This window comes from Procambarus clarkii, chromosome 66 (assembly GCF_040958095.1).
Source record: "Procambarus clarkii isolate CNS0578487 chromosome 66, FALCON_Pclarkii_2.0, whole genome shotgun sequence".
Lineage (NCBI taxonomy): Eukaryota > Metazoa > Arthropoda > Malacostraca > Decapoda > Cambaridae > Procambarus > Procambarus clarkii.
The window spans coordinates 29,979,083-30,051,171 of record NC_091215.1 but is presented as its reverse complement, the minus strand read 5'-3'; the positions used below and the strand labels follow the sequence as shown (position 1 = coordinate 30,051,171).

The 72,089-nt window shown below is 46.3% G+C and overlaps 2 protein-coding genes across 2 annotated transcripts; both read left to right on the top strand.

The window, feature by feature from the left end:
• Positions 1–12,484: 12,484 nt before the first annotated feature.
• On the top strand, positions 12,485–61,119 carry LOC138355309 (pneumococcal serine-rich repeat protein-like). The gene is made up of 10 exons (XM_069310185.1): positions 12,485–12,906; positions 13,838–15,368; positions 16,246–16,327; positions 16,471–16,997; positions 17,044–17,346; positions 17,464–17,803; positions 18,581–19,492; positions 19,878–20,122; positions 20,751–21,499; positions 60,120–61,119. Exons 1-10 carry the CDS (start codon positions 12,485–12,487, stop codon positions 61,117–61,119), a joined length of 6,111 nt encoding a protein of 2,036 aa, XP_069166286.1.
• A 1,212-nt stretch (positions 61,120–62,331) lies between these two features.
• Positions 62,332–70,509, top strand: LOC123769173 (N-acetylgalactosamine-6-sulfatase). The gene is made up of 13 exons (XM_045760170.2): positions 62,332–62,473; positions 63,020–63,143; positions 63,792–63,866; positions 64,548–64,650; positions 65,446–65,589; positions 65,693–65,880; positions 65,997–66,137; positions 66,722–66,837; positions 67,241–67,368; positions 67,740–67,842; positions 67,962–68,120; positions 68,752–68,832; positions 69,874–70,509. The coding sequence occupies exons 1-13, from the start codon at positions 62,363–62,365 to the stop codon at positions 69,958–69,960; spliced, it is 1,560 nt and encodes a 519-aa protein (XP_045616126.1). The 5' UTR covers positions 62,332–62,362; the 3' UTR covers positions 69,961–70,509.
• Positions 70,510–72,089: the final 1,580 nt, after the last annotated feature.

Below are 72,089 nucleotides of genomic sequence, written 5' to 3'. Positions count from 1 at the left end.
AGCAACGGAAGCAGTAGCAGCAGCAACGGCAGCAGTAGCAGCAGCAACGGAAACAGTAGCAGCAGCAACGGAAGCAGTAGCAGCAGCAACGGAAACAGTAGCAGCAGCAACGGAAGCAGTAGCAGCAGCAACGGAAACAGTAGCAGCAGCAACGGAAGCAGTAGCAGCAGCAACGGCAGCAGTAGCAGCAGCAACGGAAACAGTAGCAGCAGCAACGGAAGCAGTAGCAGCAGCAACGGAAACAGTAGCAGCAGCAACGGAAGCAGTAGCAGCAGCAACGGAAACAGTAGCAGCAGCAACGGAAACAGTAGCAGCAGCAACGGAAGCAGTAGCAGCAGCAACGGAAACAGTAGCAGCAGCAACGGAAACAGTAGCAGCAGCAACGGAAACAGTACCAGCAGCAACGGAAGCAGTAGCAGCAGCAACGGGAGCAGTAGCAGCAGCAACGGGAGCAGCACCAACAACAGCAAGAACAGCAGGAGAGGGAGAACAAATAACAAAATAAAAACAGTTTCCCTGAACCCGGAGGCCAACAACAGTCAATAACAGGTCATTGACTGCTTCAACAGTCTATAACGGGTTATAGACTGCTTCAACAGTCAATAACGGGTCATTGACTGCTTCAACAGTCAATAACGGGTCATTGACTGCTTCAACAGTCAATAACGGGTTATAGACTGCTTCAACAGTCAATAACGGGTCATTGACTGCTTCAACAGTCAATAACGGGTCATTGACTGCTTCAACAGTCAATAACGGGTCATTGACTGCTTCAACAGTCAATAACGGGTTATAGACTGCTTCAACAGTCAATAACGGGTCATTGACTGCTTCAACAGTCAATAACGGGTCATTGACTGCTTCAACAGTCAATAACGGGTCATTGACTGCTTCAACAGTCAATAACGGGTTATAGACTGCTTCAACAGTCAATAACGGGTTATAGACTGCTTCAACAGTCAATAACGGGTCATTGACTGCTTCAACAGTCAATAACGGGTTATAGACTGCTTCAACAGTCAATAACGGGTTATAGACTGCTTCAACAGTCAATAACGGGTCATTGACTGCTTCAACAGTCAATAACGGGTCATTGACTGCTTCAACAGTCAATAACGGGTTATAGACTGCTTCAACAGTCAATAACGGGTTATAGACTGCTTCAACAGTCAATAACGGGTTATAGACTGCTTCAACAGTCAATAACGGGTCATTGACTGCTTCAACAGTCAATAATGGGTCATTGACTGCTTCAACAGTCAATAACGGGTTATAGACTGCTTCAACAGTCAATAACGGGTTATAGACTGCTTCAACAGTCAATAACGGGTTACAGACTGCTTCAACAGTCAATAACGGGTCATTGACTGCTTCAACAGTCAATAACGGGTTATAGACTGCTTCAACAGTCAATAACGGGTCATTGACTGCTTCAACAGTCAATAACGGGTCATTGACTGCTTCAACAGTCAATAACGGGTCATTGACTGCTTCAACAGTCAATAACGGGTTATAGACTGCTTCAACAGTCAATAACGGGTCATTGACTGCTTCAACAGTCAATAACGGGTTATAGACTGCTTCAACAGTCAATAACGGGTCATTGACTGCTTCAACAGTCAATAACGGGTTATAGACTGCTTCAACAGTCAATAACGGGTCATTGACTGCTTCAACAGTCAATAACGGGTTATAGACTGCTTCAACAGTCAATAACGGGTCATTGACTGCTTCAACAGTCAATAACGGGTTATAGACTGCTTCAACAGTCAATAACGGGTCATTGACTGCTTCAACAGTCAATAATGGGTCATTGACTGCTTCAACAGTCAATAACGGGTTATAGACTGCTTCAACAGTCAATAACGGGTTATAGACTGCTTCAACAGTCAATAACGGGTTACAGACTGCTTCAACAGTCAATAACGGGTCATTGACTGCTTCAACAGTCAATAACGGGTTACAGACTGCTTCAACAGTCAATAACGGGTCATTGACTGCTTCAACAGTCAATAACGGGTCATTGACTGCTTCAACAGTCAATAACGGGTCATTGACTGCTTCAACAGTCAATAACGGGTTATAGACTGCTTCAACAGTCAATAACGGGTCATTGACTGCTTCAACAGTCAATAACGGGTTATAGACTGCTTCAACAGTCAATAACGGGTCATTGACTGCTTCAACAGTCAATAACGGGTTATAGACTGCTTCAACAGTCAATAACGGGTCATTGACTGCTTCAACAGTCAATAACGGGTTATAGACTGCTTCAACAGTCAATAACGGGTCATTGACTGCTTCAACAGTCAATAACGGGTTATAGACTGCTTCAACAGTCAATAACGGGTCATTGACTGCTTCAACAGTCAATAACGGGTCATTGACTGCTTCAACAGTCAATAACGGGTTATAGACTGCTTCAACAGTCAATAACGGGTCATTGACTGCTTCAACAGTCAATAACGGGTCATTGACTGCTTTAACAGTCAATAACGGGTTATAGACTGCTTAAACAGTCAATAACGGGTTATAGACTGCTTCAACAGTCAATAACGGGTTACAGACTGCTTCAACAGTCAATAACGGGTCATTGACTGCTTCAACAGTCAATAACGGGTTATAGACTGCTTCAACAGTCAATAACGGGTCATTGACTGCTTCAACAGTCAATAACGGGTTATAGACTGCTTTAACAGTCAATAACGGGTCATTGACTGCTTCAACAGTCAATAACGGGTTATAGACTGCTTCAACAGTCAATAACGGGTTATAGACTGCTTCAACAGTCAATAACGGGTTATTGACTGCTTCAACAGTCAATAACACCATCAAGGGGAACACCACATTACCAGACATATAGGACTCCAGAGCCAGGAACTTACCTATATCAAGAGCTTACCTATATCAAGAGTTTTCCTATATCAAGAGCTTACCTATATCAAGAGCTTACCTATATCAAGAGCTTACCTATATCAAGAGTTTTCCTATTTCAAGAGTTTTCCTATATCAAGAGCTTACCTATATCAAGAGCTTACCTATATCAAGAGCTTACCTATATCAAGAGCTTTCCTATATCAAGAGCTTACCTATATCAAGAGCTTACCTATTTCAAGAGTTTTCCTATATCAAGAGCTTACCTATATCAAGAGCTTACCTATATCAAGAGTTTTCCTATATCAAGAGCTTACCTATATCAAGAGCTTACCTATATCAAGAGCTTACCTATATCAAGAGTTTACCTATATCAAGAGTTTACCTATATCAAGAGCTTACCTATATCAAGAGCTTACCTATATCAAGAGCTTACCTAAATCAAGAGTTTACCTATATCAAGAGTTTACCTATATCAAGACCTTACCTATATCAAGAGTTTACCTATATCAAGAGCTTACCTATATCAAGAGCTTACCTATATCAAGAGCTTACCTATATCAAGAGTTTACCTATATCAAGAGCTTACCTATATCAAGAGTTTACCTATATCAAGAGTTTACCTATATCAAGAGTTTACCTATATCAAGAGCTTACCTATATCAAGAGTTTACCTATATCAAGAGTCTATCAATACATCTTTCTTTAATCATAACAGCTTTTGTTAACAGTTACCAAACAGCTTCTTAACAACACAATCCGAGATTACTGTTGTTAAGAATCACCTCGTAATGCTTCGCAGATCATCAACTGTTCAGTAAGTGTAAACAAATCCGCCAACAATGGGGGGAAAGATGCACTGGTTTCGCAAGTGGTCATCCAAATCCTTCATGAATACTGACCAAGAAGAGGACAAAGCTGATTAATCTAACCCAGCCTAACCCAACCTATCCTATACTAACCTAACCAAAATAATAGATAGGCGTATTTGTTTTTGTATATGCCTATAAGCGTTCATATAAGTTATGGCCAAGGAACAGCAACAGCAGCAGCAGCAACGGCAGCAGCAACAGTAGCAAGAGGAGAAGCAACAGCAGCAGCAACAGCAGCAAGAGGAGAAGCAACAGCAGCAGCAACCGCAGAAGCAACAGCAGCAGCAGCAGCAGCAAGAGGAGAAGCAACAGCAGCAGCAACAGCAGAAGCAACAGCAGCAGCAACAGCAGCAGCAACAGCAGCAGGAACAACAGCAGCAGGAACAGTTGTAACAGCAATAACAACGGAGGCAGCAACAGCAGCAGAGAAAACTGTTGCCGTAGAATCAGCTAAAGGAAATGAAACAGCACCAGCAAAAGGAGTAGGAACAGCAGTTACAATATAAGTAGCAGCTGTAAAAACTGTAGCAGAGAGTATAAGGAGTCCTTACTAAAGGATTAGGACATAATAAGCAGTACTTACTAAAGAAGCAGCAGCAGCAGCAGCAGCAGCAGCAGCAGGAGCAGCAGCAGCAAGAGCAGTAGCAGCAACAGCAAGAGCAGCAGCAGCAGAAAGAGCAAAAACAGCAGCAGCATCAAGAGCAGCAGCAGCAGCAAGAGCAGCAGCAGCAGCAAGACCAGCAGCAGCAGCAAGAGCAGCAGCAGCAGCAAGAGCAGCAGCAGTAAGACCAGCAGCAGCAGTAAGAGCAGCAGCAGCAGCAAGACCAGCAGCAGCAGCAAGAGCAGCAGCAGCAGTAAGAGCAGCAGCAGCAAGATCAGCAGCAGCAGCAAGAGCAACAGCAGCAAGAGCAGCAGCAGCAGCAAGAACAGCAGCATCAAGAGTAGCAGCAGCAGGAGTAGCAGCAGCAGGAGTAGCAGTAGCAGCAGCAGCAGCAGCAGCAACAGGAGTAGCAGCAGCAGCAGCAGCAGCAGGAGTAGCAGCAGCAGCAGCAGCAGCAGGAGTAGCAGCAGCATGAGTAGCAGCAGCAGGAGTAGCAGCAGTAAGAGCAGCAGCAGCAGCAGCAGCAGCAAGAGCAGCAGCAGCAGCAAGAACAGTAGCAGCAGCAGCAGCAGCAAGAGCAGCAAGAGCAGCAGCATCAAGAGTAGCAGCAGCAAGAACAGTAGCAGCAACAAGAGTAGCAGCAGCAGTAGCAGCAGCAGCAGCAGTAGCAGCAGCAGCAGCAGCAGTAGCAGCAGCAGCAGCAGCAGCAGGAGTAGCAGCAGCAGGAGTAGCAGCAGCAGCAGGAGGAGTAGCAGCAGCAGCAGCAGGAGTAGCAGCAGCAGGAGTAGCAGCAGCAGCAGCAGGAGTAGCAGCAGCAGCAGCAGCAGAAGTAGCAGCAGCAGGAGTAGCAGCAGCAGCAGGAGTAGCAGCAGCAGCAGCAGGAGTAGCAGCAGCAGGAATAGCAGCAGCAGCAGCAGCAGCAGCAGCAAGAGCAGCAGCAGCAGCAGCAAGAGCAGCAGCAGCAGCAGTAGCAGCAGCAGTAGCAGCAGCTGCAGCAGCAAGAGCAGTAGCAGCAGCAGTAGCAGCAAGAGCAGTAGCAGCAGCAGTAGCAGCAAGAGCAGCAGCAGTAGCAGCAAGAGCAGCAGCAGTAGCAGCAGCAGCAGTAGCAGCAGCAGTAGCAGCAAGAGCAGCAGCAGCAGCAGCAGCAGCAGCAGCAAGAGCAGCAGCAGCAGCAGTAGCAGCAGTAGCAGCAGCAGCAGTAGCAGCAGCAGTAGCAGCAAGAGCAGCAGCAGTAGCAGCAGCAACAAGAGCAGCAGCAGTAGCAGCAAGAGCAGTAGCAGCAGCAGTAGCAGCAAGAGCAGTAGCAGCAGCAGCAGCAGCAGCAAGAGCAGCAGCAGCAGCAGCAAGAGCAGCAGCAGCAGCAGCAAGAGCAGCAGCAGTAGCAGCAGCAGTAGCAGCAAGAGCAGCAGCAGCAGCAGTAAGAGCAGCAGCAGCAAGAGCAGCAGCAGCAAGAACAGCAGCATCAAGAGTAGCAGCAGCAGGAGTAGCAGCAGCAGGAGTAGCAGCAGCAGCAGCAGCAAGAGCAGCAGCAGCAGCAGCAGCAAGAGCAGCAGCAGCAGCAGCAAGAGCAGCAGCAGCAACAGTAGCAGCAAGAGCAGTAGCAGCAGCAGCAAGAGCAGCAGTAGCAGCAGCAAGAGCAGTAGCAGCAGCAGTAGCAGCAAGAGCAGTAGCAGCAGCAGCAAGAGCAGCAGCAGTAGCAGCAAGAGCAGTAGCAGCAGCAGCAAGAGCAGCAGCAGTAGCAGCAAGAGCAGCAGCAAGAGCAGCAGTAGCAGCAGCAAGAGCAGTAGCAGCAGCAGTAGCAGCAAGAGCAGTAGCAGCAGCAGCAAGAGCAGCAGCAGTAGCAGCAAGAGCAGTAGCAGCAGCAGCAAGAGCAGCAGCAGTAGCAGCAAGAGCAGCAGCAGTAGCAGCAGCAGCAAGAGCAGCAGCAGCAGCAAGAGCAGCAACAGCAGCAAGAGCATATAGGTTATTAAGGCGTATGAACATCTGGGGCAAGATTCACGAAAGCACTTACGCAAACACTTACGAACCTGTACATCTTTCCTCAATCTTTGGCGGCTTTGTTTACAATTATTAAACAGTTAATGAGCTCCGAAGCGTCATGAGGCTGTTTATAACAATAACAACAGTTGATTGGCAAGTTTTCATGCTTGTAAACTGTTTAATAAATGTAACCAAAGTCGCTAAAGATTGAGGAAAGATGTACACGTTCGTAAGTGCTTGCGTAACTGCTTATATATATAACCCCTTGGAAGAATAACTTGGAACAACATCACCCATGGGACACAGATGGAAACTCAGTACCCAAATGAGCCACAGAGACATTAGAAGTAACTTTTTCAGTGTCAGAGTAGTTAGTAAATGGAATGCACTAGGCAGTGATGTGGTGGAGGCTGACTCCATACACAGTTTCAAAGGTAGATATGATAGAGCCCAGTAGGCTCAGGAATCTGTACACACCAGTTGATTGACAGTTGAGAGGCGGGACCAAAGAGCCAGAGCTCAACCCCCTGCAAGCACAACTAAGGGGAGTACCTGATTATCAAGTACCTGAGTGACACATAGGGCCTTATCATAAGCTTGATTGATGACCTTACAGGTGATTGATTGATGACGTGTAGTGGTGGTGGAGACAAGGAGAGTGTAGCAGACATGAGTGACCATTACATAATGGGTGTAGAGGGGGAAGGTGTATACATATACACTACTAGGTTCATAGTGTAATCCCCTTCCTCCCAAGGGATTTATCTTATCACAGAACGTATAGCCACTGATAAGAAAAGACAGTGGAAACCCTAGTTCCTCAATCAGAGGCTCATCTGAAACCACCCAGTCAGGGATTTAACAATCCCCCCCTAATCCCCCCCCCCTCCCTTCAAATCCCCCATCTCCATTCAGTCAAGGGTTCAACACCCTTGTCAAGGGATTGTATTGGTTTTGATTTATAAGGGGATTGTAAGGGTCCTATTCAGTCCTTTGACTTATACAAAGGATTGTAAAGGTCTATACAAGATTTGATTTACTTCTCGGCTCGGGAATGAACACTCACTAGCCAACCAGGGGGTTCAACAACCAATTGTCAACCAGGGGGTTCAACAACCAATTGTCAACCAGGGGGTTCAACAACCAATTGTCAACCAGGGGGTTCAACAACCAATTGTCAACCAGGGGGTTCAACAACCAATTGTCAACCAGGGGGTTCAACAACCAATTGTCAACCAGGGGGTTCAACAACCAATTGTCAACCAGGGGTTCAACAACCAATTGTCAACCAGGGGTTCAACAACCAATTGTCAACCAGGGGTTCAACAACCAATTGTCAACCAGGGGGTTCAACAACCAATTGTCAACCAGGGGGTTCAACAACCAATTGTCAACCAGGGGGTTCAACAACCAATTGTCAACCAGGGGTTCAACAACCAATTGTCAACCAGGGGGTTCAACAACCAATTGTCAACCAGGGGGTTCAACAACCAATTGTCAACCAGGGGTTCAACAACCAATTGTCAACCAGGGGGTTCAACAACCAATTGTCAACCAGGGGTTCAACAACCAATTGTCAACCAGGGGTTCAACAACCAATTGTCAACCAGGGGGTTCAACAACCAATTGTCAACCAGGGGTTCAACAACCAATTGTCAACCAGGGGGTTCAACAAGCAATTGTCAACCAGGGGTTCAACAACCAATTGTCAACCAGGGGTTCAACAACCAATTGTCAACCAGGGGGGTTCAACAACCAATTGTCAACCAGGGGTTCAACAACTGTCAGGTTCGTATCCTGCCCGGGGAGGATTGACTGGGCGCCAAGCCATAACTGCAGCCTCTGTTCACCCAGCAGTGAATGGGGGTACCTGGTTGTTAAACCATTTAGCGGGTCGTCTGTACATGGGAGCTGTACATGGGAGCTGTACATGGGAGCTGTACATGGGAGCTGTACATGGGAGCTGTACATGGGAGCTGTACATGGGAGCTGTACATGGGAGCTGTACATGGGAGCAGGTTCAGACGGAGAATAGACAAGAGAGTGAGAAGCGTTTGGTCATGGAAGTAGTAATCCTCTTGGATTACTACTAAGGTCATCGATCAAGAGCCAAGGTCATCAACCAAGAGCCAAGGTCATCAATCAAGAGCCAAGGTCATCAATCAAGAGCCAAGGTCATCAATCAAGAGCCAAGGTCATCAATCAAGAGCCAAGGTCACCAATCAAGAGCCAAGGTCATCGATCAAGCACCAGGTACCTACTCAATCTAACGATACCAATCTGTCTTAATACTAGTCAAATGCCCTATATCCCTCAAGTTATTAATACTACAATTATCATTTTATATTCATATTAACTGATTTATCATCATTCTTATTATTACTGTTTCAATATCATTCAAATGCTCATGGAAAGTGTTTGAATGGCTGAGGAAAACATGTGTGCAGAGGCGCGCGTGACTCCACGTGGTGGGCCAGAGATCAGCTGTTGTTTACAAACAAACTCCACGTGGATGCCAAATTTCGTGAACGTGGAGGTGAAAACGGATTTAATTCATTCAGTAACTGATTGTACATTGGTTATAATGGGTGAAGAGTTGTAACTTTAAAAGAGTATTTGGCAGCTTTCCAGCCTATTATATGGACAAGTTTCAGTTTTTTTTTACTGGTAACGTGTAATATATATATTACTGAAACTTTTCACTTTATTTTAGTGATACCTTTCAGTTTATTTTTATTGTTTTTTCACCTTATTTTAACAGGCATTTTTATTGGCTGCTTTCAGCTTATTTTATTAAAATGTCTCGGCTAATTTTAATGATAGTTTTGAGGTTATTTGAAACACAGCTGTAAGGCTCTCAGTTGCCAACTCTTGAAGAGTCATAATTAAATTACACTTCTTAGTCACGTTAAACGAAAAACAATTTAAGGAATTTGTAATTTACTTAAATTAAATTTGCTATTAAATGTGTAATTTCAGGAATATATATATATATATATATATATATATATATATATATATATATATATATATATATATATATATATATATATATATATGTCGTACCTAATAGCCAGAACGCACTTCTCAGCCAACTATTCAAGGCCCGATTTGCCTAATAAGCCAAGTTTTCATGAATTAATGTTTTTTCGTCTACCTAACCTACCTAACCTAACCTAACCTAGCTTTTTTTGGCTACCTAACCTAACCTTACCTATATATATAGGTTAGGTTAGGTTAGGTAGGGTTGGTTAGGTTCGGTCATATATCTACGTTAATTTTAACTCCAATAAAAAAAAATTGACCTCATACATAGAGAAAAGGTAGCTTTATCATTTCATAAGAAAAAAATTATAGTAAATATATTAATTCAGGAAAACTTGGCTTATTAGGCAAATCGGGCCTTGAATAGTAGGCTGAGAAGTGAGTTCTGGCTACTAGGTACGACATATATATATATATATATATATATATATGTCGTACCTAATAGCCAGAACGCACTTCTCAGCCTACTATGCAAGGCCCGATTTGCCTAATAAGCCAAGTTTTCTTGAATTATTTGTTTTTCGACTACCTAACCTACCTAACCTAACCTAACCTAACTTTTTCGGCTACCTAACCTAACCTAACCTATAAAGATAGGTTAGGTTAGGTTAGGTAGGGTTGGTTAGGTTCGGTCATATATCTACGTTAATTTTAACTCCAATAAAACAAAATTGACCTCATACATAATGAAATGGGTAGCTTTATCATTTCATAAGGAAAAAATTAGAGAAAATATATTAATTCAGGAAAACTTGGCTTACTAGGCAAATCGGGCCTTGCATAGTAGGCTCAGAAGTGCTTTCTGGCTACTAGGTACGACATATATATATATATATATGACAATGTCAGACCACGGAGGAAAATTGAAACAGGAAATTTCCTTAAGTACTTTCGTATATTAAATACATCTTCAGAAGGTGAAGGACCTTCTGAAGATGTATTTAATATACGAAAGTACTTAAGGAAATTTCCTGTTTCAATTTTCCTCCGTGGTCTGACATTGTCACATTCTTAATCACGTGTTTATTTTCGTGATATACACACACACACATATATATATATATATATATATATATATATATATATATATATATATATATATATATATATATATATATATATATATATATATATATGTGTGAATTTTCGTATCATTTTCCTTGTGGATAATTACGCATAACTGAATCCACACACACACACACACACACACACACACACACACACACACACACACACACACACATAAATATTAAAGAATAACTAGATAATGTCTCAATTACTTGATCATTAAACAGTTGTACGCAAAACGACTCAATGGGTGGAAGTAAAAGCGAACTAAACGCAGGCTGACTGTCCCCAAGGTATCGTGACAGGAACGGAGAACATGACAGCTGTCACAGGCATGCCAGGGTGACGCGTGACAGGGTACAGATGAATATGACAGTGCCAAGAGGTATATGACACGTCAGCAAGGGAGTAGAGAGAGAGAGTGTGACAAACGCGTCCTGGTCTAATGACCTCACAACTCTATAAACCTCTCAGATATAACGACCCCAAACTGCCAATAGCTTCGTCCTCTCTCACATTTCCGGCTCAACTCGGGTGCTATCTGAAGGTATTCCATGCCACACAAGCGTAAAAGGGAATCGATTCTGGTCGCCAAATAATGGCATCCTGTGCGGTACGACACGTTTGGCTTGCCATCTGGCATCGCCACAAGGATTGCTCTATACACATTGCGATCTCTTAGTCCACGAAATACGAGAAAATGAATTCTATTCTCCATATTAAAAATAAAAACTTACTTCAGACAGCAGTACAAAAACTAACATTCTAGCCTTAAAAAAATTTTCGTTAGTATTTAATGAGAATTAATTTTAGAAGCGGGAAGGTTTCCTGGGCAAGGCCGCCAAGCACTCGTCACGGGACGCTTTTTGTAGTGTTAGAGTATATTGTATAGTATATTAGAGTATATTGTAGAGTATATTTTGTGGTGTATAAAGTATATTGTGGCTGGTTCTGGCCTGGTGGTGGCACTTACCTATCCGTGACAGGAGATAGGTCTAGCTTCTTATCCCCCGGTCGAGCCGGTGGAGGCCGAGCGGACAGCACGCTGGACTTGTGATCCTGTGGTCCTGGGTTCGATCCCAGGCGCCGGCGAGAAACAATGGGCAGAGTTTCTTTCACCCTATGCCCCTGTTACCTAGCAGTAAAATAGGTACCTGGATGTTAGTCAGCTGTCACGGGCTGCTTCCTGGGGGTGGAGGCCTGGTCGAGGACCGGGCCACGAGCCACTAAAAAGCCCCGAAATCATCTCAAGATAACCGCCTACTAGTCTTCTTGTACCTATTGCGTTACTGTTTAACTATTCCGACGTTTGCAATCGCTTTATTACCTCTCGTGTTGCTGAGGATATCCTCATAATACACCCAGAGTGTGTTGGTGCTCTCTACTGATCACTTGGCCCTCTATGACTAACCATCCTGTGTGATGAGGAAGCTTCAGCAGCACATATAGGGCACGCCAATAATCTAAGCGTAAGCAGGCGATGAGTCACAATAACGTGGCTGAAGTATGTTGACCAGACCACACACTAGAAATTGAAGGAACGACGACGTTTCGGTCCGTCCTGGACCATTCTCAAGTCGATTGTGATGAGGAGGTAGGGACAGGCAATAAATAGGCAGGCAATTTATTGCCTGTCCCTACCTCCTCATCACAATCGACTTGAGAATGGTCCAGGACGGACCGAAACGTCGTCGTTCCTTCAATTTCTAGTGTGTGGTCTGGTCATCTAAGCGTAATTAAACACACACTTTCCAGCAACACAGGAAACACCAATTTCCAATTTTCCTGTCAAGCAGCGGCAGTGGTAACCAACAAGGTGTTCCAAGCGTACAACACTGTCCATTTCCTTGTCACTGCCCAACCGCTTCTACACACACATACAGTCCCACACAGCAATGACAGACAGACGTCACCTTGGTCGATCATCAGAGATGATCTTAACCCCACGGTCATTTTCAACGGCTTAGATGTCACACACAATAATTTTCCATCACAGCATACATGCTGACTATGCTGTGCCGCACACATGCAGACAGCCTACAGCATGACAGTTGATGCATTACCAGCCGACACAACCTGCAATTTAAGGAGCAGCAGTAACAAAAGCAGCAGCAGCATCAGAGCAGCAGTAACACAATCAGCGGTAACAGAAGCAGCAGCATCAGAAGCAGCAGCAGAAAGGAAGCAACAGCAGCAGAACCAGCATTATCAGAAGCAGCAAAAACAGGAGCAGCATCAGAAGCAGCAGCACCAGAATCAGCAGCACCAAGAGCAGCAGAAACAGAAACAGAAGTATCAGAAGCAGCAGCATCAGAAGCAGCAGCATCAGAAGCAGCAGCAACAAAAACAGCAGCATCAGAAGCAGCAGCAACAAAAACAGCAGAAACAGTGGCAGCAGCATCAGAAGCAGCAGCAACAGAATCAGCAGCATCAGAAGCAGCAGCAACCGAAGCAGCAGCAACAGAAGCAGCAGCATCAAAAGCAGCAGCATCAGAAGCAGCAGCAACAAAAACAGCAGAAACAGTAGCAGCAGCATCAGAAGCAGCAGCAACAGAATCAGCAACATCAGAAGCAGCAGCATCAGAAGCAGCAGCAACAGAAGCAGCAGCAACAGAAGCAGCAGTATCAGAAGCTGCAGTATCAGAAGCAGCAGCAACAGAAGCAGCAGTATCAGAAGCAGCAGTATCAGAAGCAGCAGCAACAGAAGCAGCAGCAACAGAAGCAGCAGCAACAGAAGCAGCAGCATCAGAAGCAGCAGCATCAGAAGCAGCAGCAACAGAAGCAGCAGCTACAGAAGCAGCAGCTACAGAAGCAGCAGCTACAGAAGCACCAGCTACAGAAGCAGCAGCAGTAGAAGCAGCAGCAACAGAAACAGCAGCAGCAACAGAAACAGCAGTAACAAACACAGCAGAAACAGTACCAGCAGCATCAGAAGCAGCAGCATCAGAAGCAGAAGCGTCAGAAGCAGCAGCATCAAAAGCAGCAGCATCAGAAGCAGCAGCAAAAGAAGCAGCAGTATCAGAAGCAGCAGCAACAAACGCAGCAGCATCAGAAGCAGCAGCAACAGAAGCAGCAGCAACAGAAGCAGCAGCAACAAACGCAGCAGCATCAGAAGCAGCAGTATCAGAAGCAGCAGCAACAGAAGCAGCAGCAACAGAAGCAGCAGTAACAGAAGCAGCAGGAACAGAAGCAGCAGCATCAGAAGCAGCAGCAACAGAAGCAGCAGCATCAGAAGCAGCAGCAACAGAAGCAGCAGTATCAGAAGCAGCAGCAACAGAAGCAGCAGCTACAGAAGCAGCAGCATCAGAAGCAGCAGCAACAGAAGCAGCAGTATCAGAAGCAGCAGCAACAGAAGCAGCAGTATCAGAAGCAGCAGCAACAGAAGCAGCAGCAACAGAAGCAGCAGCAACAGAAGCAGCAGCTACAGAAGCAGCAGCATCAGAAGCAGCAGCAACAGAAGCAGCAGCGTGAGAAGCAGGAGCTACAGAAGCAGCAGCAACAGAAGCAGCAGTATCAGAAGCAGCAGCTACAGAAGCAGCAGTATCAGAAGCAGCAGCTACAGAAGCAGCAGCTACACAAGCAGCACTATCAGAAGCAGCAGCAACAGAAACAGCAGCTGCAACAGAAGCAGCAGCAACAGAAGCAGCAGTATCAAAAGCAGCAGCATCAGAAGCAGCAGCGACAGAAGTAGCAGAAACAGAAGCAGCAGTATCAGAAGCGGCAGCATCAGAAGCAGCAGTATCAGAAGCAGCAGCAACAGAAGCAGCAGTAACAGAAGCAGCAGTATCAGAAGCAGCAGCAACAGAAGCAGCAGTAACAGAAGCAGCAGTATCAGAAGCAGCAGCATCAGTATCAGAAGCAGCAGCAACAGAAGCAGCAGAAACAGAAGTAGCAGTATCAGAAGCAGCAGCAACAGAAGCAGCAGAAACAGAAGCAGCAATATCAGAAGCAGCAGTATCAGAAGCAGCAGCTACAGAAGAAGCAGCTATAGAAGCAACAGCTACAAAAGCAACAGCTACAGAAGCAGCAGTAACAGAAGCAGCAGTAACAGAAGCAACAGCTATAGAAGCAGAAGCTACCGAAGAAGCAGCTACAGAAGCAATAGCAACAGAAGTAGCAGCAACAGAAACAGCAGTAACAGAAGCAGCAGCAACAGAAGCAGCAGCAACAGAAGCAGCAGCTACAGAAGCAGCAGCTACAGAATCAGCAGCAACAGAAGCAGCAGCAACAGAAGCAGGAGCTACAGAAGCAGCACCAACAAAAGCAGCAGCTACAGAAGCAGCAGCTACAGAAGCAGCAGCTACAGAAGCAGCAGCAACAGAAGCAGCAGATACAGAAGCAGCAGCAACAGAAGCAACAGCAACAGAAGCAGCAGCAACAGAAGCAGCAGTATCAGAAGCAGCAGCTACAGAAGCAGCAGTATCAGAAGCAGCAGCTACAGAAGCAGCGATATAGAAGCAGCACCTAAAGAAGCAGCAGCTACAGAAGCAGCAGCTATAGAAGCAGCAGCTACAGAAGCAGCAGCTACAGAAGGAGCAGCAACAGAAGCAGCAGCAACAGAAGCAGCAGCTACAGAAGCAGCAGAAACCGAAGCAGCAGCAACAGAATCAGCAGCTACAGAAGCAGCAGCTACAGAAGCAGCAGCTACAGAAGCAGCAGCTACAGAAGCAGCAGCAACAGAAACAGCAGTATCAGAAACAGCAGCTACAGAAGCAGCAGCTATAGAAGCAGCAGCAACAGAAGCAGCAGCTACAGAAGCAGCAGCTACAGAAGCAGCAGCTACAGAAGTAGCAGCTACAGAAGCAGCAGCTACAGAAACAACAGCTACAGAAGCAGCAGCTATAGAAGCAGCAGCTACAGAAGCAGCAGCTACAGAAGCAGCAGCATCAGAAGCAGCAGGAACAGAAGCAGCAGCATCAGAAGCAGCAGCAACAGAAGCAGCAGAAACAGAAGCAGCAGCATCAGAAGCAGCAGCAACAGAAGCAGCAGCAACAGAAGCAGCAGTATCAGAAGCAGCAGCATCAGAAGCAGCAGAAACAGAAGCAGCAGCATCAGAAGCAGCAGCAACAGAAGCAGAAGCAACAGAAGCAGCAGCAACAGAAGCAGCAGTATCAGAAGCAGCAGTATCAGAAGCAGCAGCAACAGAAGCAGCAGCAACAGAAGCAGCAGCTACAGAAGCAGCAGCTACAGAAGCAGCAGCTACAGAAGCAGCAGCTACAGAAGCAGCAGCAGTAGAAGCAGCAGCAACAGAAACAGCAGCAGCAACAGAAGCAGCAGTAACAAACACAGCAGAAACAGTAGCAGCAGCATCAGAAGCAGAAGCGTCAGAAGCAGCAGAAGCAGCAGCAGCAGAAGCAGCAGCATCAGAAGCAGCAGCATCAAAAGCAGCAGCATCAGAAGCAGCAGCAAAGGAAGCAGCAGCAACAGACGCAGCAGCATCAGAAGCAGCAGTATCAGAAGCAGCAGCAACAGAAGCAGCAGCATCAGAAGCAGCAGCATCAAAAGCAGCAGCATCAGAAGCAGCAGTATCAGAAGCAGCAGCAACAGAAGCAGCAGCATCAGAAGCAGCAGCAACAGACGCAGCAGCATCAGAAGCAGCAGTATCAGAAGCAGCAGCAACAGAAGCAGCAGCAACAGAAGCAGCAGTAACAGAAGCCGCAGCAACAGAAGCAGCAGCATCAGAAGCAGCAGCAACAGAAGCAGCAGCATCAGAAGCAGCAGCAACAGAAGCAGCAGCATCAGAAGCAGCAGCAACAGAAGCAGCAGTATCAGAAGCAGCAGCAACAGAAGCAGCAGTATCAGAAGCAGCAGCAACAGAAGCAGCAGCATCAGAAGCAGCAGCAACAGAAGCAGCAGCTACAGAAGCAGCAGCATCAGAAGCAGCAGCGTGAGAAGCAGGAGCTACAGAAGCAGCAGCAACAGAAGCAGCAGTATCAGAAGCAGCAGCTACAGAAGCAGCAGTATCAGAAGCAGCAGCTACAGAAGCAGCAGTATCAGAAGCAGCAGCAACAGAAGCAGCCGCTGCAACAGAAGCAGCAGCAACAGAAGCAGCAGCAACCGAAGCAGCAGTATCAAAAGCAGCAGCAACAGAAGCAGCCGCTGCAACAGAAGCAGCAGCAACAGAAGTAGCAGAAACAGAAGCAGCAGTATCAGAAGCAGCAGCATCAGAAGCAGCAGTATCAGAAGCAGCAGCAACAGAAGCAGCAGTAACAGAAGCAGCAGTATCAGAAGCAGCAGCAACAGAAGCAGCAGTAACAGAAGCAGCAGTATCAGAAGCAGCAGCATCAGTATCAGAAGCAGCAGCAACAGAAGCATCAGAAACAGAAGTAGCAGTATCAGAAGCAGCAGCAACAGAAGCAGCAGAAACAGAAGCAGCAATATCAGAAGCAGCAGCTACAGAAGAAGCAGCTATAGAAGCAGCAGCTACAGAAGCAACAGCTACAGAAGCAGCAGTAACAGAAGCAGCAGTAACAGAAGCAGCAGCTATAGAAGCAGAAACTACCGAAGAAGCAGCTACAGAAGCAGTAGCAACAGAAGTAGCAGCAACAGAAACAGCAGTAACAGAAGCAGCAGCAACAGAAGCAGCAGCAACAGATGCTGCAGCTACAGAAGCAGCAGCTACAGAAGCAGCAGCAACAGAAGCAGCAGAACAGAAGCAGCAGTAACAGAAGCAGGAGCTACAGAAGCAGCAGCAACAAAAGCAGCAGCTACAGAAGCAGCAGTAACAGAAGCAGCAGCTACAGAAGCAGCAGCTACAGAAGCAGCAGCAGCAGAACAGAAGCAACAGCTACAGAAGCAGCAGTAACAGAAGCAGCAGTAACAGAAGCAACAGCTATAGAAGCAGAAACTACCGAAGAAGCAGCTACAGAAGCAGTAGCAACAGAAGTAGCAGCAACAGAAACAGCAGTAACAGAAGCAGCAGCAACAGAAGCAGCAGCAACAGAAGCAGCAGCTACAGAAGCAGCAGCTACAGAAGCAGCAGCAGCAGAACAGAAGCAGCAGTAACAGAAGCAGGAGCTACAGAAGCAGCAGCAACAAAAGCAGCAGCAACAGAAGCAGCAGCTACAGAAGCAGCAGCAACAGAAGCAGCAGCTACAGAAGCAGCAGCAACAGCAACAGAAGCAGCAGCAACAGAAGCAGCAGTATCAGAAGCAGCAGCTACAGAAGCAGCGATACAGAAGCAGCAGCTATAGAAGCAGCAGCTATAGAAGCAGCAGCTACAGAAGCAGCAGCTATAGAAGCAGCAGCAACAGAAGCAGCAGCTACAGAAGGAGCAGCAACAGAAGCAGCAGCAACAGAAGCAGCAGCTACAGAAGCAGCAGAAACAGAATCAGCAGCAACAGAATCAGCAGCTACAGAAGCAGCGATATAGAAGCAGCAGCTACAGAAGCAGCAGCTACAGAAGCAGCAGCAACAGAAACAGCAGTATCAGAAGCAGCAGCTACAGAAGCAGCAGCTATAGAAGCAGCAGCAACAGAAGCAGCAGCTACAGAAGCAGCAGCTACAGAAGCAGCAGCTATAGAAGCAGCAGCAACAGAAGCAGCAGCTACAGAAGCAGCAGCTACAGAAGCAGCAGCTACAGAAGCAGCAGCTACAGAAGCAGCAGCAACAGAAGCAGCAGCTACAGAAGCAGCAGCTACAGAAACAACAGCTACAGAAGCAGCAGCTATAGAAGCAGCAGCTATAGAAGCAGCAGCTACAGAAGCAGCAGCAACAGAAGCAGCAGCAACAGAAGCTGCAGCTACAGAAGCAGCAGCTACAGAAGCAGCAGCTACAGAAGCAGCAGCTACAGAAGCAGCAGCAACAGAAGCAGCAGCTACAGAAGCAGCAGTATCAGAAGGAGCAGGAACAGAAGCAGCAGCAACAGAAGCAGCAGCTACAGAAGCAGCAGCAACAGAAGCAGCAGCTACAGAAGCAGCAGCAACAGAAGCAGCAGTATCAGAAGGAGCAGCAACAGAAGCAGCAGCTACAGAAGCAGCAGCTACAGAAGCAGCAGCAACAGAAGCAGCAGCTACAGAAGCAGCAGTATCAGAAGCAGCAGTATCAGAAGCAGCAGCAACAGAAGCAGCAGCTACAGAAGCAGCAGCAACAGAAGCAGCAGCTACAGAAGCAGCAGCAACAGAAGCAGCAGTATCAGAAGGAGCAGCAACAGAAGCAGCAGCTACAGAAGCAGCAGCAACAGAAGCAGCAGCTACAGAAGCACCAGTAACAGAAGCAGCAGTATCAGAAGCAGCAGCAACAGAAGCAGCAGCTACAGAAGCAGCAGCAACAGAAGCAGCAGTATCAGAAGCAGCAGTATCAGAAGGAGCAGGAACAGAAGCAGCAGGAACAGAAGCAGCAGTATCAGAAGCAGCAGCAACAGAAGCAGCAGCTACAGAAGCAGCAGTAACAGAAGCAACAGTGTCAGAAGCAGCAGCAACAGAAGCAGCAGCAACAGAAGCAGCAACAACAGAAGCAGCAACTACAGACGACGCAGCATCAGAAGAAGCAGCTACAGAAGAAACAGTATCAGAAGCAGCAGCATCAGAAGCAGCAGCTACAGAGGCAGCAGTATCAGAAGCAGCAGCAACAGAAGCAGCATCATCAGAAGCAGCAGCAACAGAAGCAGCAACATCAGAAGCAGCAGCAACAGAAGCAGCAACATCAGAAGCAGCAGCAACAGAAGCAGCAACATCAGACGCAGCAGCATCAGAAGCAGCAGTAACAGAAGCAGCAACATTAGAAGCAGCAGCAACAGACGCTATCAGGAACAGAATCAGCAGCAGCATCAGAAGCAGCAGCAACATCAGAAGCAGCAGCAACAGAAGCAGCAGGAACAGAAGCAGCAGCATCAGAAGCAGCAGCTACAGAGGCAGCAGTATCAGAAGCAGCAGCAACAGAAGCAGCAGGAACAGAAGCAGCAGCATCAGAAGCAGCAGCTACAGAAGCAGCAGCTACAGAAGCAGTAGCAACAGAAGCAGCAGTATCAGAAGCAGAAGCAACAGAGGCAGCAGTATCAGAAGCAGCAGCAAAAGAAGCATCAGCTACAGAAGCAGCAGCAACAGAAGCAGCAGTATCAGAAGCTGCAGCAACAAAAGCAGCAGTTACAGAAGCAGCAGCAACAGAAGCAGCAGCATCAGAAGCAGCAGCTACAGAAGCAGCAGCAACAGAAGCAGCAGCAGCAGAAGCAGCAGCAACAGAAGGAGCAGCATCAGAAGCAGCAGCTACAGAAGCAGCAGCATCAGAAGCAGCAGCAACAGAAGCAGCAGCAACAGAAGCAGCAGCATCAGAAGCAGCAGATACAGAAGCAGCAGCAACAAAAGCAGCAGCAACAGAAGGAGCAGCATCAGAAGCAGCAGCAACAGAAGCAGCAACATCAGAAGCAGCAGCAACAGAAGCAGCAGGAACAGAAGCAGCAGCATCAGAAGCAGCAGCAACAGAAGCTGCAACATCAGAAGCAGCAGGAACAGAAGCAGCAGCATCAGAAGCAGCAGCTACAGAGGCAGCAGTATCAGAAACAGCAGCAACAGAAGCAGCAACATCAGAAGCAGCAGCAACAGAAGCAGCAACAACAGAAGCAGCAGGAACAGAAGCAGCAGCATCAGAAGCAGCAGCTACAGAGGCAGCAGTATCAGAAGCAGCAGCAACAGAAGCAGCAACATCAGAAGCAGCAGCAACAGAAGCAGCAACATCAGAAGCAGCAGCAACAGAAGCAGCAGGAACAGAAGCAGCAGCATCAGAAGCAGCAGCTACAGAAGCAGCAGCTACAGAAGCAGTAGCAACAGAAGCAGCAGCAACAGAAGCAGCAGCAACAGAAGCAGCAGTATCAGAAGCAGCAGCATCAGAAGCAGTAGCAACAGAAGCAGCAGCAACAGAAGCAGCAGCAACAGAAGCAGCAGTATCAGAAGCAGCAGCATCAGAAGCAGCAGCAACAGAGGCAGCAGCTACAGAAGCAGTAGCAACAGAAGCAGCAGCAACAGAAGCAGCAGCAACAGAAGCAGCAGTATCAGAAGCAGCAGCATCAGAAGCAGCAGCAACAGAGGCAGCAGCTACAGAAGCAGCAGCAACAGAAGCAGCAGTATCAGAAGCTGCAGCAACAAAAGCAGCAGCTACAGAAGCAGCAGCAACAGAAGCAGCAGCATCAGAAGCAGCAGCTACAGAAGCAGCAGCAACAGAAGCAGCAGCTACAGAAGCAGCAGCATCAGAAGCAGCAGCAACAGAAGCAGCAGCATCAGAAGCAGCAGCGACAGAAGCAGCAGCTACAGAAGCAGCAGCATCATGAGCAGCAGCTACAGAAGCAGCAGCAACAGAAGCAGCAGCATCAGAAGCAGCAGCGACAGAAGCAGCAGCATCAGAAGCAGCAGCAACAGAAGCAGCAGCAACAGAAGCAGCAGCATCAGAGGCAGCAGTATCAGACGCAGCAGCATCAGAAGCAGCAGCATCAGAAGCAGCAGCATCAGACGCAGCAGCATCAGAAGCAGCAGCGACAGAAGCAGCAGCATCAGAAGCAGCAGCATCAGACGCAACAGCATCAGAAGCAGCAGCATCAGACGCAACAGCATCAGACGCAACAGCATCAGAAGCAGGAGCGACAGAAGCAGCAGCATCAGAAGCAGCAGTATCAGACGCAGCAGCATCAGACGCAGCAGCATCAGAAGCAGCAGCATCAGACGCAGCAGCATCAGACGCAGCAGCATCAGACACAGCAGCATCAGAAGCAGCAGCAACAGAAGCAGCAGCATCAGAAGCAGCAGCATCAGACGCAGCAGCATCAGACGCAGCAGCATCAGAAGCAGCAGCAACAGAAGCAGCAGCATCAGAAGCAGCAGCTACAGAAGCAGCAGCAGCAGAAGCAGCAGCAACAGAAGCAGCAGCTACAGAAGCAGCAGCATCAGAAGCAGCGGCAGCAACAGAAGCAGCAGCATCAGACGCAGCAGCATCAGACGCAGCAGCATCAGAAGCAGCAGCAACAGAAGCAGCAGCATCAGACGCAGCAGCTACTGAAGCAGCAGCTACTGAAGCAGCAGCAACAGAAGCAGCAGCATCAGAAGCAGCAGCATCAGAAGCAGCAGCAACAGAAGCAGCAGCATCAGAAGCAGCAGCAACAGAAGTAGCAGCATCAGAAGCAGCAGCATCAGAAGCAGCAGCAACAGAAGCAGCAGCATCAGAAGCAGCAGCATCAGAAGCAGCAGCAACAGAAGCAGCAGCAACAGAAGCAGCAGCATCAGAAGCAGCAGCATCAGAAGCAGCAGCATCAGAAGCAGCAGTATCAGAAGCAGCAGCAACAGAAGCAGCAGCAACAGAAGCAGCAGCATCAGAAGCAGCAGCATCAGAAGCAGCAGCAACAGAAGCAGCAGCATCAGAAGCAGCATCAGAAGCAGCAGCAACAGAAGCAGCAGCAACAGAAGCAGCAGCAACAGAAGCAGCAGCATCAGAAGCAGCAGCATCAGAAGCAGCAGCATCAGAAGCAGCAGCAACAGAAGCAGCAGCATCAGAAGCAGCAGCATCAGAAGCAGCAGCATCAGAAGCAGTAGCATCAGAAGCAGCAGCATCAGAAGCAGCAGCATCAGAAGCAGCAGCATCAGAAGCAGCAGCAACAGAAGCAGCGGCATCAGACGCAGCAGCTACTGAAGCAGCAGCAACAGAAGCAGCAGCATCAGAAGCAGCAGCATCAGAAGCAGCAGCATCAGAAGCAGCAGTACCAGAAGCAGCAGCAACAGAAGCAGCAGCATCAGAAGCAGCAGCAACAGAAGCAGCAGCAACAGAAGCAGCAGAATCAGAAGCAGCAGCATCAGAAGCAGCAGCTACAGAAGCAGCAGCAACAGAAGCAGCAGCAACAGAAGCAGCAGCATCAGAAGCAACAGCAACAGAAGCAGCAGCATCAGAAGCAGCAGCTACAGAAGCAGCAGCAACAGAAGCAGCAGCAACAGAAGCAGCAGCAACAGAAGCAGCAGTATCAGAAGCAGCAGCATCAGAAGCAGCAGCATCAGAAGCAGCAGCATCAGAAGCAGCAGCATCAGAAGCAGCAGCATCAGAAGCAGCAGCTACAGAAGCAGCAGCATCAGAAACAGCAGCATCAGAAGCAGCAGAATCAGAAGCAGCAGCAACAGAAGCAGCAGCAACAGAAGCAGCAGCATCAGAAGCAGCAGCAACAGAAGCAGCAGAATCAGAAGCAGCAGCATCAGAAGCAGCAGCTACAGAAGCAGCAGCAACAGAAGCAGCAGCAACAGAAGCAGCAGCAACAGAAGGAGCAGCATCAGTAGCAGCAGCATCAGAAGCAGCAGAATCATAAGCAGCTACAGAAGCAGCAGCAATAGAAGCAGCAGCAACAGAAGCAGCAGCAACAGAAGTAGCAGCATCAGAAGCAGCAGCAACAGAAGCAGCAGCAACAGAAGCAGCAGCAACAGAAGCAGCAGCATCAGAAGCAGCAGCATCAGTAGCAGCAGCATCAGAAGCAGCAGCATCAGTAGCAGCAGCATCAGTAGCAGCAGCATCAGAAGCAGCAGCATCAGAAGCAGCAGCATCAGAAGCAGCAGCATCAGAAGCAGCAGCAGGTAGTACTGTAGTTAACAGAGTCCTCAAATTAGTTGTAAACGAATCAAATCTTCGAAGAAAACTGTCTTGTAAATGATGACCTGATCGGTATAAACAATCCAACCACTTGGATTGGTCGTAACACAACGATGGGCATGCCTCTAGCTGGCCCGCGTTCAATCCCCAAAGGTCCAAGTGGTGTGTTGATATTTGGATCAGTGTGACAATTTTTTCTAAAGAGCAGAGCTCTTGAAAGGCGATGGTGTTTGAAGCGTTTTAAACTACAGCATTTCTGAATGCTGTTGACTCCTGTTAACAGCTTTCAACAGGGTCTGAAATGAGAGAAACCTACGCTATTGTAGGTAGTGTAGACCCAACAACATCTATACCACCCACAACAGTTGTGTGATCCAGTCCACACAACACATTATAACCTGTACATCAATGGGCTCCAAAAGGGAAGGTTGACCCCGCTGGGTAAAGTCCTAATAGGTATATTAAGGGGACAATTCCGTCTACCTAAATGCAGACGAGGAGTCACAATAACGTGGCTGAAATATGTTGACCAAACCACACACTAGAAAGTGAAGCAACGACGACTACTAATCAGTCGGTAGTAAGTATACACTTGTCACAGCTGCTCAAGAACGCCCCCAAGTACATATATTATATATATATATATATATATATATATATATATATATATATATATATATATATATATATATATATATATATATATATATATATATATATATATATATATATATATGTATCAGGTAGATCAGGTAAATATACAGGGAAATAAATAGCTACGTATGTATTAGCAGATATGTACATATGTGTATAGGTAGATATGTAAATAGATATCTACCTATATACTCGCAGGAAACAAGAAGATAGCAAAAATATAAGAGAGAAACAGAAAGCAGGTGTCAGTAGACAGAGAGAGAAGCCAGTAGACAGAGAATGAACCCAGTAGACAGAGAATGAAGCCAGTAGACAGAGAATGAACCCAGTAGACAGAGAGAGAAGCCAGTAGACAGAGAATGAACCCAGTAGACAGAGAGAGAAGCCAGTAGACAGAGAAGCCAGTAGACAGAGAAGCCAGTAGACAGAGAAGCCAGTAGACAGAGAAGCCAGTAGACAGAGAATGAACCCAGTAGACAGAGAATGAAGCCAGTAGACAGAGAATGAACCCAGTAGACAGAGAGAGAAGCCAGTAGACAGAGAATGAACCCAGTAGACAGAGAGAGAAGCCAGTAGACAGAGAAGCCAGTAGACAGAGAAGCCAGTAGACAGAGAAGCCAGTAGACAGAGAATGAACCCAGTAGACAGAGAATGAACCCAGTAGACAGAGAATGAAGCCAGTAGACAGAGAATGAACCCAGTAGACAGAGAATGAAGCCAGTAGACAGAGAATGGAGCCAGTAGACAGAGAATGAAGCCAGTAGACAGAGAATGAAGCCAGTAGACAGAGAATGAAGCCAGTAGAGAGAGAATGGAGCCAGTAGACAGAGAATGGAGCCAGTAGACAGAGAATGAAGCCAGTAGACAGAGAATGGAGCCAGTAGACAGAGAATGAACCCAGTAGATAGAGAATGAACTCAGTAGATAGAGAATGAACCCAGTAGACAGAGAGAGAGAAGCCAGTAGAGAGAGAATGAACCCAGTAGACAGAGAATGAACCCAGTAGACAGAGAAGCCAGTAGACAGAGAATGAACCCAGTAGACAGAGAATGAACCCAGTAGACAGAGAATGAACCCAGTAGACAGAGAATGAACCCAGTAGACAGACAGAGAAGCCAGTTATGCTAAACCCACCCCGTCTACACCCTCCCGTCACTCCTCTGATCGATCTAACCAAAACTCGTGTTGTGGCGACCAACAGCGATACTCAACTATCAATTATTCATTTTAATGCCGAGTGGCTGCCTTTCGTTGTCACATCTACGGCTGTTGTGGAACTGGAGCCCCGTCGGTAGTCAGTCCTGGAGCTGTGAGGTTTAGAGCACCGCGATAACGACGGAATTGCGGTCTAATGAGCACTAACCTCGACAGCTGAAGGGGGTCATCCTGCAGAGTTGGACTCGAGTCGAAACGGGACAGTAAACGGTTAGGGGGTTGGGGCTCAGGAGCTGAGACTCGTTTCCACAAATACCTGACTCCTAGCCACACACGTGACTATCATGCAGCGTCTGGTTCCCAGAAGCCCGACAAGATTGTGGAGGAGGAGCTATTGCAAGGCCACACATCTGCACCACACACACCTGTGTCCTCACACCTGCATCTCCTCTACATACCTGTTCATCATTCCTGTATTGCACACCTGTAAGTTCCTACACGCACAATCAGCAGGGAATGAAACCAACATGTAATTATGTAGTTGTTATTCCTTATCACTCGCGCTACGAGGCTGCGTTTCCTGGTACCTCTGCAAGAATGTATACCATTTAATAAACAGAACCTCTACTGAAACAACCACTATGATCTTATTCATGTATATATAAATATATAAATACGCACATTGTCACTGGAGAACAGCCTCCATAGGCACCCTATGGCGGCTATTTCCTTGAAATTGACCGTTGAGTTTGAAAATGCAACCGTTGAGTTTAAAAATGCAACCGTTGAGTTTAAAAATGCAACCGTTGAGTTTGAAAATTAAACCGTTGAGTTTGAAAATGCAACCGTTGAGTTTGAAAATGCAACAGTTGAGTTTGAAAATTCCACCGTTGAGACATAGCCCCTCTATACAACGGAGGGAGCAAATCATTGGCAAAGAATTATAGACCAGTTCCACTAATGTCCCCACATAATAAAAGTATTTGAGAGAGTGATCAGGAGTCAGGTCACTAGTTTCATGGAGACCAATGACCTCCACAACCCAGGCCAACATGGATTTAGAGCGGGAAGATCATGACTCTCACAGCTACTTGACCATTACGACAAAATCACTGAGGCGCTAGAAGAAAAACAGAATGCAGATGTGATATACACGGACTTCGCAAAGGCATTCGACAAATGTGACCATGGCGTGATAGCACACAAAATGAGGTCAATGGGAATAACTGGTAAAGTAGGAAGCTGGATACTCGGTTTTCTGTCGAACGGAACACAAAGAGTAACAGTCAACCATATAAAATCGAGTCTAAGCGCAGTTAAAAGCTCTGTACCTTAGGGTACAGTCCTTGCACCACCGCTTTTCCTTATGCTCATCTCGGGTATAGATAAAAATACAAGTCACAGCTTCGTATTATCCTTTGCAGATGACACAAAAATCAGCATGAAAATTACCTCTGCTGAAGAGATTGAAAAACTACAAGCAGATATTAATACGGTTTTCGACTGGGCAGAAAAGAATAACATGATGTTTAACAGTGATAAATTCCAGGTACTCAGATACGATAAAAATGAGGACCTTAAACATAATACAGAGTACAAAACACAATCAGATTTGCCCATAGTAGGAAAACAACATGTAAAGGATTTGGGAATAATGATGTATGACGACCTAACGTTTAGGGAGCATAACCAAGCAAATATTGCGTCAGCCAGAAAAATGATAGGATGGATTACGAGAACTTTCAAATCCAGGGATCCCATCACAATGGTTGTACTCTTCAAATCACTTGTGTTGCCTCTTCTTGAGTACTGCTCAGTAATCACTTCCCCCTTCAGAGCAGGAGAGATTGCGGAAATAGACGGGGTTCAGAGAACATATACGGCATACATAGACGCGATAAAGCACCTCAATTATTGGGATCGTCTCAAAGCTCTCCAAATGTACTCACTAGAAAGGAGACGAGAGAGATATCAAATAATATATACATGGAAAATACTGGAGGGCCAGGCACCAAATCTACACATTAAAATAACAACGTACTGGAGTGAACGATATGGAAGAAAATGTAGAATAGAACCAGTGAAGAGCAGAGGAGCCATAGGCACAATCAGAGAACACTGTATAAACATCAGAGGTCCGCGGTTGTTCAACGTCCTCCCAGCGAGCATAAGAAATATTGTCGAGCAACCGTGGACATCTTCAAGAGAAAACTAGATCTTGACCAAACAACACACTAGAAAGTGAAGGGACGATGACGTTTTGGTCCGTCCTGGACCATTTTGTGTGACTAAAAATGCAACCGTTGAGTTTAAAAAATACAACCGTTGTGTTTGAAAAAAATGTAGCCGTCGAGTTTGAAAAATGCAACCGTCGAGTTTGAAAAAATTAAACCGTTGAGGTTGAAATTTACCACCGTTAGTATGGCCTCTTGCGGCCGAGAAGAACAACTTAACTGTTAACGGGGGGGGGGGGGGGGCGCGAACGGTCTCCTGGCGACGAGTTTGAAAATGCGTCGACGGTTAGCGGGAAGAGCGCTGCTCCAGGTGGGCTTAGAGACGCGCGAACTTCGAACTACGTTATACACCTCTCTTTGCGCCGCCTGAAGCCACTATAATATTTCGAGAACTCTGATAAACATTTAGAACACCCGAGACAAAATGGAGTTTACAGTAGTTAATTTGTCTATTATGCAGGCAGAGCGACATGTCTATGGGGTCATCCAGTAAGGTTAGGAGACTTGAAAGCGAGCCTACAGCTATATAGGCTTAGGCTCAGCAACAAGTATCTCTCAGGAAATTTACACCGCCTGTTGACCCAGACCTGACCAAATATAAACTCAACAGAACAGAGTTTACTAGCTGAATTAATTTGGGGGTTCAGTTCCTGAGCCCATTATGTGCATCTATAATCTTTTCCATTGCAGCTCAAAGGATGGGAATGGGGTCCACTACCACTCACAGGATAGTTATGGGGTCCACTACCACTCACAGGATGGGGTATGGGGTCCACTACCACTCAAAGGATAGGTATGGGGTCCACTACCACTCACAGGATGGGAATGGGGTCCACTACCACTCACAGGATGGGGTATGGGGTCCACTACCACTCAGAGGATGGGGTATGGGGTCCACTACCACTCAGAGGATGGGGTATGGGGTCCACTACCACTCACAGGATAGTTATGGGGTCCACTACCACTCACAGGATGGGTATGGGGTCCACTACCACTCACAGGATAGTTATGGGGTCCACTACCACTCACAGGATGGGTATGGGGTCCACTACCACTCACAGGATAGTTATGGGGTCCACTACCACTCACAGGATAGGTATGGGGTCCACTACCACTCACAGGATGGGTATGGGGTCCACTACCACTCACAGGATAGTTATGGGGTCCACTACCACTCACAGGATGGGTATGGGGTCCACTACCACTCACAGGATAGTTATGGGGTCCACTACCACTCACAGGATAGGTATGGGGTCCACTACCACTCACAGGATGGGTATGGGGTCCACTACCACTCACAGGATAGTTATGGGGTCCACTACCACTCACAGGATAGGTATGGGGTCCACTACCACTCACAGGATAGTTATGGGGTCCACTACCACTCACAGGATGGGTATGGGGTCCACTACCACTCACAGGATGGGGTATGGGGTCCACTACCACTCACAGGATGGGTATGGGGTCCACTACCACTCACAGGATGGGGTATGGGGTCCACTACCACTCACAGGATGGGGTATGGGGTCCACTACCACTCACAGGATGGGTATGGGGTCCACTACCACTCACAGGATGGGTATGGGGTCCACTACCACTCACAGGATGGGTATGGGGTCCACTACCACTCACAGGATGGGTATGGGGTCCACTACCACTCAGAGGATGGGTATGGGGTCCACTACCACTCACAGGATGGGTATGGGGTCCACTACCACTCACAGGATGGGTATGGGGTCCACTACCACTCACAGGATGGGTATGGGGTCCACTACCACTCAGAGGATGGGGTATGGGGTCCACTACCACTCACAGGATAGTTATGGGGTCCACTACCACTCACAGGATGGGGTATGGGGTCCACTACCACTCAGAGGATGGGGTATGGGGTCCACTACCACTCAGAGGATGGGGTATGGGGTCCACTACCACTCACAGGATAGTTATGGGGTCCACTACCACTCACAGGATGGGTATGGGGTCCACTACCACTCACAGGATGGGTATGGGGTCCACTACCACTCACAGGATGGGTATGGGGTCCACTACCACTCACAGGATGGGTATGGGGTCCACTACCACTCACAGGATGGGTATGGGGTCCACTACCACTCACAGGATGGGTACGTGAGGTGAAATTCGAGAGTGGACAAGCTGCCTTCAAAATCTCTTAGGTGTTCCAAGTACATCTTAACTTCTCCCACTGTTAACCAAGCAATTACTAACACCAATCTTGGCACCTCTTTCTGCTTCCTTACTTCACTACTTCCTTAACTTTCTTTCTTACTTCCTTCCTTTCAATTTCCTCCAGTAACTCTTTTGTCATATCTATTTAATTACTCTGTAAAAAAAAAAATCATTTTCTGCTGGGTGATTCCTTAGATCCTTGAGATCACGCAAGTTAAAGGTTCGAAACCTATTTTTTTTTAACTATCAGGAATCCCCGATGGATTACCAAATCACCACCAACAGACCGAATTGGGTTGTTAACTGCTTAGTTTCACCCCCACATGTTTGTAGACACAACAAATGATAGAAAATCACAAGAATTGTATCATTATTATTTAAAAGAAAACAACAGAAAAAAAAGAAAACACAAATACACAAACTATCTTGAGGTTATCTTGAGATGATTTCGGGGCTTTAGTGTCCCCGCGGCCCGGTCCTAGACCAGGCCTCCACCCCCAGGAAGCAGCCCGTGACAGCTGACTTAACTCCCAGGTACCTATTTACTGCTAGGTAACAGGGGCATTCAGGGTGAAAGAAACTTTGCCCATTTGTTTCTGCCTCGTGCGGGAATCGAACCCGCGCCACAGAATTACGAGTCCTGCGCGCTATCCACCAGGCTACGAGGCCCCTCAACTAACTAGCTTCAACTAACGAAATTTTTTTTAGGCTATTCTTATCCAATCAAAAATTGGTAACAAAATCAAATCGTAGCAAAAATTCGATTTAATTTCACAGGTATATAGATTATACTGATAGACAGATATATAGATATACTGCTCGGTATAGATGTCTATACCGAGCAGTTATTTGGTTCCATAACCCCACCACCACCTCCCCCATTTTAGGGGTGATAGAAACCCCCATTATTTGGAATCCACAACCCCCCTCCCTTTCCCCTCATTATGGGAAATAGATACCAACCGGTTCAGAACCCCCGAACCCCTACCCCCTCTCTGGGGTAGACATTGTCACCCAGTCTTATGGCTGGGAGGACATTTTGGTTCACTGTAGAGAGAGAGAGAGAGAGAGAGAGAGAGACAGAGAGAGAGAGAGAGAGAGAGAGAGAGAGAGAGAGAGAGAGAGAGAGAGAGAGAGAGAGAGAGAGAGAGAGAGAGAGAGAGAGAGAGAGAGAGAGAGACAGAGAGAGAGAGAGAGAGAGAGAGAGAGAGAGAGAGAGAGAGAGAGAGAGAGAGAGAGAGACAGAGAGAGAGAGAGAGAGAGAGAGAGAGAGAGAGAGAGAGAGAGAGAGAGAGAGAGAGAGAGAGAGAGAGAGAGAGAGAGAGAGAGAGAGAGAGATGGGTAATAGGAGTAAGATAAAAAACAATAAGAATAGGCCCAATAATAGGTTAAAGTATCTGTATAAAATAGGATAAGGAGGAAATATATGAAAAGAAAGAAATAAGGGTAAAAAAAATATATAAATGAAGAAGAGAAGGAATAAGGATGTATAGGAATTAAACAAACTGGAGAAGCGGGCAGATGACAAAGAGACTGAAGTGACATAGAAACAAAGCGATAGCAACTTGAGACAAAGAAAAGCAAGAGGGCCCTTGAGACATAAGTCAAGCCACGTTTCTTAAGAAGTTAAGTTAAGAGACCTTTTCTTCCCCCGACTTTGACTACGGTCCAGGGCGGACCGAACGACACCAATGCTTTCATATTTCTGGGTTGATTCTGTTAGTTAGGGGAGGGGAGAGAAGCCTAGTCAGGGACCGGGCCGTGGGGACGTTGAGCCCCGGAATCAACGCAAGGTAACGCAAGGTATATTATTACGAAAGCTTCTTCTTATGCATCCCAATATGATATTTGCGTTATTCTGAACGTTTATGCGTTGGTTTTGATTTTATTGGCTTGAAATCGCTACCATTAATGATTCCAAAATCATTTTAATGTTCACGCTATCTGAATTCTATCTGAATACAATGTCTATCTGAACACGGTTCAGATACACATTGTATCTATCTATCTGGTATCTACCTGAACACAGTTCAGATAGATACCAGGGGCCAGATTCACGAAAGCACTTACGCAAGCACTTACGAACGTGTACATCTTTCCTCAATCTTTGACGGCTTTGGTTACATTTATTAAACAGTTTACAAGCATGAAAACTTCCCATTCAACTGTTGTTATTGTTATAAACAGCCTCCTGGTGCTTCGGAGCTCATTAACTGTTTAATAATTGGAAACAAAGCCGCCAAAGATTGAGAAAAGATGGACAGGTTCGTAAGTGTTTGCGTAACTGCTTTCGTGAATCTGGCCCCCCTGGTAATTATATAATTTCCTAGGCCTAGAATCACGTATTTGTCAGTATTAGGCTGTAATTTATATACTAATATTGGCCATCATCAACACACAGAAATAAGAGTATGAGGCTTGGCCATGCCAAGGGCCATTGGTTCGAGCCCACCGCATTGCCGTAGTGGATTCCCCCCATTGCTAGTCAATTCTTAAACAAATTAAGGCAGTGTCTGGGATCCCGCCAAACACACACCGAAACTACGACGTTGGTACAACGTTCGAACAAGTTTTAACACCTCCTAACCAGTTATAACAACCAATATAGCACGTTGTAACAACGTTCTAATACGTCATAAACACGTTAAGCCAAAATGTAACAACTTTATTACAAGTTGTAACAGGCGGAAAATAGAGACAGTTTCGGTTTGTGTTTCCAGGGATGCTCCCGGACGCAGGTTCGAATCCTCGTCACGGCCCTTGTGGATTTGTTCATGTGATGCATCACTTTAGTGTGATCTCTGTGTGTAGTCAATTCTTGTTTGTAAATCTTATATACTACTCTTTGCAACCGCTATCCCATCCAAGATACAGATTCGATATCACGCTCCTCTACTTTACTAAAGAGTATCTTGTGAGGCGTAGTAACAAAGGTTTTGCTAACACCAAAATGTGTATATATAATGTTGCAAACCCCCCCCCCCCCTTGTCTGTTGCAATCCTTCACCCCCCTTCCCCGGGGAGCCGGTCGGCCGAGCGGACAGCACGTTGGACTTGTGATCCTATGGTCCTGGGTTCGATCCCAGGCGCCGGCGAGAAACAATGGGCAGAGTTTCTTTCACCCTATGCCCCTGTTACCTAGCAGTAAAATAGGTACCTGGGTGTTAATCAGCTGTCACGGGCTGCTTCCTGGGGGTGGAGGCCTGGTCGAAGACCGGGCCGCGGGGACACTAAAACCCCGAAATCATCTCAAGAAACCCCCCCCCCCCCTTTTGTCAACTTTTTGCAATTTACTGGAATAGACTGAGAATACATTTATTAAACTCTTCGGCTTCTTGGAGGTTATTGAAGGCTGCCTTGCAAGACGGCAGCGTTCATCTTGTCATCTCAAGATGGGAGATCTCATCTCAGGGAGCCGGTCGGCCGAGCGGATAGCACGCGGGACTTGTGATCCTGTGGTCCTGGGTTCGATCCCAGGCGCCGGCGAGAAACAATGGGCAGAGTTTCTTTCACCCTATGCCCCTGTTACCTAGCAGTAAATTAGGTACCTGGGTGTTAGTCAGCTGTCACGGGCTGCTTCCTGGGGGTGGAGGCCTGGTCGAAGACCGGGCCGCGGGGACACTAAAACCCCGAAATCATCTCAAGATAACCCCCCCCCCTTTTGTCAACTTTTTGCAATTTACTGGAATAGACTGAGAATACATTTATTAAACTCTTCGGCTTCTTGAAGGTTATTGGAGGCTGCCTTGCAAGACGGCAGCGTTCATCTTGTCATCTCTCGCCCTCTTCTTTTCCCTTCAGCGACACTACAATGCAGCGTTCTCTGCCTCTTACTGCATGATACAATCACAAGAGCGTGATGTATTTATGAGGAAATATTGTAGGGGCGGAGGATTATGGGGTGGTGGGGGGGGGGGGATTAGGGGGTTGGTGGGGGGGGATTAGGGGGTTGGTGGGGGGGATTAGGGGGTTGGTGGGGGGATTAGGGGGTTGGTGGGGGGGGGGGGATTAGCATACTTTTCCTCCTTTTCCTTTCCCACTCTAAGATACCTCTCATACCCCAGCTGTCCTCGTCCCACCACTGGTCGAGGCCACCACCAGCTGTCCTCGTCCCACCACTGGTCGAGGCCACCACCAGCTGTCCTCGTCCCACCTCTGGTCGAGGCCACCACCAGCTGTCCTCGTCCCACCACTGGTCGAGGCCACCACCAGCTGTCCTCGTCCCACCACTGGTCGAGGCCACCACCAGCTGTCCTCGTCCCACCACTGGTCGAGGCCACCACCAGCTGGCCTCGTCCCACCACTGGTCGAGGCCACCACCAGCTGGCCTCGTCCCACCACTGGTCGAGGCCACCACCAGCTGTCCTCGTCCCACCACTGGTCGAGGCCACCACCAGCTGGCCTCGTCCCACCACTGGTCGAGGCCACCACCAGCTGTCCTCGTCCCACCACTGGTCGAGGCCACCACCAGCTGTCCTCGTCCCACCACTGGTCGAGGCCACCACCAGCTGTCCTCGTCCCACCACTGGTCGAGGCCACCACCAGCTGGCCTCGTCCCACCACTGGTCGAGACCACCACCAGCCGTCCTCGTCCCACCACTGGTCGAGGCCACCACCAGCTGGCCTCGTCCCACCACTGGTCCAGGCCACCACCAGCTGACCTCGTCCCACCACTGGTCAAGGTCACCATCAGCTGGCCTCGTCCCACCACTGGTCCAGGCCACCACCAGCTGACCTCGTCCCACCACTGGTCAAGGTCACCATCAGCTGTCCTCGCCCCACCACTGGTCCAGGCCACCACCAGCTGTCCTCGTCCCACCACTGGTCCAGACCACCATCAGCTGGCCTCGTCCCACCACTGGTCCAGACCACCACCAGCTGTCCTCGTCCCACCACTGGTCCACCACCATTAGCTGTCCTCGTCCCACCACTGGTCCAGACCACCACCAGCTGTCCTCGTCCCACCACTGGTCCAGACCACCACCAGCTGTCCTCGTCCCACCACTGGTCCAGACCACCACCAGCTGTCCTCGTCCCACCACTGGTTGAGGCCACCACCAGCTGTCCTCGTCCCACTACTGGTCGAGGCCACCACCAGCTGTCCTCGTCCCACTACTGGTCCAGACCACCACCAGCTGTCCTCGTCCCACCACTGGTTGAGGCCACCACCAGCTGTCCTCGTCCCACTACTGGTCGAGGCCACCACCAGCTGTCCTCGTCCCACCACTGGTCCAGACCACCACCAGCTGTCCTCGTCCCACCACTGGTTGAGGCCACCACCAGCTGTCCTCGTCCCACTACTGGTCGAGGCCACCACCAGCTGTCCTCGTCCCACTACTGGTCGAGGCCATTCCCATTCTCACTCTTGAGCTTCGGATCCAAGATGGCGGCCCAGTGGTGTCAGTATACATGGAGGGTAATGTAACATCACTTGTATGTATGTACCTTACCTGAATAAACATATTTATTTTATATATATTTATTTATAAAAACAAAGGAAGGCAAGCGAGCGAGTGAGAGCTCTCACACGCGCGCGCGCGCCCGTACACCTGATCCCTGCAAGAGGTTGACTCGTTTCTCCCAGCGGTTAAAACTGAGCCTCAGCTGGCCGCCAGAGGGACTCGTTGGATAAAGAAGGAGAACGGGGGAGGAGGAGGATAGGGGGAAGAGAGGGTGCTGGGGGGTGCTGGGGGGGGGGGTGCTGGGGTAGGGGGGATCATGCACTTGGACTTGCATCCCAACAAAGAGTCTCTCTCTATGTATTAAGAGCTACAGGATGGGGAGAGGTCGGGGGGTGGGGGGGGGGTGTAAGAGGAGGAAGAATACGCGCGCACGCACGCGTGTGTGCGCTGGTTGGTGTCGCTGACTATGTGAAACCGGTGCTAACCTGTTGCCCATTTTGCTCCATCACACGGCGTTGGTGAAAGAGTTTGGAGGAGGGAGGAAGGGAGAGGGGGAGGGGGGGGAAGGTGTCTCGGTCGGTCTAGAAATATGGCCTGTGCTCCGAGGCCCAAGCGGATGGAACAGACTGTATAGTGGCTCGGTGGCAGTCTTGGAGTATGTGTGGATGGCTGAGTTCAGTTTTGGAAGTGTGGTTGAGTGCAGTGTTGGAGGAGTCAAACCTGCTCCAACACCGCCACAGCTGGCATTCGCAACCCAACACAGAATCATTCTTCATATCACCAGTTGCTATGAATGTAAGGTGATGGAGTGGGTTGTGATGGAATAGGGAGGGAGGGAGGGGAAGAGAAGAGTCAGTGGAGTGATGGAGGCGAGTGTGCGCCTTGGGGGAGGGGTGAGGTGATGGGGGGGAAGGGAGAGATCTGAGAGTGGTGGAGGGAGGGGCTGAGAGAGGGAGTGAGGGAGAGGGGGGATAGCTGCGCTATCAACTCACAACTCAGTAAAATAACCTCAATGGCGCAATATCTCCCTCGTCAAGGACCTTCACAAAGAAACGAGGAACGATGCGCAAAGCCTCATCTCCTTTCTGGTGAAGTCACCCCCGACAGATCGTCTGGTCCACCTCGCTTAAAGTCAAAATTCACCTCCTTTCCTGCAGGAAGAGACGTCACGGGGCTTCAAGCCGACAAAGTAGGGCGCGACGTCATCCCGGTTTCCGATAATGATGGTGGTAGCCGCCGCCCCGCGGCCTGGGTGACGTGGCCGCTTCCCGCCAAACCATCAACTGCCCTCAACCATCGCTTACCCTCGGAGTCATCCGCTGTGAAAACATCGATTTTCAAAACAGCATAACCGGACGGGTTACATACTAGTGTTTAATGGTTCACAGACCGTTGTAAGGCCTCCGGCACCTGCTCACTGTATCACAATGAGCCACTTGCAGTCTCAGTCTCCCTGTTTAGAAATGTTAAAAGCTTTCGTGGCACAGCAACGGCAAACCATACACTGTGCCTTGGGCAAAAGAAACTGTCCCTGGAGCAACGGAGGCAGGCGGTGCCAACAGACATGTTTCCTACCGACCGCGTTCAACGCCCGTAGAAAATAGCATCAACATGATCCTTAAAACCACTGAGGGATCCAGTCCCTGAACCCATTATGTGACACTGAAGCCTTTCCCCCCACCACCCATGGTTATAGCTTCCATAATACTCTTATTAAACTCCCGCTCCGAGAAAGAGACTCTAGGCTAGAAATAGCCTAAGCTACTCTATCCCTTTGAAAGGTATTTTATTGTCTCAATAAACATACTTGAACTTGAGACTATATGCCCAAATGTTAATTACACGGACCTGTATGGACGGTCCAGAGCCTCTGGCTGTTCACCCTATGAACCTGGCTGAAGTATCTATATTCTAAATATATATATATATATATATATATATATATATATATATATATATATATATATATATATATATATATATATATATATATATATATATATATATATATATATTTTAACATAAGGTCAAAACTTGTCATGATAGTTATCCAATTGAAGCCTTGTTTTATCACCATCTTGCCTAGACTGACCTTCATCAATTCAAAGAATCGGTTTAGGTTCGGTGGTTTCCTGAAGATCGTAAGTCACCTAGATATCGTAAGTCAATAATAATGCCGATCTTTCATCTATGTCTTAATAATATTTCCAGTATCTCTATGCAATGATGGGATCAATAATAGTTTTTATGGTGATTGAAATAAATGAGCCGGGGTCCTGTACAGGCTGGTGAACACAATCTCAAGTCTGAAGTGAATGTTGCACTGAGAAAAGTTGAATGGTGGGCAGCCAGCCGGATCCTGGAGCTGCGTCGATAGCGAGTGTCAAGGCTGCGTCATACCACACACTTACACGCAGTATAGATGTATGAAGTATATACACACACACACACACACACAGTTGAGAGGCGGGACCAAAGAGCCGAAGCTCAACCCCCGCAAGCACACAACTGAGTACACACACACACACACACAGTTGAGAGGCGGGACCAAAGAGCCGAAGCTCAACCCCCGCAAGCACACAACTGAGTACACACACACACACACACATTTACATTTTGGGGAGGAATGCAACCATATAAGAAATAGAAATTATCTTGAGAACTTATAGAGTTGCTTGGGCATAGATAACGTTGGCTCCACTCAGTAAGGAAGACACCATCCGAGACTCCTTCAAGTACGAGCTATCGGCTGATTGTGTGTGGGGGGGGGGGAAATATCAGTGTGAATTACCACCTCGGTACATTTCATGTGCGTTTGTGTGACATAAGGAAACTCGACTTGGAATACGGAAAGTTTTCCGGCGGAAAGTATCCTTGTTATGTGTGAAATTATGTTCGAAATGATGTTTGGGTGGTGGTGTGTGGTGGTAGTTGTGTGCGTGTAGCTGATGATGGTGGTAGTGGTAGTGTGCGTGTGTTTTTGAGGGTGGTGGTAGCGGGTACTGGCAACGTTGCTGTGTATGGATGGAACTGATGGTGTGATGTAGTGGTGATAGTGTGGTTGTAGTGGTGGTGGTGCGGTGTGGAGCTGGTGGTGGTGGTGGTGGCAGAGCGAACCACACACACTACTGCACCCCACAGTCATCCCTCCCTCCTACCAACCCCTCCCCCCTCCCCATCTCTCACCACACCCGTACCTAAACCCCCAAAGGTAATCCGACCTCCAAGGGAACCCCCCTTCTAATACTGCCCAAAGCCAAAAATGCCTCAGATATACCATTAATTTCAGATAATCTCAGGGTTTCTCCCCGGTGTGAACCTCGCAGCTCTCCTCCCACCAGCGGCCGGATACAAATAAACCCAACAGCGACACCAGCCACAAGAAGAGGCACATGCATGGCCGCCCGCCACCACACACACACACACACCTCTCCACCACCTCTCGTCAACCCACCGAGTAAAATCCGCAAATATCCCAAGGCAAATGGCCGCGGCTACTCCCCGGGGCATCAATATCCTCTCCGGAGGGCTCCAAGAGGAGGCTCGAGAAGGGAAAACCGTGAAAAAAGAAAGGGCGGGAGAAATGAACTTTGGCGCGGTGGGAGTGTAAGCGCCGCGACGCCTGCCTGCCTGCCTGGCTGGCTGGCTGGCCGCCTTGGCTGGTGGTGGCGGTATTCGCTCTCTCTCTCTTGGATTCAGTCCTTCAGGAGGCCTATTAACGCTCCCTGGCGCACTAACTACCGGATGAGTAGTGGTAGTTTGAGGTGTGAGTACGTCTGGGAGGCCTATTTTGACGGCGGGTGGGGTTGCTGTATACAAAGGCAGACGGGAGCCCCTGTCGGGGCGTACCTCCTCCTCCCGGGTCTGCAGATTATCACACACGTGTCACTTTGCGGCGCTGCTGACACCGGCGCTGCTGACGCCACCGCTGCTGACGCCACCACTGCTGGCGTTGCTGACGCCGGCGCTGCAGGCGTTGCTGACGCCGGCGCTGCTGACGTTGCTGACGCCACCGCTGCTGACGCCGGCGATACTGATGTCACCGCTGCTGACGCCACTGCTGCTGACACCGGCGCTGCTGACGCCGTTAGCAGCGCGGTTACCTTACCCTCAAGGTAACCGCTGCTAATGCCACCGCTGCTGACGCCACCACTGCTGGCGTTGCTGACGCCGGCGCTGCTGGCGTTGCTGACGCCGGCGCTGCAGGCGTTGCTGACGCCGGCGCTGCTGGCGTTGCTGACGCCGGCGCTACTGATGTCACCGCTGCTAACACCGCCGCTGCTGACGCCACCGCTGCTGACGTGGCACTAACCCCTCCCCCCCCCCACCACCAGTAACCAGATCTCTAAAGACTTTCCGACCTACAGCTGGAGATGGACCAATATTTTCCCGCTCTAATGCGGTCCCACGACGACACGCCTCTTCCCAGATGGTCGCCTGCCACCACCACCACCACGACCCCTGCCACCACCACCACCACCATCATGGCCCTGTTGACCCTGCCACCACCACCACCACGACCCCTGCCACCACCACCACCACCACCATGGTCCTGATGGCCGCCTGCCACCACCACCACCACGACCCCTGCCACCACCACCACCACCACCATGGTCCTGATGGCCGCCTGCCACCACCACCACCATCATGGCCCTGTTGACCCTGCCACCACCACCACCACCACCATGGTCCTGATGGCCGCCTGCCACCACCACCACCATCATGGCCCTGATGGCCGCCTGCCACCACCACCACCATCATGGCCCTGTTGACCCTGCCATCACCACCGCCGCCACCACCACCACCACCACCACCACCACCACCACCACCACCACCACCATCAACAATACCGAGACAACTCCTCCACAGCCGTGTGAAGCTCACTCTCAGTTGCTTGCTCAGGCACCTTCAGATGATGCGTGACCAGGTGGTGTCTTCCTGTCCCCTTCACCATTTTATGTCTCCTGCCTCTCCCTATCTCTATCTCCTCCCTCTCTCTCGTTCTCCTTAAAGAACCTCCAATAAAGACAGATTGTAAAACTTTTCAGATAACCAGAGACATAAGGAAATGTAAGGTAAGCAATTCTAATTTTGTCTTCGTCTTCAAGTAGAAGCCAGTTTATCTTGTAATTCCAAGACGATGCTTATCGTAGGACCTAAAGACCTAAGTTTTTACTTAAAAAAAGAGTTTGCAGAAAAGCATGACAAATGCACCATTTGATGACAAAATCCGAGGAATATTATAGGCAATTGAACGAAGAATGACCCCAGAAGACCCCACGGGTCAAAACAAGGTCACTCCAGTTGAGGAAACTAGAGAGAAAGGAAGGTGGAAGCGAGATTACCAACAGAGTTCGTAGAAAAGAAACAGTAGCTGACCCAATCTTGTATTCCGTTGACGCGACTCTCGCTTGGTGGGGGCAAGACTGGAGTCGAACTCAGTTCTTGGCGACGGTGTTCCTCGAAGTCTCTCTTCTTCTTGCAGAGGCGTGATTTTTGTATGACTGTGGCGGCCTACGGCCAGATCGGTGGTCCAGTGGTCTGGACTAGACATTACTTCGCGTCATTGATTTTCTGGGAGGTGTGTGTGTGTGTGTGTGTGTGTGTGTGTGTGTGTGTGTGTGTGTGTGTATGTGTGGTGGTCATATGGTTGTGGTGGCAGGAGTATCCCTGCCACAAGTGTTCCATCACCACCTGCCCGGCTGCCACCCACCCCGCCCTGCCCTCCACAACCCTGCCATCCCGCCCTGAACTAATACCACTCAGCGTTACTAATGCCACTGTCAACCACTGTTTAGCTGTCAACCAACATCACCAATAACAACCAGTCTAACGGCAGTTGTTATTGCTGCCAGCAATAACAACCACAGCGTTACTGCCACCCTTCTGCCAACAGGACTAAACACCATAAGTGCCAGTGTCAATAACATTGACACCAGGCACTGAGGGTCAAGCACCTACCCTATCACCATAACTCTCATACCCCATTACAACTTCAACACTCCCTCCAACCACAACACCTCCAACCACAACAACACTAACAACCACAACTAGACGTAGCAAGAGCATTCAGGAACAAGAAAAACTCCAATTACAAACCAAAATACCCTTCGAGTGAAGGACATCCTGCCTCCTTCCCTCCCTCCTCACGAATGTCCTCAAATTAAAATTTTCCACAGGTACAAGTCTCCAGGTAGACGGACAGGTAGGTAAGCAGGTAGATAAGTAGGTAGATAGGAAGGTAGATCCCTAACATACATCTCGCAGAGCTCCTCAAGTAGTGAACAAGCAGAAAGACCTCTTCAAACACCTCACTTTCTCTTTCATAAAAACACAGCTCAGACAGAAGAAAATATATATATGCTGGTTAGCATTGTAAATGTCTGGCCACGTCTGTGGTAGAAATTAATAATAATAAAAAAAAACAGCTCATTAAGCATAAGATAATCAACGTCTTTACTAAACCCTTTGCATAAATAACCCCCAGCTTTACTACCTCTGCCTCTCCATGGTCCTATCTTCCACCAAATACAACACAGAAATACATCAAATACAGCAAGAACACCTGTTAGCCAGCATCCCTCATCAAACATCTTAGTCACAAGCTTGTCGACGGAGCATCGCAAGGAAACATTAGTCAGAACAGAAATGTGTTTGCAAGCAAATACATAAATGAGGCACATGCATGAAAATAAATGTAGTTGGTGAAGAAGTAGACGGTAGATTGTAGATTGTAGGGTTTAGAAATGGTTCCCAGGACATCGTAGAAGAGGTTGCCATAGATAATAGTGTATAATATGTTTTTAATACGGAACGATATGTATAACTCGCAGCGGTAAATACGAATAATTTAAGTAGCAGTATCATCAATAAGAGTAGCAGTAGCAGCAACAGTAGCAGCAGTAGCAGCAGCAACAGTAGCAGTATCATCAATAAGAGTAGCAGTAGCAGCGTCAGGAGCAACAACACTAAGTAACAGCAGCAGCAGCAACAGTAGCAGCAACAACAGTAGCAGCAGCAACAGTAGCAGCAGCAACAGTAGCAGTAGCAGCAGCAGTAGCAACAGTAGCAGCAGCAAAAGTAGCAGCAGCAGCAGCAACAGTAGCAGCAGCAGCAGCAGCAGCAACAGTAACAGCAGCAGCAGCAGCAGCAACAACAGTAGCAACAACAGCAGCAGCAGCAACAGTAACAGCAGCAGCAGCAGCAGCAACAACAGTAGCAACAACAGCAGCAGTAGCAGCAGCAGCAGCAATACTAGCAGAGAAAAATGTATTAATTAGGGTTGACAGGTTGTCTCAGAGTCTTCTGGTACCTGACCGTTGACAGGTATCAAGCCGCCGTCAACCAAGTCATCGAGATCCTTCAGTAGTCATCTCAGGTGTCAGATTTGCTGAAGCTTTTCCTATAAGCTGACTTGCTCTGGCTCTGACTTCAGTCCACCACCACCACCCAGAACTGACATTCCCCATGAAGTCAGCGTTTGCCAACCCTTCCCTTGTCAGAATAGCCAAGAAACCAACCCAGTATTCTTAACCTCTATACACCTGTTGACACTGATGATCTGTTGACATTGAACACCTGTTCAACAGAGGGCCTGCTTCACCGAGCAACTATTCCCACTTGTCCATTAATACCTGACAAAAGTAGGGTGAACTATGCCAAGTTCAATTCAAGTTCAAGTATGTTTACTGAGACAAGAAAGAAATACATCTCAAAGGGATAGAGTAGCTTAGGCTATTTCTACCCCCCTATGAGCTATGCCATAGTCAGAATAACACAAATAAGGTGTTAAATCACTGCATAAAACAATAAACACATCATGGTTTAGTTGGTAATGTGTGTGTCTAGTGAATCCAGGTACATGAGTTCGATCCTCTTGCATGGCTTCAATATTATCATACAGATATATCATGTTTTTTTTGCGATTTAATTGTGCAAAAGGGGATTATTAACAGCAAGTGCTTGAGGGAGTCTGTGAGGCTGAGAACAGTTTGTGAATTCAACTTTTCATTTGGTCACGTCTTAAAGAGATTTCATGATTGATTAAACATTTACTCCTCCGGTGGTTGCCGGGGCAACAAGGTGACTTAAGTCATTACTCGCGGGAATCCAATGCCAGAAAAAGGGTTGAACCCAAATTCCTTTCTTGGAGGGAGGGAGGGGTTTGGATTCGAACCCAAAGGATGAATTCAAGCTGGTAGAGTGACCATCATCGACTTGATTCGACATCAGCAGGAACAGCAACAGCAGCAGGAACAGCAACAGCAGCAGGAACAGCAACAGCAGCAGGAACAGCAACAGCAGCAGGAACAGCAACAGCAGCAGGAACAGCAACAGCAGCAGGAACAGCAACAGCAGCAGGAACAGCAACAGCAGCAGGAACAGCAACAGCAGCAGGAACAGCAACAGCAGCAGGAACAACAGCAGCAGGAACAGCAACAGCAGCAGGAACAGCAACAGCAGCAGGAACAACAGCAGCAGGAACAGCAACAGCAGCAGGAACAGCAACAGCAGCAGGAACAGCAACAGCAGCAGGAACAGCAACAGCAGCAGGAACAGCAACAGCAGCAGGAACAACAGCAACTAGAGCAGCAACAACAGCAGCAGCTACAACAACAAAATTCTGAAGAACTGAACGTTCAAATTACCTGAACAAGTCACAACAGGTTTGATACAAAAACATTCCCCTGAATATATTTGAACAACACCTCAAGCGCCTCTACAGTACTCTACACGATCTAATCAATAAAAGAGGTCCTCCTTTCCTCGTTCAGAATGGACCTCTTTCTTCGGCAATTGCGGCCAACACAGCCTCTTGTACCATTTTCTGTTCGTCGATGTCTTTGAGCCGCTAATCTATTGAGGCCACAAGAGATCATTCCTTTGTCTAAGTGATAATTCCTTCATGGGGGTATAGCAACACTAATTAAGAGTGTTTCAACATTAACAATTGCAACTCGGTTTTCTGAGTGTTTCTGCTGGTTTGAATGCTACGATTCACTCAAGAGCTTGGGTTGGTTTTTGGTTTAAGGTCTATCAACCTCTGGAGGGTTATTAATTAAGGTCTGTCAACATCTGGAGGGTTATTAAGGTCAGTCAACCTCTGGAGGGTTATTAGGGTCTGTCAACCTTTCGAGGGTTATTAGGGTCCATCAACTTCTGGAGGGTTATTAAGGTCTATCAACCTCTGGAGGGTTATTAAGGTCTATCAACCTCTGGAGGGTTATTAAAGTCCATCAACCTCTGGAGGGTTATTAAGGTCTGTCAACCTCTGGAGGGTTATTAAGGTCTGTCAACCTCTGGAGGGTTATTAGGGTCCATCGACCTCCGGAGGGTTATTAAGGTCTGTCAACCTCTGGAGGGTTATTAAAGTCTATCAACCTCTGGAGAGTTATTAAGGTCTGTCAACCTCTGGAGGGTTATTAAGGTCTGTCAACCTCTGGAGGGTTATTAGGGTCCATCAACCTCTGGAGGGTTATTAAGGTCTGTCAACCTCTGGAGGGTTATTAAGGTCTGTCAACCTCTGGAGGGTTATTAAGGTCTGTCAACCTCTGGAGGGTTATTAGGGTCCATCAACCTCTGGAGGGTTATTAAGGTCTGTCAACCTCTGGAGGGTTATTAAGGTCTGATCCTGTTTCAAACATTTGCTAATCATTTTCACTTAGTTTTCAATCATTTTAAATCATGATTTCCAAATAATTTTCACAATTTGAGTTGGCAGTTTCTCACCTGTTTGGCCCGCTGTCTCCTTCATTTATTCTTATAGAAAATATTGACGTAGCATAACCAGCAGCAGGAACAGTGGCAGCAGAACCAAGAGTACGAACAACAGCAGTAGCAAAAACAGCAGCAACAGCAACAACAGTAGCAACAGCAACAAGAACAACAAATATAACAGGGGAGGATTTACTGGGCGCAAATCCTTAACTGTAGCCTCTGTTTAACGCAACAGTAAAATGTGTACTTGGATGAAAAAACGATTCTTCGCGGCAGGGGATCGTATTCCAGGGACCATAGGATTAAGGACTTGCCCGAAACGCTACGCGTACTAGTGGCTGTACAAGAATGTAACAACTCTTGTATATATCAAAAAAAAAAAAAAAAAAAAAAACAGGAACTATATTTCTGAACTAAAACCAATGCCATTTTTTTCAGTTTTCAGTGAACACCAAAACAATCCAGCCAGAATTGTAATTATATGAATTGTTAGTAATATAGCCTTTGTCTGCCTGTCTGCCTGTCTGCCTAGTCTGTCTGCCAGACAAAAGAAATGGTCAAGAAATGAGTAACTATTTAATCTAAAGTGATCTACAACCAGTTTTATCCAAATATCTACAGTTTGCAAAGTGTAGGTGGTAACTAAGTGATTGTAACCTATCCACCGCTGCCCACTAGCTGGGGTTTGGGGGGGGGGGGGGGTGTCCCATGGGGGGGGAACTAATACACATTAAAATACACCAATATACATTAAAATACACCAATATACATTAAAATGTGCTTATTGAGACTGCAACTTACTTAGCTAAATGTATTTTAAGGCTCAGTCCCTGAGCCTATTATGCATGTGTTAAGCTTATAAATTATACCGCCCACAGGATCCGGTACGGGGTGCATAATAAATGAACTAAACTGCATTCCAACTGAAACTACTGACATGGCAATAAACTGAATACCTAAAGTAGGTTTCGAACGCCAATTGAAAACCAATGAACATGTCCTTAGAAACTATATATAGAACTATTAAACCCCCCTGGAAGTAGGTAACCCACTGATGAGAACCACCTACACTTAACTAGTAACGAGAGCTAACTACAAGTACCTGGTAGGGGGCTAAGAAACTAGTAGGAACAAGATCTAGGAACGCGGACCGCCCCTCTATAGCAATGACACCAGAAGAATCAACATCGAACCAATTACACATAGAAAACGCTACATCGAGGCCCAACTCTTGCATTTGTCGACGGCCAGGTAACCGTTAGTAGCACTGTAGTAATTGTAGTCGTAGTATACGTTGCAGCTGTTGCAGACGTGCAGTCACCAAGCAAGAGAAAGGAACAGTAGCAGTGACTGTTGTAGCAGTTCACTGTTGCAGAGCTACAATGTTATTCTCTGGTATAAGGACTCTTGGATCTATGCGTTCTGAATATTTCATAGTTTTAAGTCATATTTGCATGATATTGTGTTGTTCAATATTGTGTATGTTCAGCTCGGTAGCAACTGTGACTTGTTCAGCCCAGTAGCAACTGTGACTTGTTTGCCCAGTAGCAACTGTGACTTGTTCAGCCCAGTAGCAACTGTGGCTTGTTCAGTTCAGTAGCAACTGTGACTTGTTCAGCCCAGTAGGGAACTGTGACTTGTTCAACTCAGTAGCAACTGTGACTTGTTCAGCCCAGTAGCAACTGTGACTTGTTCAACCCAGGAACAACTGTGACTTGTTCAGCCCAGTAGCAATTGTGACTTGTTCAGCCCAGTAGCAACTGTGACTTGTTCAACCCAGTAACAAGTGTGACTTGTTCAGCCCAGTAGCAACTGTGACTTGTTCAGCCCAGTAACAAGTGTGACTTGTTCAGCCCAGTAGCAACTGTGACTTGTTCAACCCAGTAACAAGTGTGACTTGTTCAACCTGTAAGATAATTTAGGTAGCCTACAAGGAAACAAAGAAAACAAAGAAACAGCTTTGCGTATCACTTGCTTCACTTAACACGTAATTATCTGTAACCACTACCTCATCCCTTTGTGTGTATTTTACCTCAATAAACTTATTTCAATTTCAATTTCAATTTCAACTAATTTCCCTTCTGTATCGTGCTTATTTTATGTAACCAAATTCAAATACAATCATTATCTGATTATATCTATAAACAGCCAGACGATATCTAGGGTAATCATAGCGAGCTAGGCATTAAAATTAGTGGCAGTAGAAACAAATCCTAATGAATACAAAAAAACTCACTAAAGGGGTGATACTAAGGGGTTATACCACTAAGGGGGGTGGTATATACCATTAACGGGTAGTAGACCACTACGAATGACCAATTTGGCAGCGTTCTGTACAGTGAATGTGTTCAACATTAGATATTCATATCGTCCAAGGCTGCCTCACCACAGAGACCTCACGGATACATATTTGTTCAGTCCTGCCTCAATTGTGGAAACGTTTTCTATAAATACAAAATGTCACGTCCTGATTAGGATTGTAACCGCCGGCAGGTAAATGATTGTAAACAAACCTTCAACAATCAGCAAAAAGGCATTAATAACAATAAAAAAATAAGTTTGATCATTTTTAAGCAAGGCTCAATATGATTTAATTCTTGAATACGGCCCATATAACGCAGTCACGCTGATCCATATATGACACAGAAGCAGCTACATATAAGGGACATCTTCTACAGCGTTCTGACCCATCCGCTTAATACAGGTCAAAAAAAAAAAGAAAATATATATATATATATATATATATATATATATATATATATATATATATATATATATATATATATATATATATATATATATATATATTCATCAACATCGTATAACATCAAAATCATCAACAGAAGCTAAACACTCTATACATCAGACGTCAACATCAAAACTCATCAATATGTGTATATTATACATCAAAACTCATCAATATGTGTATATTATACATCAAAACTCATCAATATGTGTATATTACACATCAAAACTTATCAATATGTGTATATTACACATCAAAACTCATCAATATGCGTATATTATACATCAAAACTCATCAATATGTGTATATTATACATCAAAACTCATCAATATGTGTATATTATACATCAAAACTCATCAATATGTGTATATTATACATCAAAACTCATCAATATGTGTATATTATACATCAAAACTCATCAATATGTGCATATTATGCATCAAAACTCATCAATATGTGTATATTACACATCAAAGCTCATCAATGTGTATATTATACATCAAAACTCATCAATATGTGTATATTATACATCAAAACTCATCAATATGTGCATATTATGCATCAAAACTCATCAATATGTGTATATTACACATCAAAACTCATCAATATGTGTATATTATACATCAAAACTCATCAATATGTGTATATTATACATCAAGACTAACATCAACAATACTTATCAGCATACACTGGACCACAACCTCATCAGTACTCATCATCACACACTGAAACATCAACATGAGTAACATTCATCAATATACACTTAACACCTGCCTTATAAGTCAAAAACAATTTCACTTTAAGTCCGTCTCCTTGAGTAAGTCAGCTCACTCTTGACTGTCTGATGTCACCATTGACCTACTTCCCGCTTGCTGACAGTGGCTGACAGTGGCTGACAGCGGCTGACAGTGGCTGACAGCGGCTGACAGTGGCTGACAGCGGCTGACAGTGGCTGACAGCGGCTGACAGTGGCTGACAGTGGCTGACAGCGGCTGACAGTGGCTGACAGCGGCTGACAGTGGCTGACAGCGGCTGACAGTGGCTGACAGCGGCTGACAGTGGCTGACAGTGGCTGACACCAGCTGACACTGACAACATGCATGAATTCCCTTCCTATCACAGTTGAATATGTGTGTGTGTGATCTTGAAAACCGTCAATTATAGCTACTAAAATCATCACTACTACCACCACTACCACCACTAATCCAACTACCACCACCACCACCACCACAATCACGTCTTCTATGGCACCATAGTAGATAATAGTTAGCACGGGGGTAGGCCAAACTACGCCTTCGAGTCATTAGTCTCCCATCATTCAGACATGAATATAGGGATTACCATTTGTGCCATATGAACTTGCAGCAGGGGTCTTGGGGGGGTCTCGAACGATTGTTGCCCAACAAGGAAAGTCACTCAAGGGGTTTTCACCTTCAAAGGTATATTATAAAAGAGTCGTAGCCAGAGTGTGTACCTTTGGGAGGGTTTTTTTTAATGGCTTTCGAGAAAAGGAGAAAAAAGGGGATAAGTCAGTGCCTTTGCCTGTGAATAGAAATGCTGTAAGTGGAGATTTTATATATATATATATATATATATATATATATATATATATATATATATATATATATATATATATATATATATATATATATATAATGTGTGTAAATCACGAAAAATAAACACGTGATTAAAAATGTGACAGTGTCAGACCACGGAGGAAAATTGAAACAGGAATTTCCTTAAGTACTTTCGTATATTAATCACTCCTTCTGAAGATGTATTAATATACGAAAGTACTTAAGGAAATTCCTGTTTCAATTTTCCTCCGTGGTCTGACACTGTCATATATATATATATATATATATATATATATATATATATATATATATATATATATATATATATATATATATATATATATATATATATATATATAATAGAGCAGCAAAGATGAAAATAATGTTAATATTGCTCGATTTTATAAGGGTGATGACACACACACTGGCTAACTTACCTTAAGTCACGTTACCTGAACGGATGAGGAAGGCTACGTAGGATTCGAACCTACGTCCGAGAGGTTCGACACGACGTTGTCCTTCATAAAATGCTCTGACGCCCATTGTGCTAACTTATCAGTGTCTCTGGAAACAATATACATATACATATACGCTGTTTACTCTACACTAAGACTGCTTAAACAGTCACTCGCTTGATACTTGGTGTCTAATTGGCCTCCAAAAGAGGGTCAAACCGCTAATCACATGTTCGGCTAACTGCTATTAAAACTACAGCGTTCCAGAGGCCGGAAGCACGTGGCGCGGGATCCGCGTGTTTGTAAACAAAGACTCTTCATAGGGGTAGTTACAGCACGCCAGGCACGCCATGAACACCACCCTCCACCTGGTGTGCACAGACATCTGTCTCTAAAATGCAGCTATGGGGAAAAAGACGGGAAATGACACGTACCTCTTTGACGGGTGGCCTTTCTGTCCCTGGAACACCTACCTCTGCAATGGTACGAAAGAAGAATTATTCACAAACATTAGTGAAATGCCTTTATACCTATGTAAACCATCTTTATACATTATAAATATAATACAATCACTGCATGAATTGTCACATATTAATATATTATATATATGCGAGCAGTTGTTTACCTTGTATGTATTACCAGGGGCCAGATTCACGAAGCAGTTACGCAAGCACCGGGCCAGATTCACGAAGCAGTTACGCAAGCACCGGGCCAGATTCACAAAGCAGTTACGCAAGTACTTACGAACGTGTACATCTTTCCTAAATCTTCGACGGCTTTGTTTACATTTATTAAACAGTTTACAAGCATGAAAACTTCCCAATCAACTGTTGTTATTGTTATAAACAGCCTCCTGGTGCTTCGGAACTCATTAACTGTTTAATTATTGTAAACAAAGCCGCCAAAGATTGAGACAAGATGTACAGGTTCGTAAGTGCTTGCATAACTGCTTCCTGAATCTGGCCTGGTGCTTGCGTAACTACTTTATGAATCGGGATCCAGGCGTCTCACTCATTGGCTCCGCTAGGTAGTCTCAGCTTAATTTAAAAAATATATTTGATTTGATGCCAAAGACCGTCCTCATCAACAAAGGCTAAATGCTCATTAATCTACCCGCCAAACCCCCCCCCCCCTCACCTCTGTTTATGAATCGAACAGCGATTTACACACAACTTACAAGTGATGAGGTTCGAACATTTTCTTTCGCCGACAACCTCTGTTCGAATCCCATTGTAAATGCTTTGTTCACATACTTCAAATGCAAATAACCTCCAACAGAACCTAAACATCGAACCTCACCTAATTTAGGCCTAACTATACGCCAAATCCTGAAATATAAAAATTTTAATATATATCTGAAAAAACAAAATTAATTTAGAATATATAAAGCCTTCAAATTTATATTTGAGAAAATTCCTGTTTTGCATGAACAGCATGTAAAAATTTATGAATGCGTCTGTGGGTTCGACCGCTGGATGGAATGGACTTGAGTCGAGGACGGGCTGTACCGATGCTTCAAGGATGCTGTGTTCGCGCTGTGTATATGTGAAGCTTGTAATGCTTCTCCAGCTGCATATGTTCACACCAGTGACCTCAATGACTCCCCAATCAGAGGAGCAAAGATAAAAGTATCTATCAAAAGATATAAGTATCTGCATCAATGCGGCGGGATGCTGGAATGTGGTTATCTTGAGGTTATCTTGAGATGATTTCGGGGCTTTAGTGTCCCCGCGGCTCGGTCCTCCACCAGCCCTCCACCCCCAGGAAGCAGCCCGTGACAGCTGACTAACACCCAGGTACCTATTTTACTGCTAGGTAACAGGGGCATAGGGTGAAAGAAACTCTGCCCATTGTTTCTCGCCGGCGCTTGGGATCGAACCCAGGACCACAGGATCAGAAGTACAGCATGCTGTCCGCTCGGCCGACCGGCTGCCCGGTCGAGAGACGTGAGATGTGAGACGATCTTCCAGCATCTTGCATCACCACACCACAGGGCAGAAATGTCCTCCTTGGGTCGTAACTGCTGTTTTCTGAATGGTTACGCCTCCAATGTATAGAAAACGATTATTAGTCTCCTCGAATTATGCTCTGACCCTCATAGACAGTTTTTGGGAAGACCACTTCGAGGCACCTTAATAAAGGCTGACGACACCTTAGCACGCAATGTTCCATAACTAGCCAGCCTTCAGGGGACCTCCAAGATGTCTTCCCGAAGCTGTCTAAGGTCAAAGGTCACAGCATAATTTAAAGGGAATAATAAGAGCAATTGTCAATACATTGGAACTCTAGCCATAAAACTACCCCAGGAACCAATGTTGTACAATGTTACAGAAGCGACTTAGTAATGAAACTAGTGCAACTGGCACAGTTCTTAAGCTGAACAAAGTATCTTATGCGAAGTATCTTAGCATAAGATACTTCGTTGACCAAGCCACACACTAGAATGTGAAGGGACGACGATGTTTCGGTCCGTCCTGGACCATTCTCAAGTGATTGTGTCAAGTCGATTCTCACAATCGACTTGAGAATGGTCCAGGACGGAGCGAAACGTCGTCGTCCCTTCACTTTCTAGTGTGTGGTCTGGTCAACATATTTCAGCCACGTTATTGTGACTCCTCGTCGTTATACCTCGTTGTTCGGTGCACAGACGAGTCTCACCCATCAGTTAAATAGGCATATTTTTCCTTTAAGAACGCTTTCAAGCATTTTCATGCCATAGGTACCCGAAAATATTTTGTAGAGTACAACCAATTTGATCACTCGCTCGCAAACACAAAAAAATCGCCATTTTTGGCCCAGGCCGTAATATGTTATGTATAAACAGTGTATATACATAAAGCTATACATATCCAGCGTCCATTATTTATCCAGGAAAATTAGATTCCATAGATCCAAGGTTCTGTGGAACCCTTCTTGTCGCCTTTCCCTCTACTGGAAACCTCGTATCCCAGCTTTGCTTAAGCCTTTGCAAGGGAGCCGGTCGGCCGAGCGGACAGCACGCTGGACTTGTGATCCTGTGGTCCCGGGTTCGATCCCGGGCGCCGGCGAGAAACAATGGGCAGAGTTTCTTTCACCCTATGCCCCTGTTACCTAGCAGTAAAATAGGTACCTGGGTGTTAGTCAGCTGTCACGGGCTGCTTCCTGGGGGTGGAGGCCTGGTCGAGGACCGGGCCGCGGGGACACTAAAGCCCCGAAATCATCTCAAGATAACCTCAAGATAAGCCAGAGTTGACATCGTTAGTGGTTCTCAACCTCTCCCTTTGCTATTATTAAGCCTCTTAAGACCTTAATTCCTACCCCACTTGCGATCTTCAGTTGTTCTTGTGTGGCCGGGCGTGGCAGCCTATTGACCCCAATTAACAAATTCACAAGGGCCGTGACGAGGATTCGAACCAGCGTCCGAGAGCGTCTATTGTTCCCAATGCTTCTCTCCTAACTAAAGTGCTACGCTGCAGCCCCCCAGGGGTCATTCTTCGCCTTTTCTTTCATGCACATCCTCTGGGGCTCATTTCTTCCTCATTTGGTGAGGGCTGGCGTCTCATCTTCCTAGTCTGACTGCGTAAATCTTCTCCTTTATCACCTGATTAACGGTGAGTACTCTCGTCTGATTGGCTACTCACACCTGCTAGCTAGAAGAAGTTTCTTAAGTGTGTGTATCTCTCTCTTGGTGACTCTTGATTGTTCAACCTTTGAACTTCAACGTCTTAATTTAGCTCTTTCCCTCTGGTCGTTGCTGTGTCTTGCTGTCTCTCTCTCTCTCTCTCTCTCTCTCTCTCTCTCTTTCTCTCTCTCTCTCTCTCTCTCTCTCTCTCTCTCTCTCTCTCTCTCTCTCTCTCTCTCTCTCTATCTCTCTCTCTCTCTGTCTCTCTGTCTCTCTCTCTCTCTCTCTCTCTCTCTCTCTCTCTCTCTCTCTCTCTCTCTCTCTCTCTCTCTCTCTCTGTCTCTCTGTCTCTCTCTCTCTCTCTCACTCTCTCTGTCTCTCTGTCTCTCTCTCTCTCTCTCTCTCTCTCTGTCTCTCTGTCTCTCTGTCTCTCTCTCTCTCTCTCTCTCTCTCTCTCTCTCTCTCTCTCTCTCTCTCTCTCTCTCTCTGGTTACTCTCACTCTTCTTCTCATGTCATTCTTATCTTCTCACCTCTCCATCATTCTTGTTTTCTTACCATTTTCTTTTCTTCCACCCTGTTCAAGACTTATGTACATAAGTTTTGAACATATTATATATACATAAACATCTCAAGATGTTTATATATAAGTCTCAAACAGTACTAAGTTACTACGGTAACATGGCTAAAAGTTACAGGGTGACCCAAAATGATGACATATCGAGGATGGAACGTAACCCGAGGAGCAGGTCTCCAGTGTAAGATATCACAGATATTTGGCAGATCAACCTGTCCACAGGCTCGTTAATGCGGCGGCCATCCCCGTGCCGCCCCCCAAGCAAGACACATTCATATCAATTTTTTTAACATATTGTGTATTAAAGATAGATTTTTTCTATGTATAGTTAGATATAGGTTGGGTATTTAGGTTCGGTTGGCGATTATTTGTATTTGATGTACGTGGAGTGAAGCATTTACATCGTTGTGGTTCGAACGAGACTCGATGATTGTAAAATGTTCGAACGGTATCAGTTGTGAGTTGTGTAAAAATTTAATTTTTTTTTTAAATTTTGCCCCGAGGGGCGAGTTTATTGGGCAGCGCCACTCATCTTGTGAGTGAACATACCGCCATAGCAGCATGTACAACACTCCCCAATAGGAAGAAAACCCGCTGGGTTGTTCATCCTGTCACTTGTACCCAGACACAGCTGGGACTTGCTTAACTGTCTCAAGTGAACAGCTCCTCAAATAAGAAGATTAACATTTATCAACCCTTAAAAGCTTACGTTATCTTGCGGGTGCAAGATGTGTATAAATTGTTTTTTATTCATAAATATTGTTGGGGGGTTAGTGGGTGGCTGTTATAGTAGTTTCTAGTAGTGATACATGATTACTTATTACCCAAGTAGGGGAGCACCCGCCAAACACACACCGAAACTACAACGTTGGTACAACGTTCGAACAAGTTTTAACACCTCCTAACCAGTTATAACAACCAATATAACACGTTGTAACAACGTTCTAATACGTCATAAACACGTTAAGCCAAGATGTAACAACTTTATTACAAGTTGTAACAAGCGGAAAATAAAGACATTTACGGTTTGTGTTTCCAGGGCATATTGAAGAATTAAGGGAATTATAGAGTATTGTAGTGATTCCGTTATTATTGAAGAATTAAGGGAATTATAGAGTATTGTAGTGATTCCGTTATTATTGAAGAATTAAGGGAATTATAGAGTATTGTAGTGATTCCCTTATTATAAATTTAGAGAATTTATAATCAATTTAAATTATAATTAGAGAATTGTAGAGTTAAGGACTATTTACAGTCCTTAACCTTGAGGCGCTTCCGGGGCTTAGCGTCCCCGCGGCCCGGTCGTCGACCAGGCCTCCTCCTATCCCTAAAGATAGAGCCAATGTTAAACTACCTAAAAATCAGTCAATTTAGCATTTATTAATTTCCTTATAAATTCTATATAAAGTATTGACCTCGGAAAAGCAATAGATAAACAAAATTCTTGAACGAAATGAATATCGAAATCACAATAACTTTACGTCAGAGTAAAGATTCAAAGATTTCTATGTTTTATATGAAAGTTTAATTTCATAGTTTGATAAATGGTTTAGGATAAAAAGGTTAAATAGCGTATATAACCATAGTTCCGTGACTGTTGATTTACGATACAGAGAAGTAATGACTTGATTACCATTATTAGTAATTAGAGTTAACAGTTAATGAGCTCCGAAGCACCAGGAGGCTGTTTATAACAATAACAACAGTTGATTGGCAAGTTTTCATGCTTCTAAACTGTTTAATAAACGTAACCAAAGCCATCAAATACTGAGGAAAGATGTACACGTTCGTAAGTACTTGCGTAACTGCTTCGTGAATCTGGCTCCATATTTTTTTTCATGTTGAGTTTTTTTTTTGTGCAAGTGTGGCCTTATAAACTAATAGAAAATGGAAAGAAAACGGAATGATAAAGGCTAATCGAACGGAAAAAGACTTCATTCAGATTTTCAATAGATCACAATCCATGAGGATTATCCAATCAGATATATCCACCAAGTCTCATCAATAAATATATAACAAAAAAGATAACTAATACAATAACAAAAGTTATCGCAACAGCTGTTGGCTATTTGTTTGTTCTGGTTAATTCCAGTTAACTGTGTCTCAGGAATCAAAATTTTCTGCTGCAAGGTGAACAGGCGCATGAGGTGAAGGGAAAAGTGTCCAAACGACTTATGGAAATTACTCATTGTGGCTCATAGAGACCAGAGTGTCTATGTTGTGGTATATAAATATATTACCTATATTTATATAGGTAATATAAAATATTACATATATAATATTATTAGGTATATAAATATTACCTATATTTATATAGGTATATATATATATCCTATATTTATATACTCTCCTGAAGGAACTTTTGAAACTTTCTGGGGCAAGAGGGGGGGGGTGGGGGAGAATAAACTAATATTAATATTATTTTCTTAATATTTTTGAAAAAAGTCTAGGGGCCCCACAACCCATCTTTCATTAATACATATATTTCTGCTTAATGTTATTTCTAATTTATGGTCATTCCTGTCCTCGTCGAGGCCACTAGAGAGATGGTGTGTGGCCTCAGGTAAATTCAGGAGAAATTTATATTGATAACGTCAACGCTTTTATGGAGATAGTTAAAGGTGGCTTTTTTGTTGGGGTTATTTTAATAGTCATCTTCGTTATCCTTTGCGATGTTATTTTTCATCCTGTGTCATGACTATACATACATACACATGATCATACATGTATACACGCGTGAACATATATATATACACATGTATTCGTTCCTTCTGAAGATGTATTAATATACGTAAGTACTTAAGGAAATTCCTGTTTCAATTCATCCTCCGTGGTCTGACACTGTCATATATGCATGTGTGTGTTCACACACACACATACACACACACACAGTGATGTGGTGGAGGCTGTCTCCATACACAGTTTCAAGTGTAGATATGATAGAGCCCAATAGGCTCAGGAACCTGTATACCTGTTGATTGACAGTTGAGAGGCGGGACCAAAGAACAGAGCCCAACCCCCGCAAGCACAACTAGGTGAATACACACACACACACACACACACACACACACACACACACACACACACACACACACACACACACACACACACAGCTATACACATGTACACTCCCATTTGTGTATATAAAAATTCCTGCAAGAATCAGGCAGACAAAAAGACTAATGGTTGATTATCACACCGGACCAATCTCCTGAAGCCCACATCCAAACAACATCATCAGCGGCATATGCGTGTTTGGCCAACATAACAATTGCCTTTAGAAACTTGTGACAGGAATGATTTAGAACCTTATACAACACATATGTCAGACCACTCCTGGAGTATGCAGCTCCAACCTAGAGTCCAAATCTAGTCCATAAGCACAAGACGAAGTTTACGAGAAAGCTAAGAGGTATGTCAGTGAACTAGTCCCGGAGTTGAAAGGTATGAGCTACGAGGTCAGACCACTCGAACTAAATTTCACGTCACTAGAAGACGTGACCGTTGCGGTCCTATGGAGACCGTTGCGGTCCTATGGAGACCAATTGCGGTCCTATGGAGACCGTTGCGGTCCTATGGAGACCGTTGCGGTCCTATGGAGACCAATTGCGGTCCTATGGAGACCAAGTGCGGTCCTATGGAGACCAATTGCGGTCCTATGGAGACCAAGTGCGGTCCTATGGAGACCGTTGCGGTCCTATGGAGACCGTTGCGGTCCTATGGAGACCAATTGCGGTCCTATGGAGACCAAGTGCGGTCCTATGGAGACCGTTGCGGTCCTATGGAGACCGTTGCGGTCCTATGGAGACCAATTGCGGTCCTATGGAGACCAAGTGCAGTCCTATGGAGACCGTTGCGGTCCTATGGAGACCGTTGCGGTCCTATGGAGACCGTTGCGGTCCTAAGGAGACCGTTGCGGTCCTATGGAGACCGTTGCGGTCCTATGGAGACCGTTGCGGTCCTATGGAGACCGTTGCGGTCCTATGGAGACCGTTGCGGTCCTATGGAGACCGTTGCGGTCCGGAGTACGGAGAAGACACACACACACCTCCCAAGAACCAGTATTGATCCACTGTCATGTCCTCAGAGTCGCGTAGAGTGACTGACAGACCGCTAAAGAACAGTGACAGCAAAGTCACTACTGCTCAGATGATCGCTTCCTATCACGCTAATGTGTACCCCGCGCCGTCCGCAGGCGTGTCAGGCGTGACAGAAGGTGTCAGGCGTGACATAATGTGTCAGGCGTGACATAATGTGTCAGGCGTCACATAAGGTGTCAGGCGTGACATAAGGTGTCAGGCGTGACATAAGGTGTCAGTCGTGACAGAAGGTGTCAGGCGTGACAGAAGGTGTCAGGCGTGACATAAGGTGTCAGGCGTGACATAAGGTGTCAGGCGTGACATAAGGTGTCAGGCGTGACATAAGGTGTCAGGCGTGACATAATGTGTCAGGCGTCACATAAGGTGTCAGGCGTGACATAAGGTGTCAGGCGTGACATAAGGTGTCAGGCGTGACAGAAGGTGTCAGGCGTGACAGAAGGTGTCAGGCGTGACATAAGGTGTCAGGCGTGACATAAGGTGTCAGGCGTGACATAAGGTGTCAGGCGTGACATAATGTGTCAGGCGTGACAGAAGGTGTCAGGCGTGACATAATGTGTCAGGCGTGACATAATGTGTCAGGCGTGACATAATGTGTCAGGCGTGACATAATGTGTCAGGCGTGACATGGCTACGCCAATATGACACTTGGGAGAGAGACAAAGAGGATAACATAAGAATTACGGATCGGACAAAGCGGAAAGAACGATGCTCCACCACTTGGACCATTGGGGATCGAGCCCCGACCTGCAGTAAACTACCCGTCCTCTCGCTTCTGACGGACAAGTACTCACTCGCCTTAACTCGTTTCTTTACACGCGAAATACAAGTTCAGCAAAATGCGGAAAACGAGCAAATATTTCATTTGTGGAGGGAAGTGAGGCTTTAAGGTGAGTGATTGAAGGTGAGGTGGCGATAGTGAACCTGGGCGATAGAAGTGATAGTGAAGCTGTTGATGATGATGGTGATGAGTGAGGGTCATGTTCCGTGTCATCATATTCCTGTGTCACCCTGTGTCACCTGGTCTCATATTGTGTGACTGTGTATGTCGCTCGGTACGTGAACTCTGTGTCACCTTGTATCGTTCTAATGGCCCGGGTTCGATTCCCGGGGGAGGCGGAAACAAATGGACACAGTTTCTTTCAACCCTGATGCACCTGTTCACCTAGCTGTAAACAGGTCCCTGGGAGTTGGACAGCTGCTACGGGCTGCTTCCTGGGGATGTGTGTGCTCCTTGTCCTCATATCCCAGCTCCTTGTCTTCATATCCCAGCTCCTTGTCCTCATATCCCAGCTCCTTGTCCTCATATCCCAGCTCCTTGTCCTCATATCCCAGCTCCTTGTCTTCATATCCCAGCTCCTTGTCCTCATATCCCAGCTCCTTGTCCTCATATCCCAGCTCCTTGTCCTCATATCCCAGCTCCTTGTCCTCATATCCCAGCTCCTTGTCCTCATATCCCAGCTCCTTGTCCTCATATCCCAGCTCCTTGTCTTCATATCCCAGCTCCTTGTCCTCATATCCCAGCTCCTTGTCTTCATATCCCAGCTCCTTGTCCTCATATCCCAGCTTCTCTGTCCTCATATCCCAGCTCCTTGTCCTCATATCCCAGCTTCTCTGTCCTCATATCCCAGCTCCTTGTCCTCATATCCCAGCTTCTCTGTCCTCATATCCCAGCTCCTTGTCCTCATACCCCAGCTCCTTGTCTTCATATCCCAGCTCCTTGTCCTCATATTCCAGCTCCTTGTCCTCATATCCCAGCTCCTTGTCCTCATATTCCAGCTCCTTGTCCTCATATCCCAGCTTCTCTGTCGTCATATCCCAGCTCCTTGTCCTCATACCCCAGCTCCTTGCCCTCATATCCCAGCTCCTTATCCTCATATACCAGCTCCTTGTCCTCATACCCCAGCTCCTTGTCCTCATACCCCAGCTCCTTGTCCTCATACCCCAGCTCCTTGTCCTCACATCCTAGCTCCTTATCCTCATACCCCAGCTCCTTGTCCTCATACCCCATCTCCTTGTCCTCATACCCAGCTCCTTATCCTCATACCCCAGTTCTTTGTCCTCATACCCCAGCTCCTTATCCTCATATCCCAGCTCCTTGTCCTCATACCCCAGCTCCTTATCCTCATACCCCAGCTCCTTATCCTCATACCCCAGCTCCTTATCCTCATACCCCAGCTCCTTGTCCTCATATCCCAGCTCCTTATCCTCATACCCCAGCTCCTTATCCTCATATCCCAGCTCCTTGTCCTCATTCCCCAGCTCCTTGTCCTCATATCCCTTCCAAGATAGTCGTACTATCATACAGTTGTACTAGCTAATCACTTTCTCCTCATTAGAAGCGATCTCAGTGATCACTGAAATTAGGACCCCCTGGGAAGGGGGTTTATGCCCCCCTGGGGGGGGGGATTAGGACCCAGGGGGAGGGGGTTTAGGACCAGGTACCGGGGTGCATCTTTCCTCCCACGTCGACAAGGCCCCGCGGGACCTCAGCTACCAAGTCAATATATATATATATATAGTCTCTCTGGCCCGAGGTAAGGCTACACGGGCTTATGTGAAGCATCTGGCATCGTGGCGTTTAGACACCTGTCAACTTGCTATAACAAGTGTTCTATAGCAAATGTTCTCCGTTTAGACACCTGTCAACTTGCTATAGAATATGTTCTCCGTTTAGACACCTGCCAACTTGCTATAACAAGTGTTCTATAGCAAGTGTTCTCCGTTTAGACACCTGCCAACTTGCTATAACAAGTGTTCTATAGAAAATGTCCTCCGTTTAGACACCTGCCAACTTGCTATAGAATATGTTCTCCGTTTAGACACCTGCCAACTTGCTATAGCAAATGTTCTCCGTTTAGACACCTGCCAACTTGCTATAGCAAATGTTCTCCGTTTAGACACCTGCCAACTTGCTATAGCAAATGTTCTCCGTTTAGACACCTGTCAACTTGCTATAGCAAATGTTCTCCGTTTAGACACCTGCCAACTTGCTATAGCAAATGTTCTCCGTTTAGACACCTGCCAACTTGCTATAGCAAATGTTCTCCGTTTAGACACCTGTCAACTTGCTATAGCAAATGTTCTCCGTTTAGACACCTGCCAACTTGCTATAGCAAATGTTCTCCGTTTAGACACCTGCCAACTTGCTATAGCAAATGTTCTCCGTTTAGACACCTGTCAACTTGCTATAGCAAATGTTCTCCGTTTAGACACCTGCCAACTTGCTATAGAATATGTTCTCCGTTTAGACACCTGCCAACTTGCTATAGCAAATGTTCTCCGTTTAGACACCTGCCAACTTGCTATAGCAAATGTTCTCCGTTTAGACACCTGTCAACTTGCTATAGCAAATGTTCTCCGTTTAGACACCTGCCAACTTGCTATAGAATATGTTCTCCGTTTAGACACCTGCCAACTTGCTATAGCAAATGTTCTCCGTTTAGACACCTGCCAACTTGCTATAGCAAATGTTCTCCGTTTAGACACCTGCCAACTTGCTATAGCAAATGTTCTCCGTTTAGACACCTGCCAACTTGCTATAGCAAATGTTCTCCGTTTAGACACCTGCCAACTTGCTATAGAATATGTTCTCCGTTTAGACACCTGCCAACTTGCTATAGAAAATGTTCTCCGTTTACACACCTGTCAACTTGCTATAACAAGTGTTCATCTAATATGCCGTTTCCGATTTTTTTTTTCGGAATCGACCAAACCGTTAAAAAAATGACGTATTAGTATTAAAGCTCCGTAATACTAGCCTTCACCATGCGAACGTAGACCACTGTGCTAAAGCCTCCTAACAAATACAATTCTTTAAACCAGAAAAAGTAAACAAAAAATTATATATTATTTTCCCCGACCAGAAACTTCAAAAAAATCCAACCGTTTGGTCCAACATTAAACAAAAAAAAAATACAATTTTTTTGGTTTTGTTTTAAACTAGCTAGACACGAACGAACCCAACCAACCCACTTAACCTATCGATGCCTAGCGAACGTCTATATTACGGCGCTTGAAGTTGGACTAATACGTCACTTTTTTAACGGATTGGTCCATTACGTACAAAAATAAACTAAAAAAAAAAAAACAGGTAGCCGGACTGCCGGGCCGATCCACGTGTTGATGCCGGAGGCCCGTTGACGTATATATCCGGCCAGCACCACCAGATACGAAACCTGTAGATCTTTCTCGTGCCAGCTTGGGTTTACACTTATCATGTATTGTACAAGACTCGAGGTAGTTTACAATCATAATACCCTTCGGTTATGCCGTTTGGAAGTTCGTAAAGTGTTGGTTCAATGTAAACACAGTCGCCGTGTTTGTTGGAAGATGTACAGGTTTCGTAAATTCGTAAATTGTGTGTAAATTTTTGTGTAAATTTTCATCAATTTTTTTGTAAATTTTTGTGTAAATTCTTGATGAATCCTGGTCGACCTAACTAATGAACTAATTTAACTGCTAGTGATTAGTGCCTTAAAATATGTAAAACATTGTCCACACACACACACACACACACACACACACACACACACACACACACACACACACACACACACACACACACACACACACACACGTGCGTGTGTACAATTTATAAATATACATTAATATTCGTTTACAAATTGTAAGTCACTAATCACGAGCCGTTAAACTATTTACAACGATAATATTACACTGTAAACATACAATACATACGGCCGCTACTTGGGTGTATAATCAATCATTTATTTACTTCTATTATTTCGGTCAATAACGGTATGTGGGCGTCGCCGTTATCAATAAACTTTTTATCAGCCTACTCCCTTCCCCTTAGCAATTAGGGCGGAAAATCAATCAAATTCTCGTAGGTAAACCGAATTTATTGACCTCCCCCGTCTTATCTCTCAGCGAGAGGCACTTGAGTTCATCATATCTCCCCCGGAGCTTATCGGGCAGTCACCGCTGTGGCGGCGGCAGTTGTGTGAGAAGACATGGCCGCGGACGGAGTGCGTGGCTTTCTTAAGACGGTCGGGTTGGTGCTGGTGGTGCTGGCCCCGGCGGCTTCCCAGCCTCCTAATGTCATCATAATGCTTATGGATGATGTGAGTACATCTTGTTGTGATGCATGTTTAGCCCCATACAGTTTTCCACCCCCGAAAAAATATATATAATGTATTTTTTTCTGCAGTTTAGTTTATCCTTTAAAAAAAGAGTGTTTGGATCATTTTCTATGATCTTGAGAGAAAATGAGTTTTCAGCATAAACTCTTGTATTATTAATATGGTTAATTAAGTAAGTAATAATCGAAAGAAGGCACCAAGCTGGGGAGCATATGTAGCTTAATATGGTTAAGATAAGTTTAATTACTAATTATTTATACGTACGTTTGTATTTTATTGAGTTGTCGTTCCGACACGATTGTTTAAAATATGAATATAAATATTAATTAACAAAATAGTGTACTCGAGATCACTAGGAGAGTAATTGTGGTGATACCGAGGTTCCCATAAGACTACTCACTATATATATATATATATATATATATATATATATATATATATATATATATATATATATATAAATAATGTATAGTCTCCGTGGTCCTGGAAAGCTGTGCACCAGCCCTGAGTGATCCTCTCTCGCTGCAGATGGGCTGGGGTGACCTGGGAGCCAATGGCGAGCCGAGCAGGGAGACTCCCAACATCGACCAAATGGGCAGAGAGGGACTCACTGTGACATCCATGTATACGGCAGCGCCCCTCTGCTCCCCGAGTGAGTAATGCACAGTGTGGCTAATTCTCACCCCCCCCCCCCCGTGTGAGTGAGGCACAGCGTGGCTTCTCATGTGAGTAACTCCCACTGTGAGTACAGCCCCTATGAGGCGTTACTCGCCCTTTACACGGCTCATAAAGAGTCAAGGATTGGATTTATTTTGAGAACAACGTCATTAATGAAGAGGAATGTGTTTGGTGGCTGATGTGTAGTTAGGAACCTTGTACAGTTTGTGAGGACCAGCGCCTGAAAGGTCGCTGTGATGTGTGACCTTCGAGTAAATTTCAGTGCTACCTTCAAATTTGATCTTCAGGTGGGAGAGTGACCTTTAAGTGTGATCTTGAGTGTGACCTTAAGATGTGTTATTTCAGGAGTGATCTTGAGGTGTGACCTTCAAATATCACCTTCAGGGGGTGACCTAAATGATTTTGATTTTAGTTTAGTGATAGGACAGAGGGTAGGGGTGTCAAGGCCTATCAACCTCTGGAGGGTTATTAAGACCACCACAATACCTTAATGCTCAACCAGCGAGTATACTTCATTCCTGAACGTAATGAAGGACTAAATCCTGCATTTAGTCCCTTAATTACCTGTACCTGAGACTAATCCAGGTACAGGTCAAGTACCTCCCTGTACCTGTACCCACAGCCCGAGCAGCTCTTCTGACTGGCAGACTACCCATCAGGAATGGCTTCTACTCTAACAACACGCACGGGATGAATGGTGAGTTCTCTCTTCGTATATTATCATTGATGATGAGTTTTTGACTGTGTATAGCAATCATATTTAGTTAAAAATGTGTCAATTTAACAATTATCAGTAACATAGTTGTGTGAAAAGCTGATGAAGTACATATCTACCTCTGTGGGGTAGATATGGTACTGTGCACTGCTTTAAACGACCCCCCATCACTGATTAGTACCCAGGACCTACACTGTCTCAGACGACCCCTCCATCTTTACTAGTACCCAAGCCCCACACTGCTTCAGACGACCCTCTCTTTCACTAGTACCCAAGCCCCACACTGGCTCAGACGACCCTCTCTTTCACTAGTACCCAAGCCCCACACTGGCTCAGACGACCCTCTCTTTCACTAGTACCCAGGCCCCACACTGGCTCAGACGACCCTCTCTTTCACTAGTACCCAAGCCCCACACTGGCTCAGACGACCCTCTCTTTCACTAGTACCCAAGCCCCACACTGGCTCAGACGACCCTCTCTTTCACTAGTACCCAAGCCCCACACTGGCTCAGACGACCCTCTCTTTCACTAGTACCCAAGCCCCACACTGCCTCAGACGACCCTCTCTTTCACTAGTACCCAAGCCCCACACTGCCTCAGACGACCTCCTCTCTGCCAGTACTCTAACACTATACCTTGTGTGTCCCCCCCCTCCCCTCGCAGCCTACACCCCGCAGGAGATAGTGGGTGGGATCTCCTCCAGCGAGATCCTCCTTCCGGAGCTCCTGCGGCCACAGGGTTACACTTCAGGCATCATTGGTAAATGGTGAGAATATGGCAACATTTGTTGTTGTTGTTGTTGTTGTGTGTGTGTGTGTGTGTGTGTGTGTGTGTGTGTGTGTGTGTGTGTGTGTGTGTGTGTGTGTGTGTGTGTGTTTACTAGTTGTGTTTTTACGGGGGTTGAGCTCTGCTCTTTCGGCCCGCCTCTCAACTGTCAATCAACTGTTTACTAACTACTTTTTTTTTTCCACACCACACACACACACACACACACCCCAGGAAGCAGCCCGTGACAGCTGACTAACTCCCAGGTACCTATTTACTGCTAGGTAACAGGGGCATTCAGGGTGAGAGAAACTTTGCCCATTTGTTTCTGCCTCGTGCGGGAATCGAACCCGCGCCACAGAATTACGAATCCTGCGCGCTATCCACCAGGCTACGAGACCCCTGTGTGTGTGTGTGTGTGTGTGTGTGTGTGTGTGTGTGTGTGTGTGTGTGTGTGTGTGTGTGTGTGTGTGTGTGTGTGTGTGTGTGTGTGGTGTATTCCAGACATGTGTTGCAGTGTATTTATACTCATACATGAGGGCTGTGTTACTATGGATGGTGACACAAGGGAACCTAAGTGTATTTGTGTGTGTGTGTGTGTGTGTGTGTACGTAGTGTGAGTGTGCATACTGTGATTGTATATCCCATAACTGTGTATGGCAACGGCATATTATGTAGGACAACTACATAAGTATTGTGGACTGAATGTAGTGTGACCTCATATAGTCCAAACACACGAATATCTATATACACGAACTTCAAATGTATATCAGCGTATTCCCCTCTTTCCCACAAGGCACCTGGGGCACCGGTCACCCTACCTACCCCTAAAGCGAGGGTTCGACTTCTTCTACGGATCAACCAACTGTCACTTAGGGCCCTACGATGACGTCACGACCCCAAACATTCCGGTCTTCCGAAATGCTTCGATGATTGGCAGGCGAGTCCTGGTATCCTGCATTCACTATACTGGGTCTAAATACAGTGTCTTTCACTATACTGCCTCTCACCACGGTGTCTCACTATACTGCCTCTCACCACAGGTACTTCGAGGACTTCCCTATCGACAAAAGCGCTGCAGTATCCAACATGACGCAGCTCTTCACCGAGGAAGCTGTAGGCTTCATTGAGCGCCAAGCGCCCCAGGGGCCGTTCTTCCTACTATGGGCGCCTGACGCCACCCACGCCCCCGAGTACGCCTCTGACAAGTTCCACGGCACCAGCAGGAGAGGTCAGAGCTCTGGGGTGTCTCCTGATCTTGTCTTATTTAAAGCTGGTATGCAACAGACATTCCTCCCTCTGATGCTACTCTTCCAGGGGCTTAGCTGCCTCCTGTTGCTGTTTCAGGTCACTACGGGGACGCCGTGAGGGAGCTGGACGCCGGTGTAGGGGCCCTTCTGGACGCCTTGAGACGCTCCGGGGTCCACAACAACACCCTGGTCGTCTTCACCTCCGACAACGGCGCTGCTCTCGTCAGCAAGCAAGATGGTCAGATCAATCAAGGCATTAGTTTGAAGTGTCTTAAATATCTTCTTATAGATTATCATTTCATCTTCCTGTGTGCTTGTCTTCTGTACTCATAAGTACTCAATTAAGTGTGGTTTCAGAGTCGAGTTTAAGCTCCTAAGCCCCATCGGGAAATGATAATTTCTAATTCATCTAGTTTCTTTGACAACGATTTTGATAAAATAAAATGAGTTCCTTCTCACGGTATTTTGTCTGTGTTATCAATTCACATTAATGTTCCTTCGTTCCACTATGTCTCATTTTGAACGGTGATTCTTTTGTAGATCATTCTTAAAATCTGCTATGTAGTTATCATGTCTCATCTGCTCCTCCTGAGCTATGGTGTAGTGAGTAACAGCTTCGTGAACCAGGCACTTGAGGTGTGTGCTCTATGAAATGAACCTTGTTACGCGTAGCTGCACTTCCTCTAGTTCGTGTGTGTGTGTGTGTGTGTGTGTGTGTGTGTGTGTGTGTGTGTGTGTGTGTGTGTGTGTGTGTGTGTGCGTGCGTGCGTGCGTGCGTGCGTGCGTGCGTGCGTGCGTCTGATTCTTCCTCACCTTCTTCAGGAGGCAGCAACGGACCCTTTCTCTGTGGGAAGCAGACGACCTTCGAGGGGGGAATGCGAGCCCCGGGCATATTCTGGTGGCCAGGGGTGTTGACCCCAGGCGCCGTCTCCCACCAGGTAAGTTCCAGAGGTGCCCTAAGGTGCCCTAAGTTCCAGAGGTACCCTAAGGTGCCCTAAGTTCCAGAGGTGCCCTAGGGTGCCCTAGCCTCATTAGTTTCGAATTAACAAATATTTGTACAGTGGAATCAGAAGACCATGATATAGGGCTTCAATATATTCTCATAGATAAGACGACCAAAACACACACACACACACCAGAAGATGGAGAAACAACGACGTTTCGGTCCATTCTGGACCATTAGCAAGTCACATACGACTTGCTAACGGTCCAGGACGGACCGAAACCTCATCGTCTCCTCAACTTCTGATGTGTGGTTTGGTTCATCGTATCTTCAGCCTATTGTAACTCATCGTTCCTCATAGATACGTGTTACGTGATTTGATGATGTTGGACCGCCAGGTGTGGACGCAGATGGACCTCTTCACCACCGTCCTGGAGTTGGCGGGAGTCACGCCGCCGGGCGACCGTCATCTAGATGGTCTTCCCCTCACCAACTCTCTTCTTTATCCTGACCACCTGGTGTTGAGGCGAGTCTGTCCACCTTGCATGTGTCTGACACCTTGTCTCAACGTCTGTGTGTGTCTGTTTCCTCGGTGCTGGCTTTGTCAGTGTAGCCAGCACAGACGAAGTGCCGGGCACACAGCATTTTGTCTTCTTTAGCATGTCTTCGAGTGCCTGAATGTCTAGGAGCAGGCCTGTGTTTGTGTCTGTAAACGCCTCTTCAGTGCGGGTGTGAGTGATTGTGTTGTGACTTCTCTAATACAATCCATTCTCCAAAATGATTGTACATATATATAGCGACCAAAAGGTCTTTCACACAGTAGAACGTGTTGGTCTTTGAACACAACGTGTTTGCTGCAACAGATATGAATTAACCTCTAACTTGACTACGTTTCAGGCCCGTTTTCCTGTACCGCGGGGACCGGCTAATGGCCGTCAGGCAGGGGGCGTACAAGCTGCATCTCTGGACCTTCAGCACGCCCCCCGAAGAGCTCAGCGTGGTTAGTGTCCCCCCTCCCCACACCTGTCCTTTGATTGCTTGGCTCCATACCTGACTTGAGACCAGTCACTACAGAGTTCGATCCCGCTGTAGCGCTTCGATATTTGCCGATCCTTTCAGGGTATCAACTTCTGCCCGGGGGCTGAGGTGGAGAACGTGACCACCCCGATACCCACGGACCACAGCGACCAGCCCGTTCTCTTCAACATCGAAGTGGACCCCGCTGAGCGCTACCCCATACCCTCCGGCAGCTCTGTGTACAAGAAGCAAGTCCCTGTGGTGGGTCTCCTTCCATCTTTTTCACCGTCGACTGTTAATGTTCCCTTTTTTTCTTCATTGTGGGACTTTAATATACTTTTTTCTTCACTTGGAGACGTTAATATACAATTTCTCTTCACGATTGGACTGTATATACACTTTTTCTTTTCGATTGGACGTTAATATACACTTTTTCTTCACGATTGGACGTTAATATACATTTTTTCTTCACGATTGGACGTTAAAATACACTTTTTCTTCACGATTGGACGTTAAAATACACTTTTTCTTCACGATTGGACGTTAAAATACACTTTTTCTTCACGATTGGACGTTAAAATACACTTTTCTTTCTCCTTGGTAAATTACCATAGCCGAGCTAATCTCGCAACTGTCCAATTCATACAGGTGATACAGCTGCAGTTACTGTATTATTTATATTTACATTTTTGTTTACATTTGGATTTTTGTTTACATTTGGATTTTTGTTTACATTTACAGTATTGTTTACATTTACATTTTTGTTTACATTTGGATTTTTGTTTGCATTTACAGTATTGTTTACATTTACATTTTTGTTTACATTTGGATTTTTGTTTGCATTTACAGTATTGTTTACATTTACATTTTTGTTTACGTCTCTCCCACACAGCTGCTGGAGGTTGTGTCGGAACACCTGACGGAGCTGGTTCCTGGGGAGCCGCAGCTGAACTGGTGTGATCCCGCTGTGATGGTGAGTATAGTGTATGGGGGTGATGGTGAGTATGGTGTAGGGGGGTGATGGTGAGTATGGTGCGGGGGAGTGATAGTGTGTATGGTGCGGGGGAGTGATGGTGTGTATGGTGCGGGGGGGGGTGGTGAGTATGGTGGGGGGTGATGGTGAGTATAGTGTAGGGGGGAGGGTGTATGTGGGGGGGGTGATGGTGAGTATGGTGCGGGCGGGAGGATGTATGGTGGGGAGTGATGGTGAGTATGGTGTGGGGGGGAGGGTGTATGGTGGGGGGGTGTGATGGTGAGTAGAGTGTAGGGGGGAGGGTGTATGGTGGGGGGTGATGGTGAGTATGGTGCGGGGGGGAGGGTGTATGGTGGGGGGGGTGATGGTGAGTATGGTGTGGAGGGTGTATGGTGGGGGTGATGGTGAGTAGAGTGTAGGGGGGAGGGTGTATGGTGGGGGGGTGATGGTGAGTATGGTGCGGGGGGGAGGGTGTATGGTGGGGGGGTGATGGTGAGTATGGTGTGGGGGGTGTATGGTGGGGGGGGGAGATGGTGAGTATGGTGTGGGGGGTGTATGGTGGGGGGTGGGTGATGGTGAGTATGGTGTGGGGGGAGGGTGTATGGTGGGGGGGTGTGATGGTGAGTAGAGTGTAGGGGGGAGGGTGTATGGTGGGGGTGATGGTGAGTATGGTGTGGGGGGGGGTGCTGTGATGATGAGTAGGGTAGGAGGTACTGTTATGATACGGTGCAGATGACGTGATGGTGAGTATATGGCCTAGGCTCCGTGATGGTGAGAAAACACCACCATCAACTATAGGAGCTCCGTCGTATAGACCGGTATAGGCCTTCTGAGGATTCCTTTAGTCATATATTCTAAACTTTCTATTGCAAACAAAAAAATTAACACCCAGTATTCGTCACTAATGATTTTTTTTGTTTAATCACTACTTAATTTTCTTTGTTTTGTTTTATTTGTTTTGTTTATTTGTTTTATTTTTTTTATTTATTTTATTTGTTGTTTATTTGTTGTTTTTGTTTATTTGTTATTCGTGCTTTCCAGCACTGGGCGCCTCCGGGATGTGAAGCCCTTGGTAGGTGTCTTGAAGTTCCGCCCTCTGACCCCACCCTGTGTGTCTGGCCTCATTAATACGAGATCTTGGCGATGGTGACTCTACTAGCACGACCTCCTGGCGCTGGTGACTCTACTAGCACGACCTCCTGGTGCTGTTGACTCTACTATCACGACCTCCTGGTGCTGTTGACTCTATTAGCACGACCTCCTGGTGCTGTTGACTCTATTAGCACGACCTCCTGGTGCTGTTGACTCTACTAGCACGTCCTCCTGGGCCAATTGACTCTACTAGCACAAGCTCCTGGTGCTATTGACTCTACTAGCATGACCTCCTGGTGCTGGTGACTCTACTAGCACAACCTCCTGGTGCTGGTGACTCTACTAGCATCCCCTTCTGGTGCTGGTGACTCTACTAGCACGACCTCCTGTATCTGGTGACCTCATTAACACGATCTTTTAATGTATTTTAATTATTTTTATTGTAACACTTCCCTTTGTTATTATAGTCAGTATAAATAATTATTATTAAACTATAAATTAAATACACATAATAATTGTTATAATTGCACTTAAATGTACAACTATATAATGATCATGTACCAGTTATTATGATATGAACCTCTACCGCGTGTTTTCTTCAAACTGCCTTTCGCCTGTACGATGAGCGTATAATGCACGCATTCAAATCTGTATGATGAGTGTTTAGTGCATGTATTCCCTCCTGTATGATGATAGTATAATGCATACATACCAGTGAAAAGATGCATTCATTGTTGGTTAGTGCTGGATGACAGATAAAATCCCCACAACATTTTTTTTTTCTCAAAGGCGTAGACCACTGTGCTACAGGACCCAACGACCTTTTGAGTTTTGGTTTCAAAAGGTCCTTTTGGAAACTTTTTTTTTTGTTTGGAAACGCTTTAGTTTCTTATTATCAAGAACAAGAAGCGTCTTATATTTATCGAGGTCCTCCCTCTCCTTCTCCTCCGAGGATGCTAACCACAACAGTTGCCTAAATCCTTATAAAGGATACGCGCCCAAACGCCTCGTGTTGCCTGGGAATCGAACCCTGGGGGGTTCGTTCTCGATTCACAATCGGTAATCCCGGGTTCGAATCCCGGGCGAGACAGGCATTGTTAAACATGTCCTCCTGTAAATGCCTCACTTCACTTAGCGATAAATAGGTACCCGATAGTTAGTCAACTGTTAAGGGGCTGCATCCTGGGAAGGATCAGTAGTTCGGCCTTGGGGGGGAGGGGAGACCTAGGAATAAGCCTTACGTATATATATATACACACAGGCTGCCTGCTCCCGAGAAAATGAATTAATTCAGATTCCCAGACACCCTTTACTCATAACATAATATACACCCCTTGATATCTATTTTCTTTAACAACATTCAAAATATAGAAAACTATCAACATTTTAATGGGAAACTCATATATTAATTTGTTGGTATTTTTTTTCGTTAAATAATGCACTGCGATCTTGCCCACCCCCACACCCTGATCTTGCCCACCCCCACACTCTGATCTTGCCCCACCCCACACCCTAATCTTGCCCCACCCCACACCCTAATCATGCCCACCCCACACCCTTACCATACTTCTCCATTTCATTTTATTCCCCCATATATAAATACATTTATCCCCCCTTTTTTTCTCTTTCATCTTTTTCTCTATCTCCAATTTCTTCCCTCTTCTCAATCTCTTATTTCTTCCTCAATGGCATTTACATTTTCCATATTTATCACTTTTCCTCTCCCGTGCTCTCTCTTTCTCCCTCTCTGTCTCTTCCCAGGAGACCACTTCCCTCTACCCTTCTCCCTATTCCCCTTCAGTACACCGACAGAATCCCCTCACCCACTTTTATTTCACACCAGACCTTCCCTCGCTCGCCTCCCCTCACTGTTACCAGAAAGAGAGAGAGAGAGAGAGAGAGAGAGAGAGAGAGAGAGAGAGAGAGAGAGAGAGAGAGAGAGAGAGAGAGAGAGAGAGAGAGAGAGAGAGAGAGAGAGAGACAGAGACAGAGACAGAGACAGAGAGAGACAGAGACAGAGACAGAGACAGAGACAGAGACAGAGACAGAGACAGAGAGAGATTAGACATAGCTGAAGCACTACATATCGAACACTCGCGGCAACTCTCAAAATCCAGTTTTTTTCTCACTTTTACCTTCTTCTACACTAAGGGAGGATATATGTT

Coding starts and splice junctions, on each gene's coding strand:
- LOC138355309 (XM_069310185.1), top strand. CDS start 12,485: ATGACAGTTGATGCATTACCAGCCGACACAACCTGCAATTTAAGGAGC. Junction 15,369..16,245: donor CAGCAGCATCAGAAGCAGCA/GCAACAGAAGCA, acceptor CAGTATCAGAAG/CAGCAGCAACAGAAGCAGCA. Junction 19,493..19,877: donor CAGCAGCAACAGAAGCAGCA/GTATCAGAAGCT, acceptor CAACATCAGAAG/CAGCAGGAACAGAAGCAGCA.
- LOC123769173 (XM_045760170.2), top strand. CDS start 62,363: ATGGCCGCGGACGGAGTGCGTGGCTTTCTTAAGACGGTCGGGTTGGTG. Junction 65,590..65,692: donor AATGCTTCGATGATTGGCAG/GCGAGTCCTGGT, acceptor CTCTCACCACAG/GTACTTCGAGGACTTCCCTA. Junction 67,369..67,739: donor CCTGACCACCTGGTGTTGAG/GCGAGTCTGTCC, acceptor ACTACGTTTCAG/GCCCGTTTTCCTGTACCGCG.